Source organism: Zosterops lateralis (assembly GCF_965231275.1).
Source record: "Zosterops lateralis genome assembly, chromosome: 29".
NCBI lineage: Eukaryota > Metazoa > Chordata > Aves > Passeriformes > Zosteropidae > Zosterops > Zosterops lateralis.
Window position 1 is genome coordinate 2942223 of NC_139789.1, and position 59164 is coordinate 3001386.

At 59.6% G+C, this 59164-nt stretch overlaps 7 protein-coding genes across 8 annotated transcripts; 5 read left to right on the forward strand and 2 right to left on the reverse strand.

The window, feature by feature from the left end:
* Positions 1–6820: 6820 nt before the first annotated feature.
* C2CD4C (C2 calcium dependent domain containing 4C) lies at positions 6821–10437 on the reverse strand (the record flags this gene model as incomplete). Its single annotated transcript, XM_083880079.1, has 1 exon — positions 6821–10437. The coding sequence occupies one exon, from the start codon at positions 10435–10437 to the stop codon at positions 9175–9177; it is 1263 nt and encodes a 420-aa protein (XP_083736205.1). The 3' UTR covers positions 6821–9174.
* A 2375-nt stretch (positions 10438–12812) lies between these two features.
* Positions 12813–18111, reverse strand: SHC2 (SHC adaptor protein 2; the record flags this gene model as incomplete). Its single annotated transcript, XM_083880126.1, is given in 14 exon segments — positions 12813–13969; positions 14102–14240; positions 14382–14683; positions 14912–15070; positions 15153–15219; positions 15303–15483; positions 15627–15753; positions 15923–15974; positions 16158–16211; positions 16304–16423; positions 16605–16665; positions 17053–17123; positions 17550–18047; positions 18049–18111. Coding segments are annotated over 13 exon segments (1884 nt in total). The 3' UTR covers positions 12813–13969; positions 14102–14111.
* Positions 18112–20481: 2370 nt separating this feature from the next.
* LOC310920346 (hippocampus abundant transcript 1 protein-like) lies at positions 20482–30520 on the forward strand. Its single transcript, XM_083880252.1, has 12 exons — positions 20482–20675; positions 21384–21479; positions 21962–22024; positions 23057–23184; positions 23594–23708; positions 24467–24685; positions 24863–24976; positions 25433–25504; positions 25740–25852; positions 25954–26051; positions 26604–26770; positions 26855–30520. The coding sequence occupies exons 1-12, from the start codon at positions 20592–20594 to the stop codon at positions 27062–27064; spliced, it is 1479 nt and encodes a 492-aa protein (XP_083736378.1). The 5' UTR covers positions 20482–20591; the 3' UTR covers positions 27065–30520.
* A 2206-nt stretch (positions 30521–32726) lies between these two features.
* On the forward strand, positions 32727–35548 carry MADCAM1 (mucosal vascular addressin cell adhesion molecule 1). Its single transcript, XM_083880210.1, has 5 exons — positions 32727–33148; positions 33350–33616; positions 33743–34057; positions 34289–34843; positions 35329–35548. Exons 1-5 carry the CDS (start codon positions 33097–33099, stop codon positions 35439–35441), a joined length of 1302 nt encoding a protein of 433 aa, XP_083736336.1. The 5' UTR covers positions 32727–33096; the 3' UTR covers positions 35442–35548.
* A 581-nt stretch (positions 35549–36129) lies between these two features.
* On the forward strand, positions 36130–38079 carry TPGS1 (tubulin polyglutamylase complex subunit 1). The gene is made up of 2 exons (XM_083879966.1): positions 36130–36461; positions 36539–38079. Exons 1-2 carry the CDS (start codon positions 36136–36138, stop codon positions 37065–37067), a joined length of 855 nt encoding a protein of 284 aa, XP_083736092.1. The 5' UTR covers positions 36130–36135; the 3' UTR covers positions 37068–38079.
* A 112-nt stretch (positions 38080–38191) lies between these two features.
* On the forward strand, positions 38192–42730 carry CDC34 (cell division cycle 34, ubiquitin conjugating enzyme). The gene is made up of 5 exons (XM_083879969.1): positions 38192–38427; positions 41103–41189; positions 41688–41785; positions 42097–42231; positions 42347–42730. The coding sequence occupies exons 1-5, from the start codon at positions 38251–38253 to the stop codon at positions 42555–42557; spliced, it is 708 nt and encodes a 235-aa protein (XP_083736095.1). The 5' UTR covers positions 38192–38250; the 3' UTR covers positions 42558–42730.
* A 133-nt stretch (positions 42731–42863) lies between these two features.
* BSG (basigin (Ok blood group)) lies at positions 42864–57116 on the forward strand. 2 transcript variants are annotated; one of them, XM_083879964.1, is made up of 9 exons: positions 42864–42906; positions 49522–49869; positions 51397–51553; positions 52772–52860; positions 53317–53444; positions 53593–53866; positions 55710–55734; positions 56063–56132; positions 56311–57116. In XM_083879964.1, exons 1-8 carry the CDS (start codon positions 42879–42881, stop codon positions 56118–56120), a joined length of 1107 nt encoding a protein of 368 aa, XP_083736090.1. In that variant the 5' UTR covers positions 42864–42878; the 3' UTR covers positions 56121–56132; positions 56311–57116. The 2 variants fall into 2 exon arrangements, with proteins under 2 accessions (XP_083736090.1, XP_083736091.1); XM_083879965.1 differs by lacking the exons at positions 42864–42906; positions 49522–49869 and adding an exon at positions 45421–45545.
* The last annotated feature ends 2048 nt before the right edge of the window (positions 57117–59164 follow it).

Here is a 59164-nt window from a genome sequence, read left to right on the forward strand (position 1 = left end):
TGGGGGAATAAAAAATGCTGGATGAAAAGGCCATGTTCCCTTGGCTGGGCTTATTTGCTGTCATTCTTTTTCTCTTATTAGCAAGCTCTGTTTTCCAAGATGCTCAAAGTCCAAGAGCTCACTAATGAGATCCCAGCTCTCACTGGTGTGGGGGGAACAGCCCAGGGAGCCGTGCTGGAGCCACACAAATGTCTGTGGGGCCACCCCAGGGACCAAGGGAGAGGAGCAGGATGGTGCTGAGCAGGGTGGGCACCAGGAACACCACTGAGCTGTGCTGACATGCCCTCAAACCTGTCCCCATCCCCATGTGCCTGTTCTCACCCTCACTCCCCTGCCTGTGGGATTGTCCCTGGCATCCCTCACCAGCACAGCAAAGCTTCCCTGGCCTCGGCCCACAAAGGGACCCTGGCCACCCCCAGGCAGCTCTTGGGGACACTGCACAGCCTGGCCCTGTGCACGAGGAAAGCCCAGGGAGTTCCAGGCAGATTCCTACAGCCCTCTGAGGGAATTTGGCTCCTGTTCAGAGACTCTCAGCACCACAATCTCTCCATCCTGCCTCATCCTCACCCAGTGTGGTGGCACTTGGTGAGAGTGGTGGCTGCTCTGGGTGCCAGCACCAGGAACTCCCATCCTTTCCTCTCACCAAATCAGTTTCAATCTTCTCTGGTGCGACCAGTGCAGTGTGTGAACGTGCCCATCTGTCACCACCGGATTTTTTAGCCCGGACCCCGCCCGTGAAAGCAGGCAAAATCTTCTCTGTTTACCCGGAGCTCAGGATGGGTTTCAGTTTTTGTGCGACGGGCGTTAAAAATAACACAGAAACGGCATGGGCCCAGGAAAAATCCTCTCTCCTTGCACTGCCCTGTGCGGCTCGGCTTGCCAAGTAGGAAGAAATCCCCTTTCCTCCTCCTGGCAACGTCCCGCACTGTGGCAGGCAAACACACACGCCGAGCCACGGACCTATTAGTCACCAGTAAATGTTCTTTTCTCTCCCGATTTGTTTCCCTTTAAGCTTGATGTTTTCCTCTCCTGCTGCCCGGGCCTCGTTAGGCTGTAATTAAAGCCAGGAATCAAAGCGGCATGGTGCAATTAAAACTCGGGGCGGGACGCGGGGTGCCCCGGGGAAGCCGGCAGCCGGCAATGGGCTCTGCTCACGCACAGCCCTGTCCCCTGCGCGGCCCCGGGGAGCGGTGACAGTGCCAGGAGGCAGGACAAGCGCAGGCTGAGCCCAGCCGAGCTCCGCTGTAAAAATCTTCTGTCGTTTACAGCGTCACCAGCTCTGGCACCTGGAGGATGAGCTGAGATGCATCCACTCCTGAAATAAGATGAATTTTCCAGGCTGTGAGTGTTGTAAACACACGGAGCAGCTCAGAGTGGGGAAAAGATACTGGTGCCTCTCCACTGAGATTAAATCTCTGTCTTGCCAGGGCAGGGCTGTGCCCATCCCTGCACAGGATCCTCCAATCCCCACAGCCAAGGGGACACGCTGACCCCTGCTCACTGCAGCCTTCCCTGTGGTTTTCCTTGGGGACAGTCCTGAGGATGTGGCCCTCAATCCCAGAACCTGGAGCCACCCTGCTGGCTCATGTCCCTGTGCCAGGGAACAACTCAGGGAATGGTCAGGCCATTGGTGTCCAGCTCCTGGCCAGGGACAAGTGGGCTGGATGGAGCCCAGGACATAGGCCCGGGGCACTGCCCAAGCAGGAGCATTGTCAGTGCCCACTGAGCCGTGGCAGTGGCCAGTGAGCCAATGGGCAGTGCCTGGACACAGCATGGAAAGGTCACACCACCAGCGTGCCAAGCCCATTGGGCAGTGCAGGACACAACCAGCAGCTCCACCAGCACCCAAACCACTGCCACAGCAGCTGAGAACCAGAGCTGGTGCCCACATGGGAAGTGCTGGAGAGGGGGAGTTGCTTCCAGAGCAAGGCTGAGACCACCAGAGAGAGATCCCCTGCACTCATCTGTGCCAGAAACACCAGCACCCCATTGTAGCTCGTCTCCCCACTGCTGGGGCCTGGCCCAACAGCCGCCCCACGCGGAGGCTCCCCCAGCTTTGGAAATAGATAGTAACAAGTGAGTGCAGGCAGCAGAAGTAGCAAAGCATATGGTAGGTGTTGGAGTTTATTCCTGTCGGTGAGTGTCAGCAGCGACAGACGGCTGGGGGTGGCGAAGCGAGAGGTTTTGGTGGGCGCCCGTGCAACACCACCCCACGGACTCCACAGCTGCCACCAGGGTGGGGACCCTGCCACCCCCTGCCGTGTGCCACCGGCGGGGCAGCCGGCGCTGCGATGCTCTCCTGGCGCTCAGGAATGCAGCTCGGGGCTGTTTGAGCCCCTCCCTGCGCCTCAGGGATGTTTGGTGCCGGTGCTGCCCGGGGCACCCCTAAACTCCCCACAAAACCACGACACGTTTGGCCGCTTCCAGACAAGCCTGTGAGCCCCATCTATTCCAGCTGAAGGTCACCCGCCCGATCTGGAGGAATATCTGGGGGAATCAATGGCTGCTCTCTGCTCCCAGCTGCTGCTCTGCAGCCACAGCTGCTCCCGGGGTCTGCCACCACTGCCCGTTCAGCCCGGCCTGGCCCTGTGGCACTTGGGGCTCCCATGGAATTGCCCCGGTGGCCAGACCCGCTCTCGCCACCCGCCGCCTCTGCTGGGAGCTGGGGTGGGCAGGTAGCCAGGGCAGTGGGAGGGAACAGATTGTCCGCAAAAAAGCGCGTCAGTTCCCAACCGGCAGCTCGGAGCAGGATCTCCTGCGGGTTTATACCTTGTTTGTCTGAGCCTGCTCAGAGGGTCTGGGGCTGTTTAAGGACTCTTTGCCAGTGTCCTTGCAGCAGCATGGTGATGTGGGGCTGGGAAAGGTGAGCCCCCACCTCGGCAGAGGCTGCCAGCAGGACTGGGGAGCTCCTGGTGCTCGGTGGTTTGGGCACTGCTATGGCTTTGGTCACCTTGGGGTCACCATCCTGCCCAGACTGAGCAAGGAACAGGCCTGGCAAGCGCTGGAGCCAGCACACATCCTCCCCTGGCACAGGTGAAACAAACACTCGCCGAGCAGCAGCTCACCTGCGGCTCCTGCCCCTGCTAATTGCAGTGTTCTCACTTCACACCGATGTGCTTGATAAGATTAGCAATTACAGAAACCTCATACGACAATTGGTCTGGGTCAGGAGCCGTGTGAGGGAAATTGGACGGAAGTGCAAATGGGAATTAATTATAACCTGGCAGTGCACGGGTTGGAGGGTTTGAATCTATATTTCTGTGTATTTCTCAGCGCAGCCTCTGGCTCTGCCAAAGGTGTGAAGGGTGCCAAGGGCTTCACCACAGCAAAGACGTGCTCACTGCTGTCCAGGCCATCACAGGGCTCGGACAGGGGATGTCACAGGACGGGCCCTCGGCTGGGATCCCAGTGTCGCCCTGGCATGGACCAGTGTGGCCGCGGCATTGCAGGAGATCCCTGCCCTTCCTGCTCTCCGCCTGGCAGCTGCCGTTGTTATCTCCATTGCCATGGCAATGCCAGCCCGGCTCCCACGGCGTGTCCGCCTGTGTCTCCGCCAGGCAGACGGTCCCACGCCGGGCTGGAGCCCCTCTCCCACCACAGCCCACACAGCTGAACGGTCACAGCACGGCCAGGGGGGTTAACACAACCCCAAAACGCTGTGGGGATGGAGATTGACGTGTCCCCTCACCCAAGAGGTGAGGTCTGGATGGGAAGCAGGGAGAGAAGGAGAGTCTGCACCTGGAACATCTCCCAGCCCTGCCCTGCTCTGTGCAGCCAGGTGCTCTCCAGCACAGCAGGACCCTGTGCCCCACAGGCACCCCGAGCTCAGCCACAGCCCCCCTGTGCTGGTACCAGCCCGTGGCCCCAAAGTCCTATCGATCAGCATCCCGCTGCACTGATATTGAAGGGTTTGCCAGCAGCTGCTGGTGCTTAACAAATCCTCCTATCTGCTTATTTATGGCATTTCCCCCCTCCCACCTGGGCCTTCTTGATGCTTTGGGAATTTTGCAAACATTTTAAAGGCAGCATTTCAAAGTCCACCAGGCAGCTAGCGAGAAGCAGGTCACTGGAAAGGGTGAGGAAAGGCAGGAAAGATCATCCACCCTGCAAGGCAGCTGCTGCTCTCACCCTCATCCATCCTTGCCTGCTCCCTGCACTCTCCCACTGCAGTTCCTCGTGTTCTGTACACCCACCATGGCCACAGCTCCAAGACTGGATCCAGGGACTTGAATTAATGGTGAGGAAGAGTCCAAAGTGGAGCTTCCCATCTGCTGGTTGCCTTTTCCTGGATATGGAGGCAAGATCTGGGCCCAGGTCCCTGTTGGATTTCCAGCATCAAAGCAGGAGAGCAAAGTGCAAATGGAAAAGCAGAACAGAGGGAGTGTGTGCTGGGGCTGACGGTGCTGGGCAGCGCTGCCTGCCCCAGGTACACCCTGGCAGCTGCTGCCACCGTGCTGCATTTCAACAGAGTGCCGAGAGCGGGCTGACGAGGAGCTGGAGGTCATCTCTGTTCCCGGCGGGTTTTTGGGACCCCAGCCCGGGGGTTTCCGTGTCCCCTGGGGGAGCACAGACTGCTGGGTGCCGGGCGGTGACGCTGGGGTGTCACTCTCCACTGATGTGACTCTTCCCTGATGCGGCTACAAGAGACTGTGAGATTCAATTAAGTTCTGTTTTTTCCTCCCAGTAACAGTGTGAGTCTCTCCTCTCCCCTTTAAGGCAGACACGCTGCCATGGAAGACAAATGCTTGCAATAAAGCGCTGGAGCGCGGTGCCGGGGGAGGCCGATGCTCCCTGCAGCCGGCACTGCCCGGATCGCCTTCCCCGCGCCTCTGCACGGCCGGTCCCGCACCAGCCGGGCCGGGCCAGGTGCCAGAACCGGGTGGGGGAGTCGCCACGGGGACCCGGCTGGCCCCGGCGCAGGACCCGCAGGACCCTGTTCCCCGCTCAGAGCCCGCCCCCCCCCCCCCCCCCCCGCCACCGGCCGAGCGTTGCCAGGCAACGGGAAGATGCTTTTCTGACCGAAACGGGAAATCGGCAGCCGGAGCTGGGGATGGGGGGAGGGAAATGGCTGGGCTGGGGCTGCCCGCGGGGCCACAGGAGGCTCCCCCAGCCTCAACAGCACCCAAAAAATGCAGAGAGGAGAGCAGCACTGCTCAGCCAACACTGCCAAGGACCCCCGATCAGTGCCAAGGACGGCACTGGGACCCCCAGCCTGGCCGGAGAATGGGGCAGGGACAGGGTGACCCCCAGCAGGGACACTCCTGGTGGCCTCCTCACTGCTGAGCCCTCTCGGGAGCCTTGGCCCTGCCGAACATCCTGGATGAGATTGAACCCTTAATTTGCCCTCTCCCTCCCTCCCTCGCCAGCCATAACGCCGTGGCTAAATGAGCTCCAGGCAATTTTCTCAGAAGTTGAGTCCTCACGCTGCGGGAACACAGGGCTAAAAATAGCCGAGCCCAGTGTGTGCCTCTCGTCCAGGTGAGCCTCACTCCGGAGATCAGGGCTCCTCCACATCCAGCTGCCTCCCCTGCTCTGCCTCAGTTTCCTGCACAGATTGGGCCACCCAAATGTGCACCAGAGCTGTGGCAGCCTCAGGACCCCTGGCCAGAGGAATCCCTGTGCAGGGGAAATCTCCCAGGGCTCAGACATCACTTGGTGTGCACAGAGATGGGCAGAGCTGTCCTTGGGCTCAGAATTTCACCAGACTGTGCTTTACCTGGGCATCCCCTGACCTGAGGGTCTGTATTGTGCAGTGGGAATGTATCACCCTCTTCCCCACCAGCAGCTCCCAGTTCAGACTCTCCTCTCAGCATGACCAGCCCCTCCCAGGTCCAGTGAGGCAGACGAATTTCCTTCCCACGGTGACTCAATTACAAATTCAGAGTTAAATCTTCCCCCACAAGATACCCCTCTCCACCCCTCTGGCTGCTTCCAGCTCTTCAAATGTTGAACACTTTCCAGGGATTTTCGTGTGCTCAGGCTGACCCCATCCACTCTAGTTCAGACTAACTTAATCAGCCTCGTTTTGTTACTAACTGCTACAGCTTTGGACCTCTAGAAAAAGCACGACTTAAATTATTAGCACCTACCAAGCTGCTTTCACCACCCCTGTGGGGGCCAGAGGTGAGAGAACAGATCTGTTCCCACCCAGCCTCAATAGCTACCAAAAATGACAAATTATCACAATTGTGGAAATTAGAAAAATGGCATTTAGGTAACAGGCAAATACTCCTCTTTTCTTCAGCAGCATCTGGCTAGGAACAGATTTGGAAGTGGCAGGTGGGGAGAATAGAAAGCAACCTGAATGCTGTCAGCTGGGTGGGGGGGCCTGGGAGTGGTGAGAACAAAACCATCCCCCTTTTCTTCATCACCAGTGCTGAGAAGGGCTGCAGGGGTCAGGCTGGGGGAGCAGGTGAGGAGGAGGAAGGACACCCACAGAGTGTGGGAAGGGGCTGGCAATGCCACAGCTCAGCACAGCCCTGAATCCCCCTCGAGCAGGAACAGCATTTCCCCATGTACCCACCTCTCCCCAGGAGATCCATTCCCACCCCACCCCAGGGCTGGTCAGCAGCACCAGGGGAAGAGCTTCAGGAGCACCTGGAAGGCTGTATGGAAAAGGGAACAGCACCCAGAAGAGCAGCACTGCCCCGTGTCTGGACAGTCCTGAGGTTCCAACTCTGCTTCCCCACACCGGGAGCCTTCAAGGATAATGCTAGGAAATATCTCGGGGAAAGCAGGAGCCAGGCCCACGACTGCATTTGTTTTACAAATTACTTTATTGCACTAAAAAGAGGAAATCATCTGTAAACAAACATTCCATTCAGGTATTAATATATTTTTCACTCCAAAAATACATCATTAAATCCAGCCACAGAAATATCAAAGCAGGAACAATAGAAAATAGCTCCAGCAGCAGAGACCCATCCAAGCAACAGCTCTGGCTCCCCCACCAGCAGCCCAGCAGAGAGCAGGGCTCACAGCAGCTCATCCTGGGGCTCACTGCATGGTCACACACCCAACTCCAGCATGACAGCCCTGGGACAGGCTGGGGTGGGGCAGGACAAGAGCCCCCAGGCCCTTGGGTCTCCCTCTGGGGTCAGCCTCAATCCGAGGAGCAGCCTGGGGTCCTGCTCTCAGCATCCTCCTCCCCCAAACCCAAAGGCACACAGTCCTGCTGCAGGGGATGTGTCACCCCTCAAACCTCTCAGAGCACCAAAGTCTTCATCCCAGCTCCCATTCCTCCTCTTCTTGCAGCCTCTGCCCCCTGCCCCAGCAGCACCCAGGTCCCCCCAGCCCCTCGCAGGCACAACACCCCAGGGAGCACAGGGTGCTGGTGGGGTGTGCAGGGGCTGTCAGGCAGCAGCCAGCTGGGCAGGATCCCCTTCCCATCCCAGACCTCCTCAGGGGCAGGATGTTCACCCCACACCCCAGGATGTGACACTTCTCCCTATCCCCCCCTCCCCAGAGCCTTCATCTGCCCCCAGGATGAGCCTGGCACTTGGGGGGCCAGGGACCATCCCTTGTGCTGGCTCCTGGGAGAGCACAGGGAAGCCTCAGGTGGGAAACTCCCTGTGAAGGATGGACTTGTCAGCTCCTTATGTCCTGCATGGTTTGTTTTCAACCACAAGCTCGACAAACAGCCACGATCACCCTGAATCCCCTGGACATGCAAACACGGCGCGATCAGAACTACGCCTTGTGTACCTGGAACATATTTACAGACACAAGTAAAACGCTGCGAAAGATCAGCCTCAGATATAAATAGCCAACACTGAGATCTGCCATCTGCTGCAAAAGGACAAGGAAGGAACATCGACTGCCACCACAGAGGTTAACACAGAGAGGACACATGTGTGCGTGTGTGTCCACGCGTGCTGCAACAGGCGGGGACGGGAGCGCTGCAAATCCTGCTCCCTGCACGGAAACATGCAGAGCCCGACACAATGGGTGACACCACACCAAACAACAACACAGCGTGTTTGACCCACCCGCAGAAACGCCCCGCCAGCATCCTCCCCATCCCCACTGTCCCCAGCCAGTCAGCCGGGATGACAGGGTGGGATGGGAAGGGCTGGGAGCACCTCACTCCTTCCCCAAAGGGAAACTGAAAGCCAGGCCAGTCACTTTGGGAAGCCAGATCCCTCTGGGCACAGGAGCTTGGTGATCCCACTGGGCACAGGAGCTTGGTGGCCCCACAGGACACATCTGCTGCCCACTGGGTGCAGCCACTTGAAAGATCCTCAGCCAGAGGAACTGATCCTCAGTTCTGGAGCCTCAGCCTGCCCCCCTGCCCAGCCTCACCTGAGATGGCCCCAGCACTCAGGGAGGGCTACTCCTGTCACCTCAGCTTTTGTCAGCAAGCAGATCTCCTGGGACACTGCCTGGACCATCTGTGTGCCCAGAGCAAGGGGTGCCAGCCCCCAGCATCTCCCTCCCATGGGCAGGGGAGAGGCACAGGCAGCCTTGTGGATTTGAGCAAATCAAAGCCCCCAAAGCTCCATGAGCAGTTTCCCACTGGGGGTCAGCAGTGGGGACAGTGCTGGGGTGGGCAGGGAGGGCAGCCCGGGAGGCTGCAGGTGTCAGACCAAGCCAACCTTGCAGCCTCACAGGGCTGGGACGAGTCCAGGAAAGGCTCAAAAGCCACAAACCTGACTCATCTCCCAGGGTGACTGCCCTTGGCCCACTCTCAGGTCACCTCTGCAGTATTTTCGTTGCAGTTTCCAAGATCAGAAACTTGTCTTTTAAATTAAAGCTGTCACCCGACTACAGGTGCTGGGGCTTTGGGAGGTGGCTGTAAGTGCTACAGAGATTTACCCACCTCCAACCTGCAGCTGGAGACCACAGGCACAGGGAAGGAAGAGTCCAACAGGTGCTTCCATCCTTCCTGGTGGGGAGTGGGCTGGAGGCTCCCCACTTTGTGCTGGGCTCCAGGAGGTGCAGCCCCGGGGCAGGACCAGGGAGGGAGCAGCGGCAGAGGCTGTGGCTGCCAGCTGGTGTTGGCAGAGCCCCACAGCAGCACCATTCCTGGGGACCCCCACACTCTGCCACGACCCCGGCCCTCCTCAGGAGGCCCTTCCAAACCCTCCTCCAGCGGGGCTGGGGGACAGGGCCGGCCTCCCTGCTCGCCCCGGCCCCACAGGTGGGAGGGCTCCCTCCGGGGCTGGTAGCAGGTACCTACAGGCAGGACAGGAGGGACGTGAGTGGCAGCTCCTTCTCCCCCAGCAGCGTGTCCCGCTTAAGGCTGCTGCCCTTGTTGACCACCTTGACCTTCAGGGACATCTTCCTGGCGTGGCCGGGGCCCAGCCCATCGAAGAAGAAGTCCTCATTGAAGACAGGATTGCGGCTGTTCTTGACGATGGTGCTGCGCTGCTTCTGCAGCTTCCCCGGGTTGAGGCACAGCGAGACGCAGCAGTTGATGCTGCGCACGTCGACGAGGGCATCGTAGAGGTCCTCGGCCGAGACCAGGCGCACACGCAGCCGGGCGTTGGAGGGGTCGTACTCGGCAGCCAGGCGAAGGCTCCCGCCCCGGCTCAGCCTCAGGCTGTGCTCCCGGTCACGGCCGGCGGGCAGGTCCAGGGGCAGCAGGGCGGTGGGGGGCTGTGTCCCCGCAGGGGCGCTCCTGGCTCGGCGCTGGGCGCTGGGGCTGGTGTCAGCAGAGCTGTCGTCGGTGGACAGGGAGCTGTTACGGGCCACCGAGTGCTTCAGCTTGATCACCTTGGACTGGCTCTCTTGGCTGAAGAGCTTGAGCAGGGACACGGAGCGGGAGAGCAGCGGGGAGCCGAAGGGTGAGGACTCAGCCGAGGAGCACGTGTCGCTCTCGCCGCCGCTGAAGTAACGCCCGGGGTGCATCAGGGCTGCGCCCAGGTCCGCGGGCGTCCGGCGGCCGCTCTCGCCGTTCAGCTTGGCTTTGCGCTGGGCGCCGGGCGAGGTGACGGGCGAGGGGCAGAGGCTGCTGTGCTCGCTGTGGAACAGGGACTCTTTGCGCCGGGTGTGGGGGCTCTCCATCAGCGTGGCGAAGCCGTAGGAGGTCTGAGCCTTGGGCACGTAGGGCAGCGACATGGCCGTCTGTGCCTGCGGGTCCGCGTTGGTGCCGCAGCTCCCCTCGCTCCAGTCCTCGGCGGTCTCGATCTGGATGATGTGCCGCCCGGCGGTCCGGGAGCGGGACCGGGAGCGGCCGGACGGGCGGGGGCTGCGCGGGGGTTTGCGCCCGGCCAGGTCCTGCTCCGAGACCGAGGCACCCAGAGCGGCCCCTGCGGGGACCTCGGAGCCCTCGGCCTCGGCGGGGGCCGCGCTCAGCTTGGGCGGGATGAAAAAGTCAGGGATCTTGTCGGGGGTGAGGACGTTGCTGTAGCGGGACCCGCGCGAGGACTCCTCTGTCCCCGCTCCCCGGGCCCCGCCGTTCTCCGCCACCCCCCGCAGCCGCTCCAGGAGCCACATGTTGCTGCCCCGAGTGGGGCTGGAGGAGACCCGAGGGGCAGCGCTATCGCGGGGGCCGGGCACCGGCAGGAGCGGGACAAAGCTGGGAGCCCCGGGAGCGACCAGCGGCACCGAGAGAGCCGGACCCGGCAGCCCAGGGGGGACGGGACAAGGACGGGAGGGAAGTGGCCGCGCCGGGGGACGCGGGGACCCGCCAGCCCGGGGACAGCGCGGAGGAACCGGCCGCGGGGAGCGGGGATGGGGGACCCGGGGGACGGGACCCGGCGGCGCCCGGGGATGCGATGGGACGGGGCAGACGCGACGCGACGCCTGGACCGACGGACCGACCGACGGAGCGACCGACCGGCGCCGCCGCCAGCGGGACGTTGCCGGGAGCCGCCGCACCTGGAGCGGAGCCGCCGCCGCCACCGCAGCCCGGGCGGGGCGGGCGCGGACGCGCTTTTATACGGCGGCGGTGGCGGCGGCGGCTCCGCTCCTCGTCCGCGCCGCCGCCGTAATCCTCCGAGCGCGGCGCACACACATTTCTGCGCTTGGCGGACCGGGGCTGGAACCGGGACCGGGCCCGGGACCCGGAGCGAGCGGGACCGGGAGTGGCACCGAGAGGCCCCGGGGGGCTGATGCTCGGGAGGTGCAGGAACCTGAGCCCGGGACACCCCGCCGTGTTCCCGCGGGAGTGCCGGGTTTGGGATGGGGCAGGAGTGGAATCGGGGCGGCAGCAGCTCCATTCCAACCCTCCCCGCCGGGATCAGCCGCTCCCCACTCCCACCTCTGGATCTCAAAGCCCTGAATGAAGCCAGCAGCCTCTCGGGGCTGCTGAGGAGTTGCCTCATCAAGTGGTTTAATATCGCTCTGGAGGAGCTCGGGGGGCAGTGCCACATGTCACTCTGCCCCATGTCACACACCCCACCAGCCCCTGCAGGGATGAGGTGGTGGCCGGGGACACCGGGACAAAACGTCAGGAGGTTCACGGAGCATCACTGCAAACCCCGGTGTTGGGGGGTCGGGAGATTCAATCCAGTGATCAGGCCCAGCCCCGATCCCCGGGGGATTTCCAGCCTTGGGGACAGGGATGCACTGAGAGGGACAGAGGCACAAAAGGGTCAAGCGGCTGTTCCTTGCCGCTGCTGCCCTGCGGGAAGCACCATCATTCCGCAGCAGCGCAGGGCTGGGAATGACGGCCGGGAGGAGCAGCCCGGTGTGCTGAGCGCCTTCCGCGGGGGGCCTCGGCTCCCTCTGCGTTCGCACTTGGAGCTGGTAAAAAGAGGCGCCCGGCCTCGCCCATCCAGGCCGAGGGCTGGGATGTCTCAGGGACAGCAGTGGGGAGGGGACAGTGGTGTCCTGGTTCACCCTGCAGGATGCTGAGCCGGGTCCCGCAGAGATGAGAGGGCAGATGGAGCCCGGGGGAGCAGGACGGGGCTCACGGAAGGGGAAGCTGGTGAACAAAAGGCCCATGTTTGCTTTTCCTCCACCCTACGAAACTGCGGGTAAACAAGGTGCAGAAATGGTTGAGTTCCCTTGAGATAACAAAGGGCGCTGGGGCCGGGCCAGCTCTGTCCCCGCGGCTCGGGGCCGGTGCCTGCAGGGCAGGAGGGGAGCGGGGCCCTGGGAGCTCCGGGCTGCGGACCGGCAGGGCTGGAGGCGCTGGCAGGGGCTGGCAGAGCTGGGGACAGAGCTGGTGGAGCCGGCAGTGTGCTACCACCTGCTGGAAGCTGGGAAGGAGGGAGACCTGCTATTGGAAAGGGTTTGTGCAAGGAAACCCTGAATAACCAAACTGGGCGTGTCTGTTGTCTGCACATTTGAGACAGGTGCAGGGACAAATTGGACAGCGAGATCCCCAAGGCCCTGGGAGAGCAAGGAGGCCACGTCCTCTGCAGCTGCTCTTCTGTGGCTTCCAAACCTTCCCAAAACACCTCAGCCTTCCTGTAACACTGCAGCCCTCCCATCACAGGCGCTGAAGAAGCAGCAGCCCTTCAACCAAGGTCTGGGTTGAGGCACAGAGCGCCCTGCACCCATTGGCACCACACACCAGCCTCGACCAAAGTGGTTTAAGCTCCAAAACAACCGCCCTGCCAGACCTTCATCCCTCCAGGGCAGCATCCCCGGGGCTGCAGGGCGAAGCACCACCAGCAGTGAACTGCACGGGTTTGGTTCTCCAGCAGCAAAAGAAGAAAGTGGGGGCCCTCACTGCCTTTCCCAGGCTCTCTGTTGAGGGAACAGTGCAATTATCTTTGCAGACGCATCACTCCATGACAAAAAATAGCAGCTGAGATGGAAGCACCATGTCCCCGCGGAATCCAGCTATCAATGGAAAATTACGCATTCATTACTGGGCTTTATTTAGGGGCTTATTTTATTCATTGGCTCAGCTGGCACTGGCCAGCCAGGATGCCTTGTCTGGCATAGGCCATTCCCAGCGAGGGGCTGAGGGTGCTGGGGTGACCCTGCTGCCCGAGGTGGGCGCTGGCAGCAGCCCTGGGCACACAGAGCAGAGCTGGGACAGGCCACCAGCAGCCAGGACTGATGCTGCCCACCTGTAACACAGGAGCCACAGCCAGGCCCACCCGTGGCTCTGGCTCTGCTGGCTGCCACATTCACTAGTGGGTCACAGCTTGGCTTGTCCCACTCAGAGCCACCCCAGGGGACCCAGGAGTGGGTGGCCATGTGCTGCTCCAGGTGGAGGCAGGAGGGGAGCTGGCAGCAGGAGCCAGCAGGGCAGGGAGCTGCCAGGTGTGAGGAGGAGAGGCTGTGCAAGGCCAGCCCTGGGTGTTAAAGGCCACTCTGAAGGCAGGAGGACACTGGGTGATCCATGGGGGACACAAGGTGACTGGACAGGATGGGTTGGCCAAGGTGAGACTGGGCAGGAACTGGTGGTGATGGAGACCTGTCCCAGCACCATGCCCAGGGGTAGCATGAACCACCTGTGTTCCTTGCTCATTTCCAGGTTTAATTAGAAATGTATTCCAAACCACAAACCCCTGCCCAGCACCAGACACAGGGCAGGTAACAGGGCCATAAAAACCTGCCAAAGCTCTGAGCTGGCCAGGGAGCCCCCACGGGCCATGGGACATCCTGTGAGGCAGTGCCAACAGCCCTGCCTTGCACCTTCCCACAGTAGCTCCATCCTGGCCCTGGCCTGGGGTGGGCTGCAGGGGCTAGGGGGCACAGGGAGCATCATGTGGCAGCCACTCCTGGGGAGAATCCAGCTGAAAATGGATGTCCCCAACAGGAAAATCCAACAGAGTCCGAGAGATGGTTGTGCCTGGCCCCACGGGCAGAGCTCAGCCAGGGGCTACAGCAATGTCCACCAGCCCCCATTCCAGCGCTGGGGCAAGTGGGGACAGCCCTGCCTGAGATGGCATCAGGCTCCATCCCTCCTGCTGAGGTCACCGAGCAGTTCCCACCCCAACAGCGCTTCACCTGTATGTGTGGAATTAAATGTCTCTGTGTCCAGCTGGGCAGGGCACCCCAGGCAGATGGTGGAGGTAGGCAACAGCCAGGGAGGACCTGCAGGGCCAGGGACCACAAGACCTCGCTGGGAAGGAAAATGGAGAGCCTAACCCTAGACCTCAGAGGCCAGGCACAACTGGAGAAGGGGAGCACAAAGGAACCCGTTTTGCCCTAGGGTGAGTCCAGAGGCAGGGGAGCAGGTCGGGGACTCACGTACCCCCTTGGCATCACTGCTTCCTCTGTACGATCTGGCGGAGGTGCAGCTCGCTCTCTGCCGCCACGATGGGCTGCTCGTTCTGCCGGTGGTGGCTGATGAGGTGGCTGATGCTCTCAAACAGCACGTCCTTGGTCCTCACCTGGGGCCAGGGCACAGTGGTCCTCAACTCAGGAGAGTTGCCTCTCATACAGCACCCAGTTGCAGCACCCTGTGCCTGCCCACACCTGTGTCCCTCATCACCCACCCGTGCCCTGCCCTCAGCCCCGTGCCCTGCCCTCACCACTCCCTCGGGATCCACCAGCAGCAGGTGCTTGGGCTGCCCGCTGTGCATGCCGGTCAGCACGTACTGCCCCGGGTTGGTGAGGCTGTCCCGCACCAGGAAGTCCCCGTCCATCTGCAGGAGCCTCTCAGCATCCCACCGGCTCATCTTGCCGTGGTACCAGGGCTCCCGCCGGAGCTGCTCCTCCGTGGGGGCGATGGGGGCCTTCCGTGTGGGGGGGCTCGGCCACTGGTCCTCAATGGGGGCACTGGTGCCACCCCCTGCAATGCACTCGTGGAGCTTTAGGGCATCCTCAAATGGTCCTGTGGGATCCAGGGGTTGTGGGGTGTTACACATAGGGCATGAGGCAGGGCTGAGCTGTGGTGTGGACAGACCCCAGCTCACAGCCCCCAGTGCACTGCAGGGCACTGCTGTGGGTTCAGCCAGTGCCAGCACCTCCAGGGCTGTGCCGGGTGACCCAGACAGCTGCTGGCACAGCTTGACCACTCCACAGCATGTTCTGCACCATTTCCCCCAGTGCAGTGGCTTACTCATGTCAAAGAGGTCCTTTTTGGGGCTCTCCTCTGCCGCCCCATGAGCCTCTGGCTCCCAGGTGTCCAGGCTCTGTGTGTTCACGTACATGTGCTCCTCGTAGTCCCGTGGCCCCAGGGTGTGGCCGTCTGCCTGCAGGTACCCGTCGCAGGGCTGGCCTGCGAGGACACCGCTGGCCAGGACTGGGCAGAGCCACAGGGACCCCCCCAGCTCATGGCTTCCCCCCACAGCAGTACCCACCCTGGCTCTCCAGGTCCCAGGGTGGCCCCAGATGGCTGCTCAGGTCTCGTCTGGCTGCTAACCCACCCTAGAGGAGGAGACAGTAAGAAGATTGGGGGACCCTTCCTGGGACCCCCGTAGCAAGGCCAGCAGTGGCTCCGAGGGGCTCACCTGGCTGGGGGGAACAGAGCTGGAGGGCTGAGTGCGGATGTGGCCCAGGGCTGTGCTGTGGCGGAGCCGGGAGTCCACCAGGCCCCCCGGGGGGGGCTCCTTCCCAGGGATGCTGTTGTAGTAGTCGTGCTCAGCCGCCTCCTCATCCTCCCCCCAGGCTGACTCCTCTGCAGCCAGCGCCCTGCAGCAGGGATGGGTGAGCTGGGGACACCCTGCCTGGCTCAGGCCATCCCTACACCCTGCAGTGACAGGGGCTCCCAGAGCCACCCTCAGCCAGGGGACACGCCCAGGACAGGGGTGCAGCAGGGCCCCCTGCCCCCCTACCTCTCTGGGGGTACCACCACCTTGGGGGGGCTGTGGAGGTACTGCTTGAAGCGCAGCTCAAAGGCCTGTCCCACCGTGCTGATGACGCTCTGTGCCAGCCCCTCGCAGCACTCCAGGATGTGGCAGGCTGTGGACGGACAGACAGACGGTTTGAGTGTTTCCCCCACACTCCCATCGCTGCAGCAGGACCACCCTGAGCTACCCCTCATGTTCCCCATGACAGATTTCTTCCTCCAGCCTTCACCCCCCAGCACATCCATCCCCACAGAGCTCCCAGGTGTGGAGGCTGGTGTCACCTCTCTGGTTGATGGGATCCTTGGCGACGTAGGCAACATAGTCTGTGGTGTCCTGCAGACAAAGGAGGAGATCAGCACTCATGTCCTGCCACTGTGTGGAGAGCAGGGCTGGAGGTGTCAGGACGAGGGGACAGCTCAGGCCCAGCCCCATGTCCTGACCCAGGCCAGGCCACCCTGTGCTCAGCTCAGCCATAGGCAGCCCCTGTCCCCAGCACCCTGGGTGTGCATGACTCACCATGTCCCCACCGGAGGCGAAGGAGATGGACTGCATGTGGTGGTTGGCGATGATCTGCATGGGGAACAGGGTCCAGGGGGCATTAGTAAAGGGGCCACCAGCTCACAGGCTGGCAGGTAGAGGACTGTGTGCCCAGGAACACTCACCTGGCGTGTGGTGGGGATCATGAGGTTCAGCCCATCAACGGAGATGTTGACAGCGATGCTCATGCCAGCGAAGTGCAGGTTACTCTTGCCCAGGATGGAGAAAAGGGCTTTGTTGGGAGCCTGACAGGGGAGAGGATGGTGGGGGTAATGAAGACCACCAGAACCAGGATTTCTGGAGTGAATGAGGAAAGGGGGGGATGCCCCAAGAGCCTCCAGGCCCACAAATTGAGCAGGCCCCCCTAATGCTCTGTCCCACAGCCTTGGCTTGTCCCAGGGATGGACAAGCTGAGTTGAAACTCACCTTCTTCTTCCAGATGCCCTTCACACCTGGCACTGCCTCGTATAGTCTGTTGATGGCTTCCCTGCAATGGACAGACCCTGGCCTGGTCACTGCTCCAGCCCCCAGCCCTTCCCAGCCGCCCTCCCCTCCCCATTGCCCTGTGGGGTCTGGTGGCCCGAGCCCCCACAGCCCCGGGTGCCGCAGCCTCCCCGCAGCGCTGCCCCACGTCACGGCCCTGGTACGTAATCCCTGCTGGGGCCACCTCCCTTCTCCTCTTTCCACCCATTGATCCGCAGCAGTGCCCTTCGTCTGTGTCCCTGAGCACAGGGTGGGTTCTGCAGGGCACGGCTCCCCCTGACCCCTGTTCCCCTCCCTGCACAGGGCCCTGGGAAGGGGGAGCACCCAGGGCCACCAGGGGCTTGGGGTGGCACTGGGGTGCAGGAGAGTGGGAGGGACTGCAGGGCCGTACCTGGTGACCTGTGTCCGGGTGTTGAAGTCAAGGGACCTCATGGAGCGCAGCACCTCAATGCACCCCATGTACTGCGGGGAAAAGCAGTCAGAGCAGGTGCCACAACAGGGCAGGCAATGGAGGGGAGAGGCCGAGTGTCAGGGGAAGGGCCTTCCACACCAGCTCCAGGGACCAGAGAGCAGCTTTCACCCCCACCCCAAAATACCCCATCACACCCCGTGCTAAGACCCCACAAACTCATCTGTGTGCTACAGCTTGTGATGCCTCGTAGGGCTGACAAGGCTGGAGTCACAAGGTGGGTCCGCGGCCCAACAAGCCCCCGGCCCCATCACGGGAGCTGCGTGTGCCGGGGGCGGCGGCCCCGGTCCCGCCGAGGGGGGAACTCGAGCGAGGGCTGTGCCCGCCGCCGTCGGGAGGAGCGGCCGGACCCGCCGAGCCCCGCACGCTCCTGGGGGTCCCCGCGCCCTCCCGCGTCCCCGGGCACCGGCGGGACTTACCCGGACAATGTAGGAGACGCCGGGCCCCAGCACCCGCTCGTCGGGGTGCAGCCAGCCCTGCGCCGGTTTGCGGATGAAGCTGCCCTTGCGGCTCCACTCGTCCCCGCCGGGCCGGGCCCCCGCCGGCGCCGCCGCCGCCCCCCGCGCCCGCCCCGCGGTGCCCCGCGCCCTCCCGCCGCCCGGCAGAGCGCAGGGCGCGGCGCAGAGCGGCTCGCAGGCGCCCAGGACGGCGGCCAGCCCCGAGGGGGACTCCGCCGCGGCGGGGGCGTCCCGGGCGGCGCCGGCGGGGCCGCGGCCGAGGAAGCCGCTGGAGCCGGGGAACTTCCACTGCGGCATCCGCGGCAGCAGCGCGCAGAAGGTGGTGCCGTGCTCGGGCTCCTCGCCCGCCGCGGGGCACGGCGCGGGGGCCGGCGACGGCATGGGGGCGGTCAGCGGCTCGTCGCGGAAACGGTCATACTTGGGCTCCGGGAGCATGCCCGGGGCCGCGCTCCGCTCCGCTCCGCCGCCGCGCCGGCTCCCACCCCCCGCCCGCTCCCCCGGGGCCGCGCCGCGCTGATGTCATGGTGGGAGCGCTCCCCCGCCCCCCCGCCGGGCCGGACCCGCCGTGCCGGAGCATCCCCGGCCCGCCCCCCGGAGCATCCCCGCCCCCCGGAGCATCCCCGCGCACAGCGGCGTCCGCCCCCCGCCCGGGCTGCCCCCCGTGGGGCCGGAGCCGCCCCCGCTCTGCCCCCCGTCCTGCCCCAAACCCCCCGGTCATCACGGCCTGGGGCTGAGCCACAGCCCGCGGGGCTGGCGAGTTCCCGGCTCTGCCGCCAGCGCTGGGGGTGAGGGGTTGGGGTAACGGGCAGGGCAGGGCCATGGCCCCCCCCCAGAGCCACCACAGGGCCCCGGCACCGCTCGCGTTTGGCGTTCGCTGGAGCGAAAGCGGCCAACAGCCCCCGGCGCTGCCCTCGCCCACCACAGGGACATTTTCTGCTCTCTCCATTCTGCGTTCCCGGGAAGCGATGCGGGAGCCCGGGGCCGGCCGGGGAGGCGGGGGAGGGCTTGGCCAGGCTTCGATGCGCAGGCGGCTGCCCTGTTTCTGTGCCTCCCAGCCCACTGGTCTCTTTTGCTCTGATTTCATCTGCCTCCAAAGCCAGATCTGAGTCCCGCTTTGTTTATATCTGTCTGGAGGGCTCAGGCAGTAAAAAAGCACAAACATTTTCTTGTTTTTCTGCTTGTAACTGCAGCAACCAGGGGGGAAAAAATCCCACAAAACCATTAAAGGGACTTTCTGACCTCAATCGAGCAATTCGCCCTTGCTCCTGCCCCGGGGCTGTGGCGTTTTTCGAGCGGTTCAGAGGATCCTGCCTGGCTGGGCCCAGAAGGGCGAGGAAACCCAGAGCAGCCCCAGGGCAGCTCTGCTGTGCTGGAACCCGGGAACCCTCACCTTTCCCCAGCCCTGCATCCCCTCCATTGCCAAAGGGGTCTCAGTGTCGGGGCTCCATCCCCGCAGCATCACAGGCTCCTTTCAGCGCTTGTTTTCAGCTTCCAGAGGAGCTTCCTTGGGTCGATCTTTGGTCCAACACCCCCTGCCTTTGCAGCAAACGGCACAAACAAACCCGGAGCCTCCCCGGGGGCCCCCTTTGTCTCTGCTCCTCACTGTCTCCTGCTCCCTGGCAGGTGATGGGGTGAGAGCCAGTAATTGCTCTAAGTGCGATCAATAAATCAAGGTAATAGAATTACATCTGCTGTTGCCATGTTGGGAGCCGCTTCTCTGCTCTCTGATCTCTCTCCTTGGTTTTGTTTTTAAGCCTCGGCAGAGCACTGGAACAAATCAGGCTTCTCTATGTTCTTACAGGCGGCTGCAGGAGGGTCCGTGGGGGACTCAGGTCCCTCCCCAGCCTTGGGGGGGTTGAGGACACACGTTCCCGGGGTCTGGGGGTGAGCCCAGGGAAGGCACCGTGTCCCTGCGGAGGTTATGGGTGTTTTGCCATGTGCAGAGCACTCTGAGCACCGCAGGGACCCCCGGGGACAGCCCGGCCGGGCCCGGTGCAGCCGCCCTGGAGAGATGGAGCCGCTCTCCGCTCCCACAAAGTCCCGGGAGATCGGGGGATTATTTTAATCTTCCAGGTGAAGTTATCTGAGGGGACTTTCCCTCGCGTTTAACCATTGCTTAAAGGAAAACCTCGGCGGGCAAAGGCTGGATCGCGGCCTGGAGCCGCTCGGTGCCCACGGGGAGACCCCTCCGGGCGTCCCGGGTCCCCTCCCGTGTGCATCCCCCGCAGAGGGGCCCCGGCGAGCACAAAACTGTCTAAACTGTGCCAGATTCATCTCCTGTGCCCCCGCAGGAGGCCATCAGCACCAGGCGCTCTCCAGCCCGGGCAGGATTGATCAGGGGCTGGAGCTGCTCCGCACGGCGGCACGGGGCTCGGGGGAACGGATGGGATTATCCTGGGGAGGCGCTTGGCTGTCACCGGCCCGGGATGCCGGGTGCTGAGGACGGAACCGCGACGGGCAGACACGGCCCTTCCCGGGCCGCCGGTGCCGCCAGCCCCGGGGCGGCCGCATGTCCTTGTTCATCCCGCCTGGCCCGGCCGGGAGCGGTGCCCGTGCCGGAGCACAGCCGGTCCAAAGGCGCCCCGGGGCTCGGGGTCGCTCCCGGTGCCGCCGCCCGTTCCCGGGGCCACCGCCGGTTCGTGACGTCACGGCCCCGCCCCAGTCACAGTGAGTGCCCGCCCCCCGGCCCGCACAGCCAATCACAGGCCAGAGAGGCCGATGGGGAAGAGGCGGAGCAGCCAATGAGGCGCGCCGGAAGTGCCCGTTCCCGGTGCGGGGGCGGGGCCAGCGGGCGGGGCCGCCCCCTCCGCTCCCCCCCGCGCTCAGCCCCGGGCCCGGCGCTCCCCGCCCGGTGCCGGTGCCGGTCCGGGTCCGGTGCCGGGTCCGGGCCCGGGCTCGGGCTCGGTCTCGGTGCAGCGCGGCCCGGTCCGGGTGGGCCCGGCCCGGCACAGGGAGGATGGGGCAGCGGCGGCGGCCGGCGATCGGCAGCGGCCCGGCGGCGCCATGACCGGCGAGAAGAAGAAGAAGAAGCGGCTCAACCGCAGCGTCCTGCTGGCCAAGAAGATCGTGATCCGGGACGGGGCCGGCGTGAGCGCGGGGCTCGGGGCTGGGGGGGGACGGTGGGGCCGGGACTGGCGGGAGCGCGGGGTGTCCGGTGCCCGGTGCTGGGTACCCGGTGCCCGATGTCCGATGCCCGGTGTCCGGTGCCCGGTGTGCTGTGCCCGGTGCCCGGTGCTCAGTGCCCGGTGTGCAGTGCCCGGTGCCCGGTGCCCGGTGTCCTGTGCTCAGTGTCTGGTGCCCGGTGTCCGGTGTGCAGTGCCCGGTGCCCGGTGTGCAGTGCCCGGTGCCCAGTGCCCGGTGTCCGGTGCTCGGTGCTCAGTGCCCGGTGTCCGGTGCCCTGTGCCCGGTGCTCAGTGCCCGGTGCCTGGTGCTCAGTGCCCGGTGTCCGGTGCCCTGTGCCCGGTGTGCAGTGCCCGGTGCCTGGTGTCCTGTGCTCAGTGCCCGGTGCCCGGTGCTCAGTGTCCGGTGTCCGGTGCCCTGTGCCCGGTGCTCAGTGTCCGGTGTCCGGTGCCCTGTGCCCGGTGCACAGGGAGTCCCCCACGGCCCTGCTGGGGTGGATTGAAGGGTCCCAGGCTGGCTGGGCTGTCCCAGGCTGGGCTGTGAACAGAAAGAACGTTTCAGAGCAGCATCTCTCGCTGCCTTTGCTCGTGTTTCAGACCTCACTCAGCTGTGTGAGGTCTCTGAAATGCAGGACGAGGCTGCTGAAAGGTTTTTTGGCTTTTCTCTGTTTTGCAGCGACAGGGGATCGGGGAGCCCAGCGTGTACCACGCCGTGGTGGTGATTTTCCTGGAGTTCTTTGCCTGGGGGCTGCTGACCACGCCGATGCTGACGGTGAGTGTGTCTCCCTGGGAGCTCTCCTGGGGCTCCTGAGAATTAAGGTCTTAGCACAAGCTTTCCTTGGGGAGCTGTGGAAAAGGAGCCTTTGGTTATTCAAAATCATTTAGGCGTATTAGCCTGGTAATATAAAATGCAAATCAAACATACAGAGAGCACCAAGGGACCTGCAGAGGAGTGATGGCACAAAGTAAAACCAGATGGGGTTCAGGTGATGGGGAAAGGCATGTTTGAGGCTCTGTGATCCTCACCCAAGCATGCTGGAACAATTTATAGGGCTGGAAAATGTTAGGAACAGTGGTTTCTCACAGTGGAAAGGGCAGGCAGAGCTCCTCACGTGGAGGCATTGTTGGCAAGATATTTCCCCTTTTCCCTGGATTTTGCCCTTCCAGGCCCCTGGCTGGTAGATGCTGACGGAAATTTTGCAAAAGTTGCTAGCTCTGACTTTTTCATTTGGTTTTGGGTTATCTTCCCTCCAGGTCTTACACCAGACTTTTCCTCAGCACACGTTCCTGATGAATGGCCTGATTCATGGAGTCAAGGTGAGGAATATTCCTTCCAGGATTTCCTTTAAATCTGCCATGGGTGCAAGAAGGACAAGCCTTATTATCTACATAATTTGCTGATATCAGCTGATATTTGGCCAGTTTGAGGGGGCTCTGGCAAACCTGATGCAAAAGGAAGGTCACAGACATGGGGCAGCTTGTGCAGCTGATTTTACTGAGCAGGAGGGACAACGTGCTGCTTGTCAGCGTGGGGCTGGAGTGACAACGGCTGTGTGTTTCAGCTGGAAATACTCTCAGCATGAGATCAGCCCTGTGCCCATCCTCTGGAGCGTAACAGAATGAAAAATCTCTGACATCTGAACTTATTAGTGATAGAAGCTGAAATAAATGGCCTCAGTGACCTCCAGGCAGGAGATGGGAATGTGCTGTGGCACAGGGAGTGGGCCTGGGGAGCTTCTTGCACTAGACCAGCATCCCCAGAGCAGAATTGCAGGCAACAGTTGTGAACAAGCCATAGTCCTGTGTTCTGACTGGAGAATCAGGAAACACAGACAGTTCTTGGCTGTCTCTGGGAGAGGATCTTGGAAAACAGCCCCAGATGGGTTTGCTGGGCACTCCCATCAACACTGAAAGGCTCTGCCCTGCCTGCCTCAGGCTCAGGAGATGTGGAAAGGCCTTGGATAATTTTATTTGTGCTTAATGGCCCTGGCTTCTCATTATGTCTGTCCTGTCTCCACCTACAAGAGAAAGCTTTCCCCAGAACTGCAAGCAGCTGTTGCCATGGTGGAGCTGTGCCAGCAGCTCTCCAGGTCCTGGCAGGGCTGCCTGGATGCCCACAGCAGGGGCAGAGCTCTGCAGGGAGCAGGAGTGCTCAACAGGGCCTTGCTGGTCGAGTGTTTGTTTTTCCCTTCCTAAAAGGATGTGGGGAGTTTAATAAACTGCTCTGTTGTAACAGGGTTGCTGCTTCAGGAATGTTGCAGCAATCAGGAATGGGTTGTCTCCTCCTGCTGTTGTTGAAAGCTCTCACCGAAGGATTTCTCTGTCCTCTGGTCTGTCTGTCCATCCCAGGGTCTGCTCTCTTTCCTAAGTGCCCCATTGATTGGTGCTCTCTCTGATGTCTGGGGCAGGAAATCCTTCCTCCTTCTCACCGTCTTTTTCACATGTGCACCAATTCCCCTGATGAAGATCAGCCCGTGGTGAGTTCACCCTCAGTACAGCCCTGGGGTTCTGAGGAGGGGAAGGAGCAGGAGGCTGAAGGAGGAGGGTTTGCAGGAGCTCATTTCAGGATGAGATGGAAGAGTCTCATCCATCTTGAGAATGAAGGAGGATGCTCAGCCTAGACACTGACTTGTCTGATTCTGCTGGAGGGTTCAGTTAGGAATAAAGGGTTGGTCTGTCCTCTGTGCTTGTTCTCCATCTCAGTGCATTATTTCTGTTAGGGAAAATAAGTGATAAAACTTCAGGGGCCACCAGACTGAGGATCCACGTTCCCAAGCCTCTTGTGGTGCACAGGAGGGACTGAGGGGAAAACAAGGGAGAGGCTCTGCTTCAGCAGCTGTGGACTGTGGTGTGGTTGCTCTCTAACTCTGCCTTGGGCTCTTGCAGGTGGTACTTTGCTGTCATTTCCATGTCTGGAGTGTTTGCTGTCACCTTTTCTGTGATTTTTGCCTATGTTGCTGATATCACACAGGAGCATGAGCGCAGCACGGCGTACGGGCTGGTAAGGAGCTGAGTCACTGTCCTGGCTCTTGAAAGAAATATCTGGGGCTTTGAAGGTAGGAGAGGTATGAAATTAGGGTGGGAGATTTATTGATATTTAATCATACAGTCTCCCTGTAGTTCTGTTTGGGATTTAGCTCTGAGGGGGAGGCTGATCTCTGTCCACTCCGGGTGTGATCCTGCCTGTCCTGTAGCTTTACTGATAGGACCATATGGGAATTACTAGGACAGCTTTGATTTCCCTTTGCTAGAACTTAGCCCGGGTGCACCAAGAGAATCTGTCATCTGTCTCAGCACAGGAGTCCCTGTGAAATCTTGTTTATTTCTCCATCAAAAGTGCCAGAAGGAGTTCCCCTGGGTCACTGGGGAGGAGGAAACTGTTGTTGTAAGACACAAAAGAAAGAATGAGAGACTCCAAATATTTCAGAAGGCAAAGAGCACAGAAAAAAGGCTTTATTGTCTAATTCTTACTGCCTTTTATAAAGTGTCCCAATACAGACTTAACATGATTAGTGAATAAGAACAACACCTCTCTAATCCCCTTAGTTAAACTAGAGAAACAGCACCTGGAGAAGGATTGTTTTGAAAAAAGATAGTTGTTTGCTAAGATTATTTTGAGAAGAAGCTTTCTTGAGAATTTTTTCCTTAGGAAAAGTTAGCAGCTGCCAGCAAGCTAAAATCTCTCAGACCCAGAAATATCAGGCCCACAGGAAAGGGGCTGTAGGAAGAAGAGGCTCTAGGGATGTTTTTTGCTTCCAGGTGTCAGCCACGTTTGCTGCCAGTCTGGTCACCAGCCCGGCCATCGGCGCGTACCTTTCCCAGGCCTACGGTGACACCTTGGTGGTTGTGCTGGCTTCAGGGGTGGCTTTGCTGGATATTGGCTTCATCCTGCTGGCTGTGCCCGAGTCACTGCCTGAGGAGATGCGCCCAGTCTCCTGGGGAGCCCCAATCTCCTGGGAACAAGCTGACCCATTCGCTGTGAGTGACCTGCTGCTGTGTTCCTGCGTGCTGGCAATGTTTAATGTTTGCTTTAGCCCTGCTGATTTTTAAGGTGTTATGCCCTTGGTTTGGCTGTCTTTGTAGCTGGAGATTTTTCAGTGCTATTAAGCCAAATTTAAAAATGTTCTTTCTCATTCCCCACCCCTTTCCCTGCAGTCCTTGAGAAAGGTGGGTCAGGACTCCACAGTGCTGCTCATCTGCATCACAGTCTTTCTCTCCTACCTTCCCGAGGCCGGCCAGTACTCCAGCTTCTTCCTGTACCTGCGACAGGTCAGTCTCTGCCAAAGCTCTGGGTGCAGGAAATCCTGGCATAGAAATACAATCAGCGTTGTGTCACCTGTCCCAAGGCAGTTTTTCTTGGCCTATAACTCAGTAAAGCTGAAGTTGTAAGAAACAGCGATTTGTTCCAGCTCTCCTGGAAATGTGTGAGCCTGCTGACTGCTCCGTAGGCATTGCCAGGGGCAAGGCCTGGCTCCTTGCTGGTGTCTGCCTGGCCATCCTGGCTGTGCCACCTTCAGGCACTGGAAGGGGAGCTCAGTGATTTAAAACGGTTTCTTCAGCCAGAGGAAAATCTTCTGTTTGATTCCTGTGGCAGCCCAGAGGCAGTAGTTGTTAATGTGCAGGTCCCTGAGAAGCAAATTCAGTAAACATGAGTGACATTGATGGAGAGGCTCTTATCATCTGGTACAAACCTGCCTGAAAAGTCCCTCTTTGATGTTTTCACAGGTCATTGGTTTTTCCTCAGAGACTGTAGCAGCCTTTATTGGTGTAGTTGGAATTCTCTCTATACTGGCTCAGGTGAGAAACAGTTTCTTTGTTGGCTTGAGCAGTCTGCTGTAAATCAAAAATTCTGATTTTGGGGCCACTGAGTTGTCAGAACTCCTGTGGCCACACAGACTTTTGAAACAGAGAAGGTCTTAAATTGGGACAGACTCATAAGGATCATCAAGGTCCCTCAGGTTCCTGTCCTCTTTTCTCCTGGTGTTGCCCTCTTTCTTTACCCCTGCCTTGAAAACACCTGTTTTCTTTCCAGACAGTTGTGTTGGGAATTCTCATGCGTTCGATAGGAAATAAAAACACCATCCTCCTGGGACTAGGCTTCCAGATCCTGCAGCTTGCCTGGTACGGCTTTGGATCACAGCCTTGGTGAGGGTTTGCCCACATTTCTCTCCCTCTGTGGCCTCTCCCACCCTGCAGCACAGGGCGAGGCTGTGGCTGTTCCTCACAGCTGTCTCCTCCCTCCCCAGGATGATGTGGGCAGCAGGAGCTGTGGCTGCCATGTCCAGCATCACCTTCCCAGCCATCAGTGCCATGGTGTCGAGGAACACAGATCCTGACCAGCAGGGTGAGTGCTCGTGGACCCATCTGATGGTGAGGGGTTCATCCCAGCAGGTGCTGAGCTGGCACAAGGGCAGGTTCTTGGCCATGGTGGTGGAGGGGTGGGCAGGACATCTGTGCCAGCTGTGGAGTGGCACTGTACTCACAGCAGTATTGACACTCTTATCTTTGACCGAGGCTGGTGCTTTACTAGGAAACGCCCAAGTCATTCAAGTGGGTGTTTGGTGTTGTCTTTCTGAGGCAGTGGAGGCTGCTGCATTTTGCCTGCCTCGCAGTACATCTTTGAATCCTCAATTAAATTCCAGTTAATTGGAAATTGTTGCTTGATGTGCCCATGCTTATTTCAGTCTGCAAAGCAGCAAGCCCAGCATTACTGATTTTTGTAGAACCTGGCACTGAGTGAAGCTGCTCATCTGCAAACCCCTCCCCTTGCACATCAGCCCAGATCCAAGTGCTTGATCTTGTCTCTAAATATCTCTAAATATATATCCTCGAACGAAACAAGTTTCTTTTGTTGGAAAGCTGTTGGCATTTCCCCCTTTCCTCACTCTGTCCCCAGGTGTGGTGCAGGGGATGATCACTGGAATTCGGGGTCTGTGTAACGGCCTGGGGCCAGCACTCTATGGTTTTGTCTTCTATCTCTTCCACGTGGAGCTGAATGAAATGGCCGAGGTGGAAACTTTGGGCAAGGCCTCCAAACCCAACATGGCCAACCCTACGGATGAGGTACCTATTCAGCTTCTCATTCTGTTTGCTGGGCTGTGTTTGCCCCCATGCCTGAATCATTTCTCTCTCTCTCTCTGTCTACAGAGCAGCATCATCCCTGGGCCACCCTTCCTGTTCGGGGCGTGCTCCGTGCTGCTGTCGCTGCTGGTGGCCCTGTTCATCCCAGAACACAACCTGGCACTGAGGTCAGGCAGCCACAAGAAGCACAGCACGGGGGCCCAGGCCCATCCCCACAGCCCACCAGCTGGGGGGTCTGATGGCAAGGAGCCCCTGCTCGAGGACAGCAGCGTGTGAGGTGGGACAGGGACCTGCCTCGTGGCTCGACTCCACATTGAGGACGGACTCAGCAGGAGTTCGGGGAGGGGGAGAGAGGGATCCAAGGTAACAGACTGTGCCACTAAACAGCTACTGAGGAGGGACCAGGCTTCCCTTCGAGCCAAATACACCCAGCTGGTGCAAAAATGGAATTGTATCACCTGGTGCTGATGGAAAGGGGAGATTCGGAACTGCTCCACCGGAGGGATAGTTCTGGAAAGCAAAGCTGCCCTTGTGTGTGAGCCCTGTGTGCCCTGCCAAACCCTCTGCTCGCCGGTCACGAGAGATGGAGCCAGCATGGGCTGAGTTTGGTGGGAGCTCACTGAGTGTCCCTGGAATAAAATATGGCATTTGCTCCATGCCTCATCCCTGATACAGCTGGTTCCTGCTGCTGGCCCCTGTGTGCTGTGGTGACACACTGAGGGGACAGGGTGTGTGTGTGAAGCACAGGGAATGGAGCTTTGAGCTTCCTCTCTGCAGGAGAGTCCATTCTGCCCCAAGTGAAACTTAGACCAAAAATATATAAATCTACTGACTTAATGCTCTGAGGAGAAAAATGAAGTAGTTGCAGCTGACACAAGGGAGAATGGGCAGGTGAGAGAAGGGCAACTACATGAATTACAAACACTTGAATGGCCACAATGGCTGGTTCTGTTTGGTTTTCTTTTCACTCAGAGGTGGCATTTGCCTGTTGCCTTCACAGCAGTAGGTAGAAAGATTTTGTCAAAAATCTTTTTCTGGAGCTGTGGGGGTTGTTTAGGAGATGCAGTTCTCTGGCAGGTTGGAGAAACAACTTGGCTGTGCTGAGCACTTTGGAGATGTGTGGTTTCCTGGGAGAAAGGTCAGAGAAATGACTGTTTACCTTGAGCACTTGTGTAAAGCATGTTGGTTTGGTTTGCCACTGGGCTCCTGCCATCTGATGTTAAACCCAAAGAGTGTCCAGAGCTGGTTTGTTCTCAACCCAGTATATCCTGATGGTGAAGGTTGTGTTGTTTTGGACTTAGGGGTTTGGATTCCGTATGGCATTTCTGAGCCTGCTGTGGAGGCTTTTGTTTGTGGAACAGTGGAACTGCAGCCTCTGCTGCAGGCTCAGCTGTGCTCAGAAAGAGCAGGAGGTGCTTGAAGCATTGTGAAAGGAGCTGAGGCAAACAGGGAATGTGTGGTTGTTTATAGAAATGTGGCAGAGGGCAGGAAACAATTGTTCTTGTTTGAGTAAATAAGAAGTGGTGGCATTGAGCAGTTCTGGGAAGTAAGGACCAAACCGAGGACACTTCAGGAAGCCTTTGTTAAAGAAATTAAGGGTGCAGCAGCCAAACCAGTCTTGCCTTGGCTGCTTTCTGCCTGGGGTCCCCTCTCTGTGGCTTTGGGGAAGGTTACCCAGGGGAGAGCAGCCAAAAGGGAGGCAGTGATGGCCCTTTACATTGTGGATCTCTGCAGACACACATCAGTGACTGCAAATGCCATTTGCTTATCAGACGTGGGTATTTAAGTGGGAGTTGACAGTTTGTTCTGCATTGCTCTGGCCTAGTGGCAGCTCCTATCCCTAACTAGGAGCAGCTGGGACACAGAGGGATGCTGAGGTGGGTCTGGCTGCAGGTCTGGGGAGCAGAGCCAGCAAAACCTTCCTTGATCTGCCGTGACTCCATTTTTCCCAAACTCCTTGTGGTGACACTCCCAATTCCCAAACATGAATGGGATGGTCAGTACTGTGTATGCATGGCAAGCTTTTATCCTGAAGGAAATCCTGTCACTTGCACTTCCAGGCAGCAGTTCCCCCACCTCTGTGTTCCTCACAAAAATGCCTTTTTTAGAGGGGACTTTTCCCCGAGTCCTGGTGATCTGCTGATTTACAATGGATTAAAGTGAGCTGAAGTAGGTTTTTCCGTCACACACAGATGAGAATGGTTACCTCGCTCACACGGAGGCACTCGGAGCTTCACGGGTACAATATAGCGACACGTTACAAAAAGACGAGCATAATTTATATGATATAAAGTATATAGAGATATATTTTTAAAAGCCCTTTCCCTTATTGCATAGTTTATTGAAACCAATGTCATTTTGGTCCTGTTCCCTCTCACCACTGCTGCTGCCTGTGGCCTCTCAGCCTCTCCTTCCCCTCAGACCCCAGAACTGTCCAGCAATCTTCCCTCCCTGTTGTGACCCCTGAACTTCTGGTGATGCTGATTTGTGCATCGTGGGCCTGGAGTGTTTTGGTCCCTTTGTCAGCCCCCAAACTCGGGGCCAGGTGCTTACAGCAGGTGACTGCCAGGTCAGGGGCTGTGGCCTGGCTGGTGACCAGCTGTGCTGGCACTGGGCACCAGTGGAGTTACAGCACTGGGCAGCTGGGGTGGGGATATGGCAGCAGGTGGATGGAGGGCGGTACAGCACCAGGCAGCAGCTGGATCACTACAGGTGCCATTACCAACAGAAAGGTGGCTTGTGCTGGTGTGCAGACCTGGGAGCAGGGGCTCTCTGAGGCACAGGGGTGCTGGGAGCAAGCAGGGATTCCTTCCCACCCTATCGGGGTTCCTCTCACCTGGTTTGGTGGGGCCTTGGCCCGGTGCCTGTCCTTCCCTCGGGGCAGGGCTGTGGCCCCTGCACTGTTCTGCCTTGAGGGGACAGAGCAGGAGCTGGGCCAGGCGGTGCTGGAGCTGAAGTCACCGGAGCCAAATGAAGAACGACTTGTTCTGAAGGGCCGGTGCTTCCTCAGCGTCCCACGTGGAGGCTGGAAAGGCTGTGTGGAGCATTCAGCCAGTTTTGCCAATTCTTGTTACTTTGTATGAAAAACGCGACTTTTTTAAAAGGAGTCTTTTTTTTCTTAAAATCCGCTTGATCTGCTATGCAGTGCCTGAGCCTGGCTCTTTAACATCGGGATTCCCAGGATTTGTCTGCAGGGACTTAAAATCTGGGATGGTAACAGCAATGCCCAAACACAAGGCAAAAATCATCTCAATCGCCTAAGAGGAGTCCTGGCAGGTCAAGTGAGTTTCAGCCGATCTTGTTGCATTAAAAACCCGAGTTACACCATTGCTTTCTCTTCTGCCATTATTTTGCAAAGTAGTAACTTTTTACTTCTCTGTTTTTATTCTTTTTCTGCACTCCCAAGGCTGTTGACAGCTGTGGTATCTTTAAAGCGTGGGCCTTCGGCCCCACCTCTGCTCTCTCACAGTTCACCATCACGTGTGTTTGTGTGTCTCTTTTTTAAGCTAACGACAAAATGTATTTATTTCGGTTCAGGTTGTGTTTGGAACTGGCTAATCTCTCCCTCTGATGGATTATTTATTAAACTGCTGCTTTCCTGTTGTGTCGAAGGTCTCTGTCCTCGTTCCTCTCCATCACCAGTGGTACCAGGCAGCTTCTGCCCAGAATTGAAATTCCCCTTGAGGATTATGTGAAGATGTGGGACAGGTTTGGGAAAGCTGAGTCGGGGCTGCCAGTCCTTGTTCCAGCCCAGGATGGGAAGCAGGACTCTGGCTCCTGCATGTCCCACTGGAGCCTCCTCCTGGACTTGTTTTTAGTAGCCCCGACTCCATTGTCTTAATTTTCAACCAGGCCTAATTTAGATCTTATCTGACTCATTTAAACACCCTTTGTTGTGGCTGAGGATGGTCCTAAGTGACTAATATAATTCCCAAAAATATAAACACATCCATGTCATCTCTGGGATGGGAATTGGTGCTTGATGGATGGTATCCTGGAAACATGAGCCATTACACAGTCTGCTGCTTCTGTATGTGTTTCCTCTGGACTGGGGCTAGCTTTTGTTTCATTGTTTCCATCTCTAATTGAGAGAAAACCCTCAATTTGTCACATGTGGCATCTCTGGAGAACAAAGGGCAGGTGTTGCAGTGCAGGATGTTGTTGACGACCCTTCCCCCTGGTGCGGTGGTTCCTGGGGCAGTGGCAAAGCCTTGTCCCTTCTGGTGTCAGTGGTGACAGCCTGGGGCTAGACCCCGACCCGAGGGGCTCTGGGGGTATCCTGTGCTGGAGCCAGCACTCGTCCCTTGGTGGTTTGTGTCTCCACACTGAACTGTTTTGTTTCCTGAGCAATATCTCTGGACAAAGTATTGCCCGGCACAAATCCCCACGCCTGCCCTGCGGGAGGAAGCACAATCGGCTTCCAGGAAAGGTGTTCAGGCCCCTGAGTCTGGAAAACCATCATTCCCTTCGTTCCTTCAAAGGCTTCCTGTGGGTTGGAAAACACTCCTGGGGTGGAAAACACTCCTGGTGTGTCAGCTTGCTCCTTCCACCCTGTGCACACAACCTGGTGATGTCCCTGTGCTGTGCCCGGGGCAGCGGGAGCTCCTGTGCTCCTCTGGGGTGGGGGGAAAGATGCCAAGGTGGTGGAATAGAGGTTGAGGTGGGTCCACTCAGCGGCTCAGTGAGTGAGAGCTGACCTGAAGGCTCTGCCATATCACTCTGAGCTGGGCCAAGTCCCCCGAGCTGCTCCTGGCTTGGTGGCTGAGCCATCGGAACTGGCCCTTGTGCAGCTGGAGCGTTATCAGGTTTCCATGATTTCAGCTCTGCAGGTGGCTGGGGCAGCTCTAGGGACTTCCAAGCCCCAAAACAGAGGGAGTGCAGCACAAGATGTGGGGCTTTTTAGTAGCTGCTAATTTCTTGAGGGCTAGGAAGGTCCAGGGAAGCTTATTTTTAAGAGAAGATGGCTCTATAAATGCTCAGCTCTCATTCAGACACTGATTCAGAGGTTTTCTCATCCCATCGGTGCCCACAATCAGGGTTGTGGGAGAGGGAAGTGAAACCCTGGCACCATGTATGTGTCCTCAAGGTTCCCAGACTCATTTCTGAGAAGAGCCTGGCAGTGTGAGAGCAGCCCTAGTCGTGGCTTATCACCGGGTTGGGCAGGGGGGCTCTGGTGGCTGCTGAAAAATCCGGGAAGTGGCTCTGTTAACACAGGATGGAAGGAACAAAAAACCCCAGCACCATTAATCACCTGCTTCGGCTGAGTGTGCACATTTGGAGGGGAGTGTTTACAGAGCACTTCCCTTGCCAGAGGCCTCCTGCACCCTCATAGAATTAATGGCATGACCTCCTAAAAGGATGAATGGCACACCCAGCACACGGAGTTGCTCCTCAGAGCAGTTCCCAGATGGGAAATGTCCAGGTCCTGTGATGTCACTGGGTGCAGAGGTGAGCACATCTCTCCCTCAGCCCTTTGGGACCTTCCCCAGCCTTGGCTGCAGCCTGGCAGGATGAGATGGAGCAGAACAGGACTCATCTCTCCACAGGGAGCTGGGCAGGAATGGGGGAGTGATGCCAGACCAGGCGTGGACACAGGAGAGATGCTGAGGGCCTTGAGGTTGAATAGTACAGGATGTTCAACACTTTTTCTGTACAAACACTTTCTCCATCTGTACCAAGACCCTCACAGGATCACCTGCTTCCATCCCTGAAAACATTCTGTTTGAGGAATAAATGCACCCCCCAAAGGGCTGACCACAGGCCCAGGCTCCTCTTTTGGGGCAGGGGCTGTCAGGGCCCTTTCCACAGCTGCGTGTCCCTGTTTGGGGTCATGGAAAGGCTGGTTTGCCTGGGGCTCTGGGGGAGTGCTGTAGCCTGCAAAAAACAGGGATAGAGCTGGATCTGAGCCACATCCCGGATCTGAGCCACATCCCGGGCTGCAGGTGCCTGTGCAGGGCTCCCCGGTGAGGTGATGGGGGCCCCTGCAGCCACACACGGACCCTTTGGAACAGGGGCTTTCCTGGGCTGGGGGGAGCTGCCGCCTTGGCCCTCGGCTGGGTGTTGTGCAAGAGCCGAACTTGGAAGAAAGTCAGAAACCTCCCTCTGGAAATACCCCTTGGGCTGGAAGTCGTGGAGGTCCTGGGGCCGATGCTCATGGGGGCGGTTCCTACCGGGCTTAAGAAGGGCTGAGGTTGGAGCCGGCGGCCAGAAGGAGACAGCCCCGGCCAGCGGCACCCGCTCCCTGGAAGGGGGGAAGGAAGGAAGGAAGGAAAGAAGGGGAAACCAGCCTTGCTGCTGTCCTGTGGGTGATGGAGCCGGCTCGTGTCCTTCTCCTCCTCGGCTCGTTGTGGGGCTGCAGCGGTGAGTGCCACGGGGCCAAGAGCCACCCTAATCCCCCAACACACTGTGCTGCCCTGCCCTGCTCTCCTTGCTTTATCCTACGGCTCCCTGTCACCGAGCCGTGACAGCCACCCTGTCTCACGTCGCTGCTGTCACTCCCTTGGAGCTGCGGGATGCTGGTGACTGTCCCCTCCCCTGACCCTGCACTTTCCTCCTGCGCAGGGCGCCCCTCTGACAGGCTGGTGGTGACACCGCGGGAGCCGCTGGTGCCGTTTGGAGGCTCGACAGAGCTGAACTGCTCCTTGGCCTGCCCAGGGGGCAAGGCGGAATGGAGCGGGCTGGACATCGCCCTGGGGACCATCTCCTCCTTCTCCACCCACAGCATCCTGCACATCAGACACGCCACCGTGGCCATGGAGGGCACGAAGTTCTGCCAGGGCAAGTGCCACGGGGAGGAGTACCAGAAAACTGTCATACTGAAAGTCTACGGTGAGTGCTCCCCAGCCCGTCCCTCGCTGCCTCCCAGCACAGCCCTGGATCTCCAAGGCAGCCCCTTTCCTCCCGAGCTATGCTGTGCTGCCAAAAATCACCCTTGACGCTGCCACTCCTTTCCAGCCCTCCCAGACACGCTGAGGCTGGAGGCAACTCCCCACACCCTGCGCCCGGGACACCCCGCCAACCTCAAGTGCTCGGCCATGCACCTGTATCCTGTGGAGAAGACATTCCTCACCTGGTACTGGGGGAACCGGATGGTGAAGAAGACAGACTTTGATTTTGAGGAGACCGATGAGGAGCTGTATAACATCGTTTCCACCCTGTCCGTGGAAGGGGCAGAGGTGGCAGAAGGCACAGAGTTCAGGTGTGAGGTGACACTGAACGTCGGGGAGGAGACCTTCACCCGGGTGGCATCTCTGGTGGCAAGTGCTGAGGGTGAGTGCCAGGAGAGGCTGGAGCCCCCAACGCACATGTACCCCAACCCCTGGAGCCAACCCTCTGTGCCCTGTGCTCCTCAGAATAGCTCTGCACCACTCCTGTATCTCCCATCCCCATCCCTGTACCTGTCCCTCCTGGCAGTGCCCCTTTGCTCACTGTTCCCAGGGGATGGAGGAGGCTAGGGCTGCAGAGAGGTCACCTGTGACCAGGGTCGCTGTGTGTTTGCAGCTGTGATGGAGCAGCCAACAGCCGTGTTCACCTCCACGGGGAGCCCCAGCACAGCCACCGCAGCACTTCCTCCAGGACCGAGTGTCCCTGCAGGTGACCCCACCACAGCACGGGAGCCCAACACTGAGACCACCCTGGATCTGGCTGCCGTCACCAGCCCCCTTTCCACGGACCCCTCTGTGCCCCAGGACTTCATCGTGAGCAGCCCCCCGGCACCTGTGGCCACCACCACACCCCTCCCTGACTCCAGCACGGCGGGGACAGGGCCATCTATGGGGACAACGCCTGCCTGCACCCTGCACATCTGGTCTCTGCCTCCCATTGGGACGCGGGGCAGGGCCCTGAGCATCGAGTGCCGCGCTCAGTGCGCCGGGAACGCCTCGGTGAGGTGGCTCCGGACCCCCGCAGCCCTCTCGCAGTACCGGGAGGAGTCTGCGGGCAGCAGCTCCGCGCTGCGGCTGGACCGCGCCCAGCCCTGGCACCAGGGACACTACCAGTGCGTCCTGCTCGGCCACCGCGCCCGGGCGGCCAGCCTGGAGGTGATGGTCATGGATGGTGAGTTGTTGTAATTCTCTAGGGGAATGTTTCTCCCTTCTGACCCCCTGGAGTCCCTTACCACTTAGAGTGACCCGTCCTTCCTTCCTTCCTTGACCCCACTGGCTGCGGTCCAGCTGTCTCTTCCCTGACCGGGGGGCTATAAACTGTCTCCCCTTTCTTTGTTCTACTTCTTTCCCCCCTGGAATTTCGAAGAATAAACAAAGGTCCCGGGGAAAGGGCCTCTTCTGAGATCCCTCACCTCGTCCTTGGTATAATTCTCTCCAAATCCTCCTATTAACTGAGCTGGCTAAAGCCCCCGGGAGGAGGGCAGGAGAGCGAAATTATACAGTGAGTGGTGGTGATCTGCAGAGCCCTGCCCTGCCCTGCCCTGCCCTCATCGCCCGGGTGGGGCTGCAGCCTCCCGTGTCCGTGCCGCGCTTGGTGCTGGGGAGATTCGCTCAGCCCTCGGCATTTGCTGCACTAACAGCTCCTTGTGTTTGCAGATTCCTTCAGCTCGAGCACTGTCATCGCTATGGGGACGGCGGGGTCGCTCCTGGGGCTCATCGTGACCGCTGCCGTGTCCCGACGCCTTTGGAAACGCTTCACATCTCGGTAGCAGCTGTCGCAGGAGTGGGAGCAGCGGGCTGATGGCCTCGGCCCTCCAGCCGTGTCCCTGTGTCCCTCGGCTGTCGTGGCCTCGCCCGGCCCGGGCCAGCCGGGAGTGGGAGCAGAGGGGGAGCAGCGCCTGCAGCTGCCGCGGGAGGCAAAGCCTGGAGGGCAATGACCAGCGACGAGGCCAGGGACGCGTCCGGGACTGGATCCCGGCGGGCTGGATCGAACAGCGGGCTGGGCCCGGCGCTCGGGGCCCGGCAGCAGCGGGCGGGCGGGAGCACGGGGGCCGCTCGTCTGTCACCACAGACGGTCCGAGGCAGCCCCGGGGGGAGCATGGGCTCGGCGGGCGGGTGGACCGGTGCTCCAATAAAGATCTATTTCCTTTCGAGCCCTGAGCAAGTGTCCTTTGGGCCTGGGCGGCCCCGGTCCCGCGGCCCCTCACGGGCCCCGGGACACCGGCGGCGTCGGAGGCGCCCACCCGGTTGCCAAGGGCGGGGCATCTGCCCTCAGTAAACATGGCGGCCGCGGCGCCGTGGCGTTACCGTTGGTGACGCAGCCCCTTTGCCCACACTCAACATGGCGACCTCAGCCTCGCCCAGTGGCGGCGTTCCCGCATTGCCTTCCTGCCCGCCGATTGGCTGCCAGTGTGCAAAATGGCGGCACCGAAACTTCCGGCCCGGGCGGAAGTGCGTTCCAAGATGGCGGCGTACGAGAAGCGGCGAGCGGCCGCCGCCCCGGTACCGACGGGGGGCACGGGGCTGCCGGAGCCGGGGCGGGCGGCGCCGGGGGGCGGCGGGCCGGCGGAGAGCAGCGCGGCGGAGTTCCTGCTGCGAGCCGGCGTCACGGCCATGGTGCGGGAGGCGCTGCTCAAGGTGCTGGAGGCGCGGCCCGCCGAGCCTGTGTCCTTCCTGGCCGAGTACTTCGAGCGGCTGGTGCTGGCGGAGGCGGCGGCGGAGCCCCCGGGGCCCCCGCAGCGCCTGGCCCGGGCGCTGTGGTACGTGTGCCTGGCTCATCACTCGCACAGGTGCGGCGAGCGGCGGCGGGGGGCGGCGGGGGCGGGGGGCGAGGCCGCCTCTCTGTGTCTGTGCCCTGTCGCGACAGGACGGCCTTCGACAGCAACGCCGGAGCGGCCTACGAGGTGCTGGGCTGCGGCGGGCGGCGGCGGGCGGCGGGCGTGGACGGGCGGCTCTACAGCGAGCTGCTCCGGCGGATCTGCCAGCGCGGGGCGGCCCCGGCAGAGGCGGCGGCCGAGCTGCTGCGCCGCGTCCGCTGCCGCGACCACGAGGCCGTCCCGTTCGACGTGTTCCGCTACGGCGTCCTCACCTGCTGCGTGCTGCTGGAGTTCGCGGCCAAGGCCGACGCGCTCTTCGCCGTGCTGGGCGCCGGGGGCTCGGCGGACACGCGGCTGTGCCAGGCCGTGCTGCGGGCGCTGGAGGACGCGCTGGGCGCCGGGCACGGCTCCCGGCCCGGCCGCTACCTGGAGGCGGGCTCCAGGCTGGGCCCTGACAGGCTGGCGCTGGCCATGGACCAGGCGCTGCAGGAGAGGAAGCTGGGCTCCTCCATGAGCAGAGAGGAGTTCCTGAGGAAAGCCACCGCCCTGTTCATAGCCAAAGTGAAGCCCGTGGAGTGATGCCGGGTGGGAGCAGCGCTGGCTGTGGCCACTGCCGGCCCTGCAGGGCCCCTCTCCGAGCTGGACAGTGAGCACGGGGGCGTTGGCTGGGCGCTGGCTGAAGAGCCCTGGTCTGTCCATCGAGAGATTCCCAGTTTCCACGCTCCCTGCCCTGTTGTGATGGTGCCCAGCAGCTCCGTGTCCCTGCGTGCAGCCTTTCCCAGGCCTGGCTCCTCTGGCCCAGCTGTGCTGGGAGATCCCTTTTAGGTGTTACCCAGGACTGACATGGAGGCTGTGACCTGCAGAGCTGCTCTGGGCAGCTTTCAAATGACCCAGAAGGAACAAAGTGTGGGGCTGGGCTGTGGCTGCACAGGGGCAGCTGGGGAGGGCTGAGGTGGTTTGGGATGTGGAGGGCAGGCTCTGGATGAGACACATCCCCTTCTCCCAGGACCAGCTGCGTGTCGGGCTGGGGATTATTTATTTAAACTTGTCTGATCATTATTTATACTGTTCAATTCTTGGTTTGCTGTAAGACATTAAAGCTTTTTTATTATTTTTTAGTGGCCAGTTTCTTATCTCCTGGCAGCATGAACTGCCAGAATAAACTGCAGCAATGCCCAGATCCCTGAGGCAAGCCCCGTGCTCAGGGGTCAGTGCTGGCAGCAGGTGCAGGGCTGTGCAGCACCTGAGTGGCCGAGCCGGTGGGAGGATCCCCGCGGGCTCGGGATGTTGTGTTGGGCGGATGTCCCGCTCCCTGCAGGGAGGACGTGGGGCTGGCCTGGGTGAGGCTGCGGGTGGCGGCTCCTGACGCAGGCCCAGCTGACGGGATGTGACACAAAGGGCGGTGCGTGCCGGGGATACCGGAGGCGGCGTCGTTCCGCTTTTCCCGTTCCAGGTGCTGTGAGTTGTCACACAGTGTGGCACCCGCAGGGCGGCCTGGGGCTGCGCTCCGGGCCGGGGTTCAGCGTGCCGGGGGGTCCCGGGGGCGGCCACCGACCGCAGGAATCGCCCGGTGCGACCGGGAGCGCCGGAGGCCCCGCCCACCGCCGGGCCCGCCCCGCGCTCTGATTGGCCAGCGCCGCCCGCGGGGGCGGGACCCGCGCTGACCACGCCCCTCACGGGACTCCGGCCCCCGCGTGTTCCCGGTCCCGCCGACCCCCCGCGCCCCGGAGCGACCGTTCCCCCCCAGAGCCCCGGTACCGGCATGGCGCGGCCCCCCGTGCCCAGCTCGCAGAAAGCGCTGCTGCTGGAGCTGAAGGGGCTGCAGGAGGAGCCCGTGGAGGGGTTCCGGGTCGGGCTGGTGGACGAAGGGGACCTGTACACCTGGGATGTGGCCATCTTCGGCCCCCCGGACACGCACTACGAGGGCGGGTACTTCAAGGTGAGCGGCGGGGGCAGCGGGGAAGGCTCGGGGGGTGGGGGGAGATGGGGCTGGGGCGGGGGCGAAGGCAGAGCGGGCGGTGTCGGGGGATGTGCTGCGTGTTTTGGGAAGGAGTTTGGGAAGGGCTGAGACCCTCTGAGGGGGCTGTGGGTGAGGGAGGGTGTCCCGGGTGGGAGTGAGGGTCGTGGCAGAGCTGCTCTCGGCTTGTTGAGAGCCAGGGAGAGCTGGGTCTTTCACCGGGCACCTGGGGGTCCCTGGGGCTTTGTGGTGGTCCTGGCAGGGAGCTGGTGCTCAGGTGGCTGCTGCCCAACTACCCAGCGCCCCTTCCTTGTGAGGAGCATTCGGCTCCCTTGGGGGCTCTGCCTCTACCACCCCCCTGTCCCCCCGTCTGAGGGTGCAGGACAGAGAGCTCCAGGTCCCTGATGTTCCCTCCCCTGGAGGGGATCCGAGGCATCACCCCCAGACCGCAGGGAAGAGACAAAGGTCCCTCCAGTGCGGACAGAGACAGCCCAGGGTGGGAGCAGGAAGCTGGGCTGGGGAGTGAGTGTTGTGGCTTGGTTTGGGGTTTGAGGTAGAAGAGGGTGTTTGGTGGCCTGACTGCACAGTCCCCCCTCGACAGGATGTGTGTGTGCCCTTCTCAGGTGTTGTGCAACGTAGGGTAGCTGTTTTCTTCCTCTTTCTCGTCCTCCCTCCTCCACTGAGCCCTTGTGTTTTCATCCTGTTGCTGTCAGGGCGGGGATGCACAGGGTGACTCACCCAGAGTTAGCTGTGTTTGTTTTCCCGGGCTGGCAAAGCTGATGTTTCCAAGCCAGGTTTCATCTCTTCACTGAAGTGGAGTGGTTTTTTTCCCCCCATGGCACCTTGGCATAAGACCCTCTGAACTCTCACCTTTTCAGCCACTTGTGCTCCTGTTGTGTGCTTGAGAACCTCCAAACCTGGCACTGAGGGTGCTGGTGAGTCTGGATAAGAGGAGAGTGGAGGGGCCGAGTCTTCTCCAGCCTGTGAGGACACCAACCTGTTTGTACACGGCAGGGTGGGGTTGTTGCTGTCCAAGCCCCCTTTTGGCATCGCTTTGCCTCAGCTGGTTTTGTTCTGATCCCCTCTGACACAACAAAGGGGATTATTCTGTGATGTTCAGCTGTTTGGCCAGAGCCCAGCATGGGGCCGAGTGTCACTGCCCTGCACTCCACACACACACAACAAGGCCCCCACTGCACTTTTCCCTCTTCCCATCCCCTCTCCTGTGCCACAGATCCACTGTCTGGATTCTCTTGTGCGTGAAATGAGGGAGCAAGAAGCATTCGAGGAGTTGTCGTGTTGAGTCTTGATCTGGAAGTTTGCTCCCAAGGCTTGGAAACAGCTGAAAGCTGAATCAGTCACTGGGAGGTTGTTCAGCCACACAGGGAGAAGCTGCCCCCATCCTCTTGGATTCCTGGTGCTGGTGGGTTGGGGCAGCAGCTCTGAGGACTGTGGGATGGTGCTGCAGGTCCCTGTGCCCCCTCAGGCTTCACTCAGAGACTGAGAGTGAGCCCCTCTTTGCCCAATCTCAGCCCCGCGGGTTTGGCGGCTGTGGGAGGAGCTGCTGGTGGCTGAGTGTCCCTGCTGGAGCCCTGGGCTGCAGCCTGAGCTTCATGTGATTTTATTTTTAGCCCCCAAGCTGCGCGCTGCGGCCAGTTTGGACTGGGTCTCTTCTCAGCAGTGACAGGCTATTTTTAGATTAGGTGTTTTCATCGTAGCACCAGACACCTGATGCTTCCTTCCCGTGAGCTCTGAAGGGTAAACAGCCTTTCCTCCCGTGGCACAGCCATGGTCTGTCCCTGACAGGAGCTCTGGGGGGTGACCCAGACTCTCTGCCTGGCTCTGTGTGCTGCTGTGGGGTTTGTGCTGGGTGCCAACACCACGAGCTCCTGCTGGAGACCCCTGGGTTAACACCAGTGAGCCCTGCAGGACAGGAGGGGATGGGCAGGATGGGGGGCAAGGAGCTGCTGCTGGATGTCACTGTTGACCTCGTTTCAGAGGGACGAGACACACTCTTTCAAGGAGCAAAAAAAGCTAAACTTTATTTTATACATCCCTTCTATACAGATTTTTTTAAACCCTCCTGTGTCTGTCTCTTATTGGTCAGTAACAAGGTGTTGCCTCATAGTAATTGGTCAGTCTTGGACAAGGTGTCTACGTGCAAAAAAGGCTTGTTTGTGAGATATTGTTTTTGTTCTTTTGCTGAGACGGTTGGGATTGTTGAAACAGGTGCAAAGAAAACAGTCCTAATCTGCAAAATTCTTTTGCAGGGAAACAAAGTGTTTTTTTCACCGTTGCAGGCTTCTGTTTTCCTGAAGAGCTGTTAACTTTCTCACAGCTATGTTAGACCAAGTCAGGATTCAGTCTGTGAGGCCCATACAGGCCTAGGTGTCAGCCACCACAGCTGGTCACAGCTCCCTTGCTCACCCCACTCTGTGAGGTGACAGGGTGCCCCTGGGGGCATTCTGCATCATCCATCCTGCCTGTGGGGCCAGTGTCCTGCCCACAGAGCTGCCTGCTGCAGAGGCTCTGTCCCAGCAGGCACCCAGCTGGGCTTGGCAGAGGTTCCTTTTTCTCTGAGCTGTCAGAAGCTCTGTGGTTTCCGTCCCTTCCTTCTCACAGGCTGGTGCTCACGTCTCCTTATCGTTCCCTTGCAGGCTCGTCTCCGGTTTCCCATCGACTACCCCTACTCTCCTCCTGCCTTCAGGTTCCTAACCAAAATGTGGCACCCCAATATCTATGAGGTAGGTCCCTTGGGACAGCGAGGAGGCTCTTGGACAGTCAGTGGACACGTGTGCCTCTATTGTGATGGCAGTGGATGCAAATGCCAGCCTTTGGCACTGGGCACTCGGTGCCTTTGGCGATGAGTGCCTGGCACAGGGAACGCCGCTAACGAGCTCACGACAGCCCTTTGCTGTCCCAGTGCAGGTTCCAGGTCAGCCAGGCTTTGCAGGCCTGATGGCTCCCATGCCTGGGGACATTGTGCCTATGCCAAGAGTGGCTGCAGAGCGAGCAATGTGCCTGGCCCTGGGGCCCACACCAGGGGCACAGAGTGCTGGGCATTAGGCAGCCTGACCTGTACAGTGCTGGCAGTCATGGGGTGCTTGTCCACTTTTGTGTCCCTCCTATGGGACTGAAGGGACAGCTGGGGTCGCCTCACCTGGCTTCAGTCAAAGGAAAGAGTGAGCGAGGAGATCCTGGGCCAGCAGCTCCTGAGAATCCTGTTCCTCTTGTGCTTTCAGACAGGTGATGTCTGCATCTCCATCCTCCACCCTCCCGTGGATGACCCGCAGAGTGGGGAGCTGCCATCGGAGCGCTGGAACCCCACCCAGAACGTGCGGTGAGGGCTGGGGGGGGCTGGGAAGGTGGGAGGATGGGGACAGCCCCCTGCTCCCAAAGCCTGCAGGAGGTGCCAGGGGGCTGGTGAAGGCTCTCAGGCTGTTGGATTTGCTGAGAACAGTCAGAGCTTGTGTGTGGATGAGTGTAAGCCCAACAGCCCATGCGCTGCCGTCCTGGCCTGCTCCCCTTTGCTGGGACCTCTCTTGCTGTGGACACCAAAAGGCTTTCCTGTGGACAGAGTGGGGCTGCTGGCACTGCTGGGGTGCTGCTGACCCACCTCAGCTCTGACCTGCTCGTGTTTATGGATGCCAGGACCATTCTGCTGAGTGTGATCTCGCTGCTGAATGAGCCCAACACGTTTTCCCCAGCCAACGTGGACGCCTCGGTGATGTACCGCAAATGGAAGGAGAGCAAAGGGAAGGACCGGGAGTACACAGACATCATCAGGTGTGTGCTGAGCCTGGGCCTGGCAGCACTGGCTGTGCTGGGACCCTGTGGGACGTGGGCTCTGCAGGGCTGTGGTGCAGAGCTCTGTTCTCACCCCACACTTCTCTCCCTCCAGGAAGCAAGTGCTGGGCACCAAGGTGGACGCTGAGCGGGATGGAGTGAAGGTCCCCACCACGCTGGCTGAGTACTGTGTCAAGACCAAGACTCCAGCCCCAGATGAGGGCTCAGACCTCTTTTATGATGACTATTATGAGGATGATGAGATGGACGAGGAAGCAGAGAGCTGTTACGGTGATGAGGATGACTCCGGCAATGAGGAATCTTGATGGCCCTCTGGCTTTGCAAAACTTACTACAAACTACTGAGTTTTACCTCAACTAGAACAAACTGGTTTGAATTTAGGATCTGTCAGCCCTGAAATTAACTCTCTACCTCGCAGGGAGACTGTTCTGCTGTTGCAAAGGAAATCCCATCGCTTGTCTTTGTAGGAAAAGATAAACCCCCTGTTTTATAAACTTCCTGGGGGGCGGGTGGAGAGGGGAAGCTATGCTAGGGCATTCACAAAGCCACAGAAACTGAGGTGCTGGTGGCTTTGCCTGGCTGAGGAGTGACAACAAGGCCTGGTGTTGGCTGCCTCTCATTTGAGGATGTTCAGCTTCTCTTCAGCCCTATGGGGTAGGAGTATTTGGGGGGCTTGTGGGGGTGGTGAGTGCTTGCTTTGGTGGGGGGGGCAGCATGTGGGTGCTGTCTTGGCTTTCAACACCTTTTGGGGTTCACCCCGCAGCCATCTGGGCTGCCCCCACAGGACCTTTCTGCTTTTCCTGCCTGTAATGCTGGAGCTTGTCTAGCAGCCACCAGCACTGAGTGATGGGGATGATCTGTTTGTGGTTTTTAATTAGCTGGGAGGGACAGGGTCATGCTGAGTATTTCTGCTTCTGGTATTTTTTGGACACTATTTAATAAAGTTCTTCCAGGGAAGGGTTGTGATGGATTGGTGAGGTTCTGCCTGGTCTGTGCCCAGGCTGCAAGGGATTTGTGTTAGACATGGACTGGCATGGAGCGGTGGGTGGATGGGCTGGCTGCTCTCCTGGGGCTGCAGGGCAGCTGTGGGTCTCACAGTAACCCTCTTTCCACCTGCAGAGTGGGCAGGAGGGTCTGAGCATGGTTGCCTCTGGTCTGGAGAGCATCTCTGCCCTTCCTGGGCAACATTCAGTGCCTCTTGCCCTGGAGCTGTCGCCAACATTCTGCCTGGGCCAAACCCTCCAGTGCAGCAAAGGGAAGGTGTTTGCCTTCTCCCTCCTCTGCAGGCAGCAGACCTGCCTGGGCAGTGCCTGGCCGTGCTCAGTGGTACCTGACGGGCGCCCCGTGGGTGCCCAGGGCCCTTGCAGCTGCTCTGATCGTATTTGGGGTGTGCCCTGAGCCCGCAGACCGGGACCGGCTGGGACATGCGAGCTCGGGAGGCTGCGGGGAGAGGGAGCTCCCAGCCCCGGGCGCTGCCGGCGCCTCCTCGGGTTGGGATGGATGGGGTGAGCAGCCCCGGAGCCAGGGCAGGGACCAGCCCTGGCAAAGCGCCCGCCTGGGGCTCCTGCTCCTGCTGAACAAAGCTCGTCAGAGGGGTAATGAGCAAAACTTCCCTCGGCTGGAGTCGTGCAAATGGGATCAGGGCTTGAGTGACACCTGCGACTGCACGCGGCGAGGGCATGTGCTTTATTGCCTTAGGAAATGAGGCTAAAAGGTGAATAGGATTATTGTCGCTTTATTCAGGCCTGGCAAACGGCTTCCAAGGTCACCCGGGCGGGATGGAGCAGCAGCCCCGGCTGCTTGTTCACAGCCACCCCCATCTTTCCTTTCCTTTCCTTTCCTGGGGGCTGCTCTGTGCACCCCCATCACCATGGCCATGCCCATGTGCCCTCTGCCTTTGCTGCTCTTTGTGGCCAGTTCCCTCCCCAGTGCTGGATGCTGGAGGCCACCCGGACAGACCAGGAGCAGCTCCTCGGCCTGCAGGTGCCATGGGCACCATACTCCACCGAATTTCTGCCCTACAGGAGCCACATTTGGAAATTCCCCCAGTGCTGGGGGAGCCGGGCCAGTGGATGAGGGTGGGCGGGACGTGGGGAAGAAATGCTCTGGGATGAGTTGGCAGATCCCCATGGAGAGCGTGGTGGGGTTTGGCGCCTCTGGCCCCATTGTTTTGGCTTTTCCTGCCCCCCTGCCCAGTACCCCCAGCCGTGTGTTCCATGGCTGACTCAGTCAAGAGTTCAGTGCTGGGATGGAGAAGAGTTGGAGTCAAAGCCGCTGTCCTGCAGAGGCCTCTTTGCCCCGGCTGCCGTGTTGGTTATTGCCTGCCCAGCCCCTCGGGGTTATCAGGCAGTCCCAGCTGGGGCTGGGAGCCCAGCACGGGCTGCACCGTCCGGCTGAGGGCCGGGGCCAAGTCCGTGCCCTGACCACCGTGTGGGCGCGGTGCCAGGCCCGGAGCGGCTGTTGGACAAGGGCCCGGGCCAGGTCCGGTGCGTGGGTCGGTGGTTTGTCCTGGCAGCGGCCCCGGGTGTCCGCAGGACTCATTGTCTGTGCCGGGCTCCCTGCGCTGGGGAAGCGCTGCCCGGTTTCCTTCCCACACATCCCGCTGTGCGGGGGACCCGCAGGCGGCCCCGGCTCACCCCGTGTGGCCCCGGGAGCCTCCGGGAACTTCCGCGTGCCTCCGGCCCTGCCCGGGAACCCGCCTGCCCGAGCACCTGCCGGTTCCCCCGTGACTGTGCCCACGCTGCGCCCCGAGCAGCCACATGGCTTGGGGGGCGTGTGGGCCTCGGTGCTCCCCGGTCCGTGCGTGCCCCGGCTCGGCAGGGCCGAACACGTGCAGACCTGTTTGCCGCCCCCCCTCCCCCCTCGGTCTCTCTGCGGTCTCGAACCCGCCGGGGGCAGCGGCGGCACCGGGGCCTCCCCGGGACCCTCAGCCCCGCCCACAACGCGCGCCCCCATTGGCTGCCCCGGACGGTGGGCGTGGCCTCGGCGGGACCGGCCCGAACCGGCTCTGCCCCGGGGCCAAGAGAGATGAGAAGGATCTTCTCTCTGATTGGCTGTACCGGGGTGAGTGGGCGGGGCCTGAGGGGCGCAGCGCCGCGCGATTGGCCGGCCGGAGGCGCGAGGGGGCGGTTCCCGCTCTGGCACCACCTCCCCCCGGTGCCCCCGGTCGCGGTTATAGCGCGCGCGCGGCGCGGCGGGGGCGCGTGCGGAGATGGCGGCGGGCGCGGCGGGAACGCGCGCGGTCCTGGCGCTGCTCGTCCTGTGCTCGATGGCCGCCGGCGCCGCGGGGACAAGTACGGACCGGGCCGGGGCGGGCCGGGATGGCTCCGGGCCGGGGGGGCTCCATTCGGGCGGCCCGGGTTGGCGGGGCGTTCGCGGGGCCCACTGGGGGGCTCCGTGGGGGGCTGGACGGAGGGATGTCCTGCGGGGGCTCCGAGGGGCCTTGGCGGGATCCCGGCCCCGCGGGTGGGCTCCGGGCCGGGTCCGGCAGCGGCGGGCGCGGGGGGAGGAGCGGCGGTGCGGGCGCCTGCGGCGGGGCACGTCCGCGGCGGGCGGGGCCGGGCCGGGGGAACGGAGGCGCCCTGGGGCTCTCGGGGCATGGCCGGGCCGGGCCGGGCTCCGCTCTGCCCTCGGGCAGTCCCGGGGCTCGGGCGGAGGATGCCCCGGCGCGCCCGCTCATCCCTTTACCGGAGCCCGGCGGTGCCTTCAGCCGCGCGGGGCTGTTTTCTCCTTAGGAAAACCGAGGAGTTTGTTCCCCGCAGCCGCTTCTCAGGTTTCTGCGGCTGCGGAGCAGCAGCGGGTCCCTGAGCTTTAAACCCTAAAGATGTTGGGGATAATCCCCGGGGCGGGAGCGGCACCGGCACCCCCGGGATGGCGCTGGGAGCTCTTCCTGCAGGGCTGGGCGGGCTCTGCCCTCTCCTGGGGCTCTGCCCTCTCCTGGTGCTCTGACCCCGGGCTGGGTTCTGCCTCGGGCTCCGGCCCCACCTTTCATCTGCTCAGGTTCTGGAGGGCTCAGGTTCTGATGGCAAACCCGGCCCCGTTCTCCCCGCAGGATCCGCAGCCTCTGTGTCGGCCCTCGAGCCCGAGGTGCAGGCTGAAGAGGCTCGGTTTGGTCGCCGGTGGCAAGCGGCTGGTCCTGGCTGTTTGCTGTTTTGAATATCGAGCGATCTGTAGCCTGTTTGGCGCTTAGTTCAGCGTAGTAAAACCAAACCCTGAGAGCGAAGGCGAAAGAGTGGGAGGATCCTGGAAAACCCAAGTGTGTGTGCTCCAATAGTTTCTTTCTACAGAATTGCATTTTAGTTCCGCAGGGCAGAGCCTCCGTCTGAACCTCACACTCATCACCTGCAGCTGCCCAGGTTGGCTGTGAACTGCTCCCTCTGTGCCCCTGGGGCTCTCTGCCAGCACCCTGCACCCCTGGGATGTGGAGGAGGCAGTTCCTATCCCGGGTCTGAGAAGCCCTGAGCTGGCCCATCAGTTGTGTAATGCCCCTGTCCTGCCTGGCCATGCCTGGGCTTGGTGTGGAGCTGTGCCCGTGCCTTGCGGGAGCAGAGTGGGGCCTGAGAAATGGGGTTTGGCCTCTCACCAGTGTTTAGGTTTGGCTTTATGGGGCAAAAACTGGGTAGCAGTTCACCCTCCATCCCTGGAGCAGAGGTCGGTGTGTGCCTGGACTCTGTGCCCTCGTGGGGAGGGACTCTGAGTTTGACCTGGCTGTGCAAAGCTTAAGGCCAGATTTTATCGCTATTTTAGGTGGCAAAAAGTATTAGATTCTCACCTCTCCCCTTCCCAAACCAAGAAACAAAGATCCCACCAGGCAGGAACGTGTACCCCATGGGACAGCAGGGCTCGACCAGGCTCAGCCACCCTGAGCACGTCCCACTGCTGTTGACACCCCCAGGACTCCTCCCTCTGTGGGGGGGGAGAGGTTGTTTTTAGTTTGAAGGTGACTCTGGAGAACGTTATCTGGTCTCTCTGCCTTCCCCGCTGTCCCGCTGGCTCAGATACCACACTGTGCCCGGGGAGGCATCTGCCTCAGCCCTGTGAGGAGCCTCTGGGTTTTGGGACCTGAGCCCCACTCACAGCCCGTCACCCTCTGGAAAATGTGGCAGCAGCCCTGATCGATCCCAATGTGCTGGTGCTGGCCCTGCTCCCGTGCCTCGGGCTCGACAGGCGCCTTCCCCAGCCCAGAGAGCCCAGGGTTGGGATTTCCTGCTCTCAGCTTTCTGCTGGGGACAGGGAGGACATTAATCCCACGGGAATTCAAATGGTACTCGCTGCTGCTGCTGCTTGCTGGAGCCTTTTAACCTGTTTAAACTGCACGAGGTACCCTCTAACTCTGAGCAAATAACCTTGCACAGCTTATTTTGTCAGCGTATGGTAATCACCTTGTAGCTGTAAAACCCTTGATCTTTACCAGCTCCCGCTTTAATTCGGGCTGCAGTTGGAGCAGACGGGCTGGTACAAGTGCTGTGGGCAGTTCCAGGGTTTGTCAGGGGTTGGAAGTGTTTGATCACAGGTTTGTGGTGTGGAAAAACCTCTTCTGGCACGCAGGTTTTGGGAGTGGAACCCAGGTGATACCCCCATCCCATAACACCTCTGGGTACCTCTCCTTGGTTAAAATTAGTGTCTGCATTCTCCTAAGAGTGCCTTGGTCATCCCCCCATGGGGGGTCCTTTATCTTTCACCCATGTTTATTCTTCAAGACTTTCAAAGTTTCAGTAGGAAAACCTAGTTTTTCCTTTGAAAAACATGGAATTAATTTCTTTATGAGTCAAGCTTAGCTTACAGGATAACTTGTGTCTTTCTTGAGTTTGAGCAAACTTGGGTTTGTGGCACTGATTTGATCCTACTCTCACAACAAGCAGCCTTAGGATTTCATGTTAAAACATCTTCAGGCTTTCAAAATCCCCTAAAGACTTCTCCTAAGCCCACTTCCTCTGTGCCTGTACATCATGGTGCATCCATGGAGGGTTGTGTATGATCACAAAGTGCTTTTAACTGAGCAGATTAATTCCTGGAAGGTTCTTGGGGTGCGAGCTGCCTGTTAGTACAGGAAGGATGTGCCTCAAGCTCAGCTCCTTCTTCTGAAACCTGGCTGGGGCTGAGTCACGTAGTGACTTCAGCCAGTGCCTGATGGTTTTTCCCGAAGTGGAGCTGCTGAGCCTCCCTTCCTGCCTGCCCTGGGAAGGGCTCCTGGGGCTGTGGCCGCTGCCCAGTGCCTGCCCTGGAGCCCAAGGGCATTTGGCAGCTCCGCTTCCTGCAGCGCACGGACCGACCTTTGGACTGCCTGATTCCAGCACTGAACCCTCCAGCCTCTGCCTGCAAGGGCAGAGTGAAAAATACCCAAATTCCAGCCTGCAGCTGCTGCCTGTGCCTCTGGCCTGTTTGTTTCCAGTTCAGCTCTGCAGGCTGGTCTTGCCCAAGATGAAAAGCCAGATTTCACTGTTTGTATGACAACAAATTTACACGTTTCCTTGCCTGGCTCATGATACCTTGCAAGACTTTCCTTCTCCCCCAAAAAAGTTCTTACCTCGGGGTTGTGCTCAGGAGTTCCTGCTGGGCACTTTGAGGGGCTGAGGGATGGAACAAGGGTGTGGGCAGGCCAGGGGCCAGTGCATGTGGCTGTGCCATGGCACAGTGAGGGGGGGCCTGGGCCCCAGCCAGCTCTGAATTACAGCCAGGCAGCCTGGGGCTGTGCACTGAGGGGGAACAGACACGTTCCTCCTGGGGCCACAGGGGTACAGTGAAGCCCTTTTCCTATTGCAGTTGTCTTAATCAAAGTGGCTGGGAGGTGGCTCAGTCAGGGTCCCGCTGCCTCACTGTCCCCTGCCTTCCATGGTGATGTGACCCCTGCAGCACCTTGCTAGAGCACAGGCTGGGGAATGTGGAGGCTGCATAAGCCATTGAAACACAAATGTAGGGTTTTCATCCTGAGCTGCAAGCACTGGGGGCCAGACAGGGCCTTGGGCTGTCCCTCACAGCAGGTGGTTGATGCCTGGGGCATCCAGTTTGGATGGTGGCACACACTGAGTCACGTAGGTTGGTTTTGCAGCAGGTTGGTTTTGCAGCGGAGCCGCAGGAGATAAAAAATGCAAGCGAGCAGCCCTGTCTGAGCCAGGCAGAGTTTAGAGTGTGGAGAGGAGGGAGGGAAGAGTGTGCTGATCAGGAGACAGTGTGCAGCCTCTTCTCAGTTGCCGAGAGTTACTTTTTGCTTGTGAAGGTGAATTCTTGCTTTGCACTAACACTTTGCACTAATACCTCTTCAACTCATAGCTGGTTTTATAAAGTCACCGCTGTCTCAAAAGAGACTGACTCAGGACAGCGTGGAGTTGTACTGCGAGGCGATTGGCAATCCCATCCCTGAGATCCAGTGGTGGTTTGAGGGCAACGACCCCAATGAGACCTATGCTCAGCTCTGGGATGGCGCACGGCAGGACCGTGTCAAAATCAACGCCACCTACAACCTGCACTCTACCAGCACCATCTCCATTGCCAACCTCACGGGCGACGACTCGGGCATGTACGAGTGCCGGGCCAGCAACGACCCCGACCGCAACCACTTGTCGAAGAGCCCCAAAGTCAAGTGGATCCGTTCCCAGGCGAACGTTTTTGTCATCGAACGTGAGTGGCCACACCGAGGCCTTGGCACTTGCTCGGACACCGGTGTCTTTGAGTCTCCTGCCATGCTCACCCCTGCACCTGTGTCCTGTGGCTCCCAAAAGCTCCCCCCACCTTCCCACCCCAGCTGTAGAACTGAGAGACTCCCACCCTCTGTCGATCTCCCCACCACCTGTGACTTGACCCGGAATATGGCCCTGCTCAAAAAGGGTTGTGGCTTCCCAACCAATTCGCCCTCCGGCAAATCCCGCGCCTTTTCCGGAGCCAAAGAACCTGGAACCTTCCGCTTATTCCCGAGAGCCTCCGAGCCCTGGTGCTGGCTGCAGAATTGAGCCTTGATTCTGTGGTCGACTCTGCCCTAACCACCACTGACCAGCGGCCCTTCCCTGCGGCTCGTACAGCTCCCACTCCTTCCAGCAGCCCTGCTTTGAGCTCGCTTCCGTGCTGGTGACCCAGACTGTTGGGGGAAAAAACAAAATCTTGCTTTTGAGGTCTGAGATTGCAACCGTTTTTGAAATGGCCGTGTCTGTGTGACACTTGAGTGTGATGTTGTTGCTTGTCCTGTGGACGTGGCCGGGTTCCCTCTCGCAGAGCGGGCAGGCGAACGCCGGGGCGCCCAGGCTGCTTCCACTGATAGAAACCTTGGGAGGGAGATTAAAGCCCTGCTAAGGTCTCCCCATGAGTGCTGGAGTTAGGAGAGTTGCCTTTTTCAGCAGAAATGTGCTGTGGTGTACAGAACTCCAGCAGAACCCTTCTTCCAGTGGAGTTTGGATAGGAGGAAAAGCAAAAGGACCCTGGGTCCTTCTGAGGGATGGAGATGGGATGGGAGGGTAGGGACCACAGTGGGGCTGTGCAGTGGTGCTGCTGATGGCAGCTGCCTTCTCAGACAGCCTCCTACAAGTAGAAAGGCCTGAGTCATCTTAGGTTGCATAATTTACTGCTGCCTGGCACATCGAGGTCCAGGACCTCTCAGAGTCACAGCTCTGTGTTCTCCCTGGAGTTGTTCTAACTGAACCCTTTGGGCTGCCTCAGGTGACGCACGTATTGCTGCCACATGATCTTGTCTGTTCCCCATCACCACAGAGGGTCCTGCCTGCCCTCTGTGCTACCTGGAGGTGTCTGAAGCTGCTCAGGTGTTGGGAGGTGTTGACACATGAGCGCTGTGGTGGCTCACAGCAGCAGAGAGCCGTGCTCTGCCCTTCAGAGTGACCTTTTCCATTGCTTATTGAGCACTGGGCTCTGCTGGGGCTGCACCCGTGGTAGGGACAGCGGAGATTTGAGTGATGCAGGACACAGCAGCCATCCTGCTTGTGGGGGGAACAGCTGCAGGGCCAGCATGGCCACCCCAGGTCCACTCAGGCCTGGTCACCTGGTGCTGGCACGGTCAGGTCTGGTAGGGAACTGTGTGAAGGTAAGTGGAAGCTGGGAATAAAGACAAGGAACTGTGGGGTTTGTGTTGCAGGTTCTTGGGCGCCACGTCAGCTCTGCCATACCCCAGGTTAACTTGAATCCAATTCTTTATGAATGCAGGTCCAGAAATTACTGCTCAGGTCGCTGAGAGTTCTGGCAAGCTGATCCTCAGCTGTAACATCTCTGCACCACACCTCAGCATCACGGGCCACCAGTGGATTCACAAGGACAAGGTCCTGGAGGAGGACAAGAAAACAGATACTTTCACCACCTACGAGTGAGTATCAGGGCAAGGTCAGAACCTGAGCACGGGCAGGTTTTGTTCCCAGAAAGCAGCTGGTGTTTGTTGTCAGCTGGAACCAGGGCTGAGTTCTTGCAGCCCTGCTGATGGGGTGGGGCTTTGGGACTGTGGAGCATAAGATTAGTTTAACAAGAGTTTTGGTAAGGCCCAACATTCTACTTTGTGGGGAGGAAGAGAGCAAGAAGGAGGAGGAAGGGGCAGTTTTGTGCCACAAATATCCTCTTAGAAAGAGATTTCCTGATTTTAAGCAGGTGTTCAGCTGGACTCTGGTTATTCAGTGTTCCAGAGCTTTGCAGGAACCCTGCTCTGGGCAGGCCACCAGCTCCCTGTGCATGGAGTGAGAGGCTCCAGTGCATGTTGTCTCTCCTTGGGGCTTTATGTCCCTTCCCAGAATCCAGCCATTCTCCCAGGAGGAGCTGGGGAGCTGTGGTGGGCCATGGACCATGCTGGGTCAATACCAGCCTTATTGTGGCAGTGCAGTGAGCTTTCCTTTCTGATTACAGTCAGGCCTGGCTGGCTCTGACCCAGCAGCTGTGGAGGCATCATGTCCCTTTGTATGGCAGTGCCGACGTGCCTGTCTCCCCATAGCAACAGGGAGCTGAACAAGGATTAAAGTATTTATAACCCAGCCTCCCTCGCGTGACCTCAATTCCTCAGCTGAGTGGTTTTTGGAAGTGGGAAGCGCCGTGCACGGCAGAACTAACAAACAGCCCCTTGTCCCAGGGCAGCCATGGGACAAACTCTGTGGGCCCCTTCCCTCGAGTGGGTATTACTGAGCAGCAGAATGGGATGTTTGTTGCAGGGCTGCCTAATCCACTAAATCTCATTGCAGCAGCTTTACAGGAAGGAGAATGCGAGAGTTTTTCTCAATGTGGGGATCAATCCGGAGCAGCCTGGCCTGGGTGATCTTTGCCACTGCTTTGCCTTGTGTTTCATTGAGCTGGAACAGTGATCATGACTTGACAGACCCGTGTCAGACTTGGTGCACATGAAACCCTCTTCTGCCACCCTCAGTGTGTGAGGAGAGTTGGGTTGCTGTAGGTACACAGTGCAGCATAAATACTCTGCTGAAATGAGGGAAATTTGCTGTGGAGGAGGACACTGATGCTTTTGGGTGTCTAGTTCCCTGAGTCTGGAGGTCAGTGTCTCTGGATAAGTTGTGCTGGGTGCTTACCTGAATCCTGTTTTTGGTAGAATTGATGGGACGAGGGAGGAGCACTCTGGTGTCTACGAGTGTGTCTTCGAAGCCAACCCGCAGATAAGAGGACAAGTGAATATCTCTGGTAATTTCATCTGTTTGCTCCTGGGCTCTGAGGAGGGGTGTGGGGAAGCTGTGACCTCCTGGGTGATTTGCTGGGGTGTCTTTTGAGCTGGTTGAAAAGCTGCTCACAGCCCTCGTGTGGCTGCAGGGCTCTGCTCTCTGAGAGGCAGCGCCGTTATCAGGCCATTGCAGTGTCTGCAGGGCCAGCCCTGAGATCCTGCATTAAACCAGCCTTCTGTGGGCATGTTCCCACAGGAATAATGGATAGAGGGATAATACCTCCTGGACAAATCTGTTTGAGCCTTTCCTGAAGCAGCTTGATGCACTTTCCTCTTTGAAAATGCCAAACTACTGAGAGGAACGGCCTGACTGAGGTTTTGGGGTAGCTGATTTTGGTGATGTGGGCTGCAGGAAGTGCAAATTTATGTGATATCTGTAGTGAGATGTTCATGTTTTTGTTTTCTTTCCCCTTGCCTAGTTGCCCCTCAGGTGACAGCATACAAGAAGTCTGAGCATGGGAATGAGGGGGACACAGGTGTGCTGGTCTGCAAGAATCCCTCTTTCCCTGCTGTCACCACTTGGTCCTGGTCCAAAACTGGTCACGGGGTAAGTGCTGCGGTTTGCTCCTTCTCCCCTGCTGCCCAGTCCTTGTGCCACCAGAATTGTTTCAAAGCTCAGTGCTCCCCAGAAGGGGGATTTCTGTGGCAGGCAGTCAGCACTGCCATGAGATCCCTGTTCCTCCTCTTCCCTCCAGGCCCTGGAGAACGCCTCTGGGCGATACATCATCAAGTCCAGTGGCAACAAGACAGAGCTACGCATCCTTAAACTGGATATTGAGCAGGACACAGGCGACTATTACTGCAATGGCACCAACTCCTTCGGCACCGGGGAAGCCACGGTGAACCTGCGCGTCCGCAGCCGCCTGGCAGCGCTCTGGCCCTTCCTGGGCATCGTGGCAGAAGTCCTTGTTCTTGTCACCATCATCTTCATCTACGAGAAGAGGAGGAAGCCAGATGAGGTTCCTGACGGTAAGAGGCCACCTGGGTTTGGATCTGTCCGGGGAGATGAAATGATCTGCAGCTTGCAGGGTGCAGATGGGCTTGTAGGGAGTTCTGAGGCCCTTTCCTCAGAGGAGGGGTGGTTTGAGAACTCGGGGTGCTTGAGAAATCAGTCTGTACCATGCCACTTCAGCCGTGAAGCTGCCTGTAATTGCACTGTTTGTGACAGTCCTGCAGTGAGATCTGGAGCAAGAGAGGACTCTGTGCAGGTCAGCCTGACCCTTTGTCTCACCCGTTCCTCTGCTCTTTGCTGAAGTGCCTTCCTTGAGTGTCTGCAGGGCTGGGTTTGCTCTGGCAGCTCCCACTTTGGATGAAGTGGTTTGTAAATTAAATATTAGAGATTTTGTGGTGCCGCAAAGACCGGGTTTAGCTTAACTTGTGTTCAGTTCAGGATGTTTTGGGTCATCAGATCCACACATCCTGGATCTCAAAGACCCAGTATTATCTTTAATCTGTTCTGGAAGCACCAGCTCCTCCCTTTCCTTATCGGTGAGGATCTGCATTGTGTCAGCTCAAGGCCTCCTTTATCTGATGCTGTTAACAATGCAGTGTGAATGCTCTGCATCCTTCCTGCCTGGGATCCTGCAGGGCCCCTGGCCCCCTGCGAGGAGCAGGCTCAGGAGAGGTGCAGCAGAGGGGCTAAAGGTCAGATCCCTCCCCTGATTGCTGGGCTTGGAGTTACACTCGAGGCAGTTTCACAAGCAGGTGTTTTGCCCTCTGACACCCCTGGCTGGAAGGCAGGTGCTGTCTTAAAGATGTTGTAGCTGCATCTCCCCGCAAAAACACTGTCTGATCTGCTTTGTGATGGCATCAGTCCAGGTCTGTGGGGTGCTGACCTGTCAGAGCTGTAGCAGATGATTTAACAGACAGGTCAATGTGCTGAAATGTCCTGGTGCTCTTTGGCAAGGGGAGCTCAAGTTCCCAAGTGCTCATGGATGAGGATACAGCATCACACCCCTGCAGTAAACACACATGGCTTTACACTTCCCTGGTATAAAGTGGTTCTTTCTGCCCCAAAGTCTCTGTAGCTTTGCCCCTCCCAAAAGGTGACAGTGAGGCCTGTCTGAGCCAGTTCCCCCCAGTGCTTCCTGTGAACTGGACACTCCTGTCACCTGGGATGGGCTGGGGACAGTCTGGCCTGTCTTTGGGGTGATATCCTTGCTGGTGTTACCTATCCACTCTTCCTTTCTCTGCTGCTGGGTGCCACCTCACATGGTAAGTACAAGGTAGTTCCAGCTGTGTCTGCCTCCGTCCTCTCACCAGCCCTGAACAGATCCTGGTGCCCAGGGCAGCCCCAGTGCCTGGAGCATAGGGCTCAGGGCTGGAGAAAAGATGATGGGGAGCAAAGGAGACAACTGGGAGCCTCCTGTTGGGAGGTGGGAGATCTCAGAGAGCTGGTGAAAGGCTGCAGGGCTTGGCACACGTTGGTAGAGGTGTTTCCTTAGCTGTGCTGCTCAGAACGTGGTGTGCAGTGTTTGTTTTGATAGCACAACGTGTGGGGAGGGAGAAGGGCTTCCTGCTGCTGCTGCTTAAAGTCCTCATTCCTGGAACATCCTGTTTGGCTTCCCCTTTACCTGCTGTGAGTGTGCTGGGATCTGGGAGCCATCCCAAGTCCTGGTGCTGTGGGGGCGAGCACAGGGGATGGATCAGGGCACCCCAGGAGCTCTACCCTCCCCAGATTTAAGTGGTGGTGGAATGGCTGCCTGGAGTGCAGTTCCCACTGCTTTAACGGGAGGCAGAGGTCACTTTGGATGTCTTCTTCCCTGACTGTTTGTTTCTTGTTTTCTCTTTCTGTGCTGTCCTGAATGTGAAGATGATGATGGAGGCTCTGCACCACTGTGAGTACCTTTCCTCTTCCTATTTAGGCAGATTTGAACTGGTAGATCTCATCCAGCCAGGGAATCTGCTCAAAAGATAAAAGCTTTATGCAAAGATAAAAGCTGGCTGGTGTGGGATAATACTCAGTGGGGGGAGATGTCCCCCCCATAGTTTATTTAATGTCCCCACGTGTAAACCACACACACCTGGGGTGGCACTGGTGTCTGACCCTGCTCTGGGATTTGATCTCCTGCACCCTCTGCTTGGACCTGAATTACATTAATGGGCATGGGGTGGGAGGGGGAACTTTCTGCTCTCCCTTTCCTCATACCCCTTCTCCCTTTCCAGGAAGAGCAATGCCACAAACCACAAGGACAAGAACGTCCGCCAGAGAAATGCAAACTAAGAGCAGGGCCAGGTGAGTGCCAGGACAGAGCCTGGAGCAAGAGCTGCAGCATCTCAGTCTGCTCAGGGTCTCTGGGAGAAACCAGAGGCTCTTCTGGCCCAGCATGGGCTCCACCAGCCCCTTCCAGCCCTGTGCAGCTGTACTGGTGCAACAGGGTTTATCTAACTGGCTTTTCTTTCTCTCCTGCCAGGTGATGAGAAGATGGAGAAGTTGTCTGGACAATTTTGTTTTCTTTTAATTTTTTTGTTAAAATAGCACCATGGAATATTCTAGTGCGTCCTTGCGATTCAGTTACTTCACTTTCTAAGGAAACTTAAGTTGTAGAATATAAAATACACCTTTTTTTTTTTTTTTTTTTTTTTAAAGAAGAGTCGTGGGAGGGTTTTTCTACCTGTAAATGTAAATCCTTTGTTCCTGGTAGTCTAGGTCTCTGGCTGTCTCTGTCCTAGATTATTTTATGTTGGTACAGAGTGGGGAGGGGGGGTGGGAGTGCAGCTGTGTCCCACCTGCTTGTGGGGGTGAGGGAGGAGCTGCTTTGGTGGCCGTTGGGAGACAACCTGATCTGACCAGAGGGTTCAGGAAGGGGTTCTGTGTCTTTCCCACTGCGTCACCAGGAGCAAGGCTGCACCTTTCCCTGGCAAAGGGCTCGTTCCTGGCATGTCCCTGTCTGGCAGATTCCCAGTTGGCTCCCGCTGAGCTGTTCTTGGTTACTCTGAAACAGGCAGCCAGGATGCTGGATAAATGATTGCTGTAACTTATTCCATGGGTTGTTCATGTCTCTGCAGTGGGGAGGGGCAGGGTGAGCCGGGGCTGGGGGTGGTTTTAAGGTTTAACAGCGTGTGCTTGTGCTTGAGCCATGGCAGTGTGTGCGTGACGTGGGGGCCTGTGAGCAGACAAGTGCTCAGGGGAGTCTAACACCTTTACTGCTGGGTAGCATTGACCTGTTCCATCTGTTAACACTTCACAAATAAAGATGATTCCTCTCTCTTTTTTCCACCTCTGGACTCTGGTCTCTTCCCTCCGGGCCGCCTGACCCTCTGGCTCCAGAACACGATGCTGTGTCTGGGTTTGGTGCCAGCTCTGGCTGCCCTCTAATTGCTGAGGAGATTCAGCTCGACGGGTGTAAAAGCCTTCAGGGAGAGGGAGGGAGGGGTGTTCCCTGCTCTGCAGAGCCTGCAGGAGCCTGGGGCCCCAGGGCACACTTGCCTGTTTGGGAGAGTCTCCCCCTGCCCTGCTCCAGAGTTTCTCAGGTCTTGTGCCTGTGGGGTCAAGGATCAGCCCCAGCCTTGAGGAGCCCTCACAGACCCTGCTCTTCCTGTGTCTCACACTTCTCTGAGCAGGTTTTCTGGGTTGGTTTGTTTTCTTCCTGCTCTTTAGCATTAGAGCAAAGGTGTGAGACATTTGTGCACAGAGCACTGGGGCCAGGACATGATCTGGTGCGGAGTCCCTTCTCTGCTGGCAGGGGCCTCTGCCAGCATTCCTGCCCCTGGAGGGAGGCAGCAGAGCCCATGGGCTGAAGAGAAGCCTCCCTGTGCTCCCAGCTGGCCTAAGGTGCCCCTGCCTGCTTCAGTCTGGGCGCATGACTGAACCTTGCCCTGCCTGGGATGGGACAAAGGGGGAGTGTGGCTGTGGTGGCCACCCTGTGCCCAGAGAGGTGGTGGCAGGTCTGGGGGCAGTGCTGGCTCCCTGGTGCTGTGCTGGCTGGGTCCCTCCTGCCAGTGCCTGGGCCTTGCTGTGCCATCACAGCGAGGGCAGCGTGGCTCTGGGCCGTGTAAATGGGTTATGCAAGGCTTTCACAGCCCCGGCCCTGCGCCGTCCTGGTGAAAAATCAATGCATGGTTTAATTTCCTTTATGAGGATTATGGGTCCTGTCTGACCCCACTCTGGGCTGCAGCACAAAGCACCACTTGTGCCTTTGGTTTGGCTGGGCAGGGACAGGGGGACAACAGCCCTGGGAGCTGGGCAGGGATGGAGCCAGCATCTTACTGCTCTGGGCTGTGCTGCAGTTGCCCCTGTGAGCTGTGGCACAGCCCTGCCATGGCCCAGGGGCTGCCACATCGAACCTTGGGCAGGGATGGCACAAACAGGCCCCTGGTGTGGAGCCCCATCATGTTCCAGAGAGAGAGAGAGACTGGATGCTCTGAGCTCCACGGGGACCCTGCTCAGCCCCTGTTTCCCGACGCCTCAGGTGAGCCCTGAGCTGCTGCTGCCTCCCTTCTTGGCTCCAGCATCTCCAGTCTCCCGTTCGGGTTAAGCTGGATCAGTGTCTCCATGGGCTGGGGGCAGCTGAGGGGCGGCAGTGCTCTGTCCCGGGAATGGCCTGGAGAATAGGATTGCTCTTGGAGGCGGCCGTGCCAAACCCGGGGCGTGAAGCTGCAGAACGAGGCCGCTGTGGCCCGCAGGGGGAATTTTGGGGTGTCCCCTGCCCTGGGGCTCAGTGCGGGGCTCGGGCTGTCGGTGCCCGGCCCGGCTGCGGTTCTGTCCTGGGCCACCAGGTGGCGCCACCGCCGCGCTCCCCGCGCCGCCCGTTCCCGACGGGGCTCGCCCGGGGCAGCTCCGGGCCCGTGTCCGCCTGCCCGGGGGGGCTCGGGGGGGCTCGGGGGGGCTCGGGGCGCACTCGGCTGCTCTCCCCGGCCATCCCCGGCAGCCCGCAGCCCGGGGAAGCCGCAGCCGTGCCCGTGTCAGAGGGCAGGAGGTGCCGGTCCTGATGCCCCGTCCTTCCAGAGCATCAGCCCCTTGGCGGGTGTCCGGTACCCAACCTCGGGTCCTGGCGCTGCCCTGGGGCGCCGGTCCGGGGTCTCCATCCCTGGGTACACCTCGGGGGATGGAGACCTCTTGACACCAGCTGTGTTCAGAGGGGGCTCAGCGCTGGAGCGATGGGTCCTTGGGCGGGGTGGGAGGGCAAAGCTCCCGCAGCTGGCGGAGCGATGGGGTCCATCCCCGGCCCGGGGGGAGGCAATGCTCTCCGCAGTGAGGCGGATGGGCTGTGGGCGGCGGAGCCCCGCGGGGAGAGCGGCTGGTCCCGGACCACCCCACGCCGGGGA

Excerpts from the sequence above, each read along its gene's own strand:
- LOC310920346 (XM_083880252.1), top strand. The coding sequence starts at position 20,592 with ATGACCGGCGAGAAGAAGAAGAAGAAGCGGCTCAACCGCAGCGTCCTG. Across the intron at positions 25,505-25,739 it reads TTCTCTCTATACTGGCTCAG|ACAGTTGTGTTGGGAATTCT; the intron begins GTGAGAAACAGT and ends TTTTCTTTCCAG. Across the intron at positions 26,052-26,603 it reads CACAGATCCTGACCAGCAGG|GTGTGGTGCAGGGGATGATC; the intron begins GTGAGTGCTCGT and ends CTCTGTCCCCAG.
- CDC34 (XM_083879969.1), top strand. The coding sequence starts at position 38,251 with ATGGCGCGGCCCCCCGTGCCCAGCTCGCAGAAAGCGCTGCTGCTGGAG. Across the intron at positions 38,428-41,102 it reads ACGAGGGCGGGTACTTCAAG|GCTCGTCTCCGGTTTCCCAT; the intron begins GTGAGCGGCGGG and ends GTTCCCTTGCAG. Across the intron at positions 41,786-42,096 it reads AACCCCACCCAGAACGTGCG|GACCATTCTGCTGAGTGTGA; the intron begins GTGAGGGCTGGG and ends TATGGATGCCAG.
- TPGS1 (XM_083879966.1), top strand. The coding sequence starts at position 36,136 with ATGGCGGCGTACGAGAAGCGGCGAGCGGCCGCCGCCCCGGTACCGACG. Across the intron at positions 36,462-36,538 it reads CTGGCTCATCACTCGCACAG|GACGGCCTTCGACAGCAACG; the intron begins GTGCGGCGAGCG and ends CTGTCGCGACAG.
- BSG (XM_083879964.1), top strand. The coding sequence starts at position 42,879 with ATGTTCAGCTTCTCTTCAGCCCTATGGG. Across the intron at positions 42,907-49,521 it reads CTTCTCTTCAGCCCTATGGG|CTGGTTTTATAAAGTCACCG; the intron begins GTAGGAGTATTT and ends TTCAACTCATAG. Across the intron at positions 49,870-51,396 it reads GAACGTTTTTGTCATCGAAC|GTCCAGAAATTACTGCTCAG; the intron begins GTGAGTGGCCAC and ends TTATGAATGCAG.
- MADCAM1 (XM_083880210.1), top strand. The coding sequence starts at position 33,097 with ATGGAGCCGGCTCGTGTCCTTCTCCTCCTCGGCTCGTTGTGGGGCTGC. Across the intron at positions 34,058-34,288 it reads TCTGGTGGCAAGTGCTGAGG|CTGTGATGGAGCAGCCAACA; the intron begins GTGAGTGCCAGG and ends GTGTGTTTGCAG. Across the intron at positions 34,844-35,328 it reads GGAGGTGATGGTCATGGATG|ATTCCTTCAGCTCGAGCACT; the intron begins GTGAGTTGTTGT and ends TTGTGTTTGCAG.